The sequence below is a fragment of the Camellia sinensis genome, chromosome 14, assembly GCF_055761805.1.
Source record: "Camellia sinensis isolate YWXY chromosome 14, ASM5576180v1, whole genome shotgun sequence".
Lineage (NCBI taxonomy): Eukaryota > Viridiplantae > Streptophyta > Magnoliopsida > Ericales > Theaceae > Camellia > Camellia sinensis.
The window spans coordinates 26,165,151-26,237,239 of NC_138974.1; the positions used below are offsets into that span (position 1 = coordinate 26,165,151).

A 72,089-nucleotide genomic window follows, 5' to 3' on the forward strand; every position below is an offset into this window, starting at 1 on the left:
GTAACATGTAACATCCCAAACCCAATGTGATATTTCTAAACCCAATGCAACATTCCCATATGCTTCTTATCCCAAACCCAACGTGACATTTTAATACTCCACCGTTGAATTATGAATAATTTAACCTCCTAAATGTAACATGTAACATCCAAATCCAACCCATGTATTGAACCACCATCACCCTCAACCCAGCGTAACTTCAACATCGAGCGATGAGATTCAATCCACATTCAATTACAAACCCAAATCCGCAATAATTTTGCACAACGTACTGTTACATGTATGTAAATACTGATTATAATATAGACACGATACACATTCAAACATATATACAACTAAATAAACACACAAATGTCATCTACTACATGGTGTATGTTGATTAACATTGCACACTAAATGTAACATGTATCGTAACACAATCATTCAGGTTCCAATGTACAATTGTCATCCTACGACGTGGTTCACATTCGACATCCAATTAACAACCAAAACCAAATACTTCCAACCCAATCCTTGAACCCATGCACACCACCCCACACATCTAACATATCAAAACGCATCAACTAGCACAATGTCAAATACACACATTCAATCAGAACATTAGCCAAAGTGTGCCTATTAATGAGCGTAATAGATTATCAATACCCTATTAAAGATGAACAATTCACACTTCAACAAATAGCAACACACTTCAACCAAAAAAAAAAAAAAAAAATTCCCCTCAACTGATTGGAGTTGAAATTTGGCGAAGGAATCAACATACACAACTCTCAGATTTCATTATATCATCGACCATATCCACATCCACTTAAGCAACATTTTGAAAATGTACTGAAATCCCGCGATCAAGGCGAAAAAAACTCACACGGTCGTTGCCTGTAAACTTATTTTTCCTAAAAGTCTTTCTAAACGTGATATGATGAATGAGAAAATAAGATACAATATAGAAACAAATTAAGGGTATAATAATACACTAATATCATTCATTTACAACTCATAGAACCTTATGAAACACATTTCTTTTTAAATAGAATTTTAAATTTTAAAAAAATATTCATAAGATTTTACATTAAATAAGTCTTTCAAATAAGAATTATAAATAATTTTTTCTTTATTTTATTGTTATTATATTATTTTAATAAATTCCATCACCTTTATTTTTAATATAATGGTGAAAAATATAATGGTCAAAAAGTACATGATAAATTAAATGAATTAAAATAATAGTCATTATTATAACATTTATTGTTCTCATATATGCCTACTAAAATGTTAGTGAAAGGGAATGGCTTTTCTCTAGTTTAATTATGGATTGTAAGGTATTATTGTTGGACTTGTGGGAATTTATCATGAGTTTGTTTTTGATAATCCGAGCTGTTAATGTGTAAAACTCGTCGAGTATTATATGTCTGTAAAAAATCACGTTAATCGGATATCGATAGTTATGTGATCAAATCAGTTTTATATAATAAAAAAAATGAACGGTGAAAAATAAACGGGTTATAAAAATCTGATTTGATCACGTAACTATCGATATTCGATCAATGTGATTTTTTTACAGGCATATGGTATTCGACGATTTCTATATATTAAACGGTTCAAATTATCAAAATGAGATTCGTAATAAATCTTCACAAGCTTAACAATACTTTTTAATCTGATCATAAATGGGAGGAAAGCCATCCCAGTGAAAAGCATAGCAATGAGTGAGAAATGCAAGGGGTGAAGACCTTGGTGCAACATGGGTCCCAACACGGAGAGACAACATTATTGATATCTGTCTTCCATTTCCATTCCATTTATGCTCTAACCGTGCTGGAAGCACAACCATATCTCTGTCTTCGGTCTCCTTCTTATGCATTTTTTCATTGCCAGTGGCTTCCGTTCAAAATCGAATTGGAACGTGGTGTTCACTATAAAATCTATATTGATAATTTAAATTATTTAACAGGTATGATTCGTTGAATATTTTATTTTTATAAAAAATTATATTGATCAAATATCAATAGCCAGTTGATTAAATTTGTATCAACAATAACTACAATTTTTAAAAAATAAATTACTGACACTAATATAGTTTGAATAAATGACTATTAATATCCGATCAATATAATTTTTTATAAAGATGAAATACTTAATAAATTTTACATATTTAACGGTTTGGATTATTAAGACAGATCAAAATGAATCCAAATAAGTCAAATTAGACCGTCCAAATAAAATACACAATTGGAGGCACTCCATACCCTCTTCATTTTACTCTACCAAAATGCTTATATCCCTTATCTTGTCACTATTTTATCATTACTTCCTCATTTAAAAATAATTTTTTAAATAAAATAGAATTTAAATGAATCAAATCAAGTCCAGGAACAAGTAGTTCAAGTTTGATTTTAAAATTTAATGAGTTTCAAATATATTTAATTTTACATAATTAATCGATTTCAAATATTTTTTTAATAAGTCGAATACGAATCGAATTCAAATTACTACTTTTTTGCAACCTAATTAAGGGTGTTTACTAATCGGAATGATTTAGTTTTAAAATAAATTAGGACTGAACAAATGTTTCAAAAAAACTAAAACTATTTCCAAATCATTAAGCCTATATGACCGAATTAGAATCAAACTATACAAGTTGGTTTACAACGGTTCGATTCTACAATTTTAAAAAATTTATATAAGGAAACTAACAATAATCAACACAGTTGATTTGGTTGAAGCTAGTTAATTCTATAATCAAAGTTTGTGTACAATTCTTGCTAATTGCTTTTTGAATTATTGTTGTAAAATTAAAAAATATTTAAAATTAATGAACAAATATGTCACAATTTCATTGAGTTCAAAACTATAAACGAAATCTTAAAATTGTGAACCGAACTAATTTGAATGGTTGAATCATTTTCAAAACCAAAACAATAACCAAAGTTAACAAAAATTGTACCAAAACCAACAATTTGAACTAAAAATCAGACTTATTGATTTTATTAATTTTTTTAAACACTGGCTTCGTTTGGGATGTGGGTTGGTTTTTTGATTTTTTGACTTTTTTGCTATTTTAACTAAGGGCTAAAAAATCTTGTTTGAGATATATTTTTTGACTTTTTTGACTTTTGTAAAGGAAAAAATGAATAATTATGGTTTGAATGTGACATTTTATCTTATTGACTTTTGAATCTATTTTTTTTTTTATACTAAAATAACCTTTTAACCTTAATATTTGCTGTGGGGATATATTTTCTGAGTACCAACACGTGGTAAGGTGACGCCGACGTATTAGCCGAGGTGCCACGTGTCCTGATCGTGACGCCGAGGTGATCTCGGCAAGGCCGAGGTTATCTCCGAAGATATCAGAATCCGAGATAAGCGGATAAGGGACAAGAGCCCTAGAATGAAAAGGGAACTCAACCTGGATGAGGGACAAGAGTCCTAGAATGAGAGAAGACTTTAGTTTGTATTAAGATAAGACTCTTAGAGAGTTTATCCTAATCTTACTAGGAGTCCAAGATTAACAGTAAATCCTGAGTCCATAGAAGTCAGGCTTCTATTGGGACTAGGTTTATGTTGGCTATAAAAGAGAGGCACCCCCATGGGTCTAAGGTATGCTTTTGATACTCAAGCTTGTGAGCTTGTGAGTTTAGTACTTGATTTATCTTTGAGAGATATATTGACTTGATCGTCGGAGTGCCTCCGGATGGACGAATCACCGCGGGATTCTTATATTTCTGTTGCAGGTCAGTCAGGTGCCATCTATTCTGCCAGTACTCTCCAGCTGGTTACTAAGCGGGCAGTGTGGTTGGAAAATCACCCACACATTTGCTATGCCAAATGATTGTACTGTATATATTATGTGTATATCTATGTGGTTGGAAGACAAATAAATACATACAATAATGCTTCTCTCTCTCCTTTGACTAGTTGACTTGAAAATTACATTCGTCATTCAATCAATCAAATCAATGGTTACACAACCTTGACACTTTTGGCTATACATGCATAAATCATATCACTTACATATTTTTCAATTCATACATATTTAATTTCTTTAGTTGTTATTTTACTGGGTCATGGTTTTGCTCACCCTAATATTTTTATGTGTCAATTACAAGCTCCTCTATTCCCACGTTCAAATCTTCTGGAATGGATCTCTCTAATGGATCTCTCTATAGTTTTATCGTGGTTTTACGTAGGAAAAAAAGAAAAGAGAAAAAAAGAAAAAAGAAATAAACATTGATAGACAAATAGGCACACATACACAACGCCTCACCCCTCACCGAAGCCATCTTTGACTGGCGCCTCACTTCCTCTTCCTCCTCCTCCTCCCCCTCCTCCCCCTTGTCTCGCTGGCCGCCACCCCTCTTCTATCCTCTTCCTACTTTTTTTTTTTTTTTGATCAACAAAAGCCAACTTTATTGAAGAAGAAAGTAAGGCATACAAGCTTACAACAATAAAGAGAGAAGAGCATGAAGCAGAAGGCCCTAAATTGGTGAGGAACCAATAGAGGGAACAGAAAGGATAGAAAAAAGAAAGAAAGCAGCAGCGGAGAACCAACTAATCAAACTTACAACACTACATCCGGCACCTAACATCATACCAGCAGCAGCGGAGAACCAACCTACCAGCAGCATACTACCTGCTAGAAACCTGGATACGCTGACCCTTGCTTGCAGGCCAGCAAGTCTGAACTGCAACAGAGACCAACAAGTCCCTCTAGCCAACAGGCCTTAAAACCAGTCCCTCCAGCCAGCAGACCTGCTAAACAGAACAAACCAACAAGCCAAACCACCAGAAGACCACCAGTGGAGCACAATGCGCGGAACTGAACAGAACAAACCAACAAACCAAACCCAGTCCCTCTGTCATATACTACTGCAGCCAGCAGGCCTTCAAACCAGTCCCTCCAGCCAGCAGTGGAGCACAATGCGCAGAACTGAACAAAACAACCCAACAAACCAAACCACCATCAGATCACATTCCACACAAACAGAACCTACAAACCAGTCCCTCTATCATATACTAGCCATTTCCCAGCCGGATCTCCTGAATGTTGCAGATAATCTGCTGCACTGAGTAACAGCAATCTAGAGTGTAGAGTTTGGCCCACAACGCGATCCTTGTCTTGATTAATTCACACAGCTCCTCCAAGTGCATTTGACTTTCACAGAAGACTTTCTCATTCCTGAATTTCCATAACGACCACAAAACCGCAACTGGTATAATTCGCCAGATCACATTCAGATTATGCCTCCACTTGAAGCCCCTCCACCAATTAAGAATCCCTTCCACAGTTTGTGGAATTACCCAAGACAATCCCCACCACTGCATCAGATCACACCAAATTCTCCAAGCAAACGGGCACCATATAAGAAGATGAAATACAGATTCAAGCCCTTCATGACAAAACACACACATGGCAGATGCTTCCGGTTCCAACACACCTATCCTCTGTAGAAAACTAGCTGTTTTTAGTCTCCCCTTCCAAGCTAGCCAGACGAGAAATTGAGCCTTTGGGGGAGAAAATTTATTCCAGATTAACTTTGTTACCAGTACTGGAGCTGAGGGCATAGCCAAAGAATACAGAGATGAGACCGAAAACTCAGCAGAAGGAGATGCCGACCACCCAAGACGATCCTCCCTATCCGATAGGCCAACCAAATTCTGCTCCAAGAAGGTACTCAGCCTTGTAAGCTCATCATTCTCCCAACCCAATAACCTTCTTCTAAACTTGAAAATCCACCTGGGTGAGGCTTCATTCCTATGTGACACCACTCTCAAAGACACCTCCTTTTCAGTTGAGAGACTATACAGCCTAGGAAACTCATTCTTAACACAGTAAGCCCCCATCCAGTAGTCAGTCCAGAACTGAATTCTAATCCCATTTCCCACCACCACCCGACTGTTGTCCAGGAAAACAGACAAAAGCTGTGGGTTAGATTGACCTATATTAATAATGCCACTCCAGATTTTTGAGTAGGAACCAGAGAAGGAAGTACTAGGCAACCAATTTCCACCCACTGACCCATACCTGCTACACAGAACTCTTTTCCACAAAGTATTTGATTCAACTCCAAACCTCCACCACCATTTAATCAACAAGCACTCGTTAGCCATCTTGACTCTTCTAATACCCAACCCCCCATTTTCTTTACTTTTGGTTGCTTCCAGCCAGCTGACCAGGTGGACTTTTCTCCTCGAATCAGACCCTCCCCAAAGAAAAGTTGCTTGAATCCTTTCTATAGCCTTAGCCACCGATGCAGGGATCTTGAAAATAGATAAATAATAGGTAGGCAGACTAGATAGCACAGATTTTATAAGTACCAACCTCCCACCAAAAGATAGGAATCGTCTCCTCCAAGAAGCTAATCTAACTCTGCATTTTTCGATGACTGGTTTCCATGTTTTCCTTAACCTGGGACTAGCCCCCAAAGGCAGACCAAGATACATCATCGGAAGCTTCTGGCTTGCACAGTTAAGCCTAAAGGCAAACTCCTTCACCTCTTGATCAGACACACCAATTCCACAAAGGGAACTCTTGTGAAAATTAATCTTCAACCCTGAAACCAGTTCAAAACACCGCAGAATTCGTTTAATTACCATGACCTCCGTCAAATTGGCTTCACAGAATATTATTGTATCATCTGCAAATTGGAGATGTGAAACTACCACTCTATCTTTGCCCACTACAGCTCCCTTAACCAACCCCAATGATCTGGCTCGATCCAATAGCATATTGAGACCTTCAGCTACCAAATTAAAAAGGAACGGAGACAGCGGATCACCTTGCCTAAGACCTCTTTCAGGAGTGAACTCAGCCGTAGGGGAGCCATTCACTAGTACAGACACTCTGGCCGATGATAAACACTCCTTGATCCACCCTCTCCACCTAGCCCCGAACCCAAAATTTTCCATCATAGATGCGAGGCACTCCCAGCTGACAGAGTCAAATGCCTTTTGAAAATCCAGCTTGAGGATCAACCCTTTTCTCCGGCTCCTCTTCCACCAATCAACCACCTCATTCGCAATGAGTACACCATCGAAAATGTTTCTACCTCCCAAGAACGCTGATTGAACCTCTCCAACCACCTTAGGCATCACCTTCTTGATTCTATTAGACAAAACCTTGGCCACAATCTTGTACAGAGACCCAATGAGACTAATCGGTCTAAAATCTGATAAACTGGAAGGGCATTCAATTTTTGGGATCAAAGTGATAAAGGAATTATTCACACCAGCCCCCAGTTTCCCATTAGCATAAAATTCTTTGAAAAATTGAAGGACATCAGACTTCAAGCAATCCCAGCACTTCTGAAAGAACATCAGGTTAAACCCATCAGGACCGGGAGACTTATTCCCATCACAGTTCCTAATAGCACTCCACACCTCATCCTCAGAAAAATCTGCGTCCAGAATTCCAGCCACTTGATCCTGACCAATAGATTTAAATTGACCCATCAACTTTGGCCTATTCCTCCAATTTTCAGAAAACAATCCTTTAAAGTGCTTTAACACCTCCTGCTTCACCAAGATGGGATCCTCAAAGAGTGCCCCTTCCACAGTAATTGAATTCAACAGATTTCGGTTCTGTCTAGAGGATGCAATGATATGAAAATACCTTGTATTCTTATCCCCCTTCAAGCTCCAGTCTAGTCTAGATTTCTGAAGCCAAAGCCACTCGTCCCTCTTCCTAAGAGACCACACCTCCTTTTTGACCTCCCTTCGTCTGACAATGTCAGCCTCAGACAAGTCTCTAGCCTCAGCCACCAGATCAAGCTCATGGAGCTCCGCCTCTGCTTTTTTGAGGGAGCAGGAAACATTGCCGAACACTTCTTCATTCCACTTTTTCAATTCCAACTTAAGATGTCTAAGTTTAGAAGCGATGACAAACCCCGCCCGTCCAGAGACATTTGATGCCTCCCACATTTGTCTGACCACATCTAGGAATTTAGGATGTAACAACCAAGCATTCAAGAACCTAAACGGCTTTGGCCCCCAATCCCTTTCGTCCTCCGTCAATACCAATGGACAATGGTCAGACACTCCCCTTGGAAGGCCCCAAAGCTTAAAATTGAACCTACTCAACCACTCAGGTGCTAGGAGAATTCTGTCAATTCTACTCCAACTACCCCCATCTTCTGAATTACTCCAAGTGAATTGCCTACCATGCATTGGGACATCATACAAGGCTAACCCTTCAATAAATTCATTAAACTCTACCATCCCTCTGTCCCTTCTTAGGCACCCTTTTCTGTCCCCTAGATTTCTAATTTCATTAAAATCCCCTCCTACACACCAAGGTTCTGGAAATCCTAGATTGAGACTAGTAATAACTTCCCACACTTGCCTCCTATCAACTGCAGCATTTGGCGCATATACATTAACCAAAACACACCTAAAATTTGGAAGTAATGTACCTGACAGTAAGAGGAACCTTCTTGATCCACAGCACTGAGATAATGAGAATACTGAAGGCTTCCATACGCACAGCAGCCCACCAGCCGAACCATCCGCATCAACATACATATATTCCAATTCATCCACATGCCAAATCGATCGAACCAAATCATCTGACATACCTTCTTTCTTAGTTTCTTGAAAAAAGGCAAAATCAATTTTCCTCTCTTTAAGTAGAGACCTGATTCTTCTTCTCTTTTCCGGCCTACCAAACCCCCTTATGTTCCAAGACAGCAACTTCATCGGAGACCTCAAAGGAATCACCTATATCACCCATGGAAACCGTCTAAACTAAGACAGTTTCGGCCCTTTGAGCTGCCCTGTCCACATCATTTTTTTCCAGCTCCATAATTCTGTGAACTACTTCCTCTTCCTTCCCTTTAAAACTGATGCCCAAAGATTTACCCACCTCCACTGTCTTCCGTGCTTCCTGAAGGACTAAGGAGGAGTTTTATATAAATAAGGACTTTTAGTGAAAAGTATTGTCAAAACCTCACAATAAATTTGTGGATTTATTGAGTTAAAAAAAAATTTAAAAAGTAGTATTGTAATAGTTTTTAAAATATTAATAATTCTATAATTTATAGTTTTCAAAAGAAAGATAAAAACAAAAATATTCCATATCTTTCCAACCTAATTCTCTCCCCCACTGATTTTTATTTCCCTTAAAAAAAAAATTAAAACTTGCTTCTTACTATATTATTATATTATTTACACCATACATAAGTACTCTCAAATCTTTAGGAACTTTCAAAATATTTTAATTTAATTACACACATTTAATTTCTTTTGTATACTTTTTTTTTTCCTTTTTGATTTGTTTTTTACACTCATATGTACTAATATTTGAGCCTAAATTATAATGGATGTAAAAAGAAATTAAGTGTGTATGATTATAAAGCACCCTTCATATTAGCCTCATTCATTGATTTTGTTTTCGAAAAAAGAAAAAAAAAATTCTCTATCTCGTCAATTTAATTCTTTAGTTTATGGATTTTCACACTACTAAAAGACAAATTTTTTTAGTATCTTTTATAATGGTAACTTCATTTCACAAATAATTAATTATTTTTAAAATGTTAAAACATTTTACATGAAAATTTGTATTAAATAAAAATTTAAAATGAAAATTATGATTTGTTTTGAGATTTCACTTCCTTTATCAAGTTCTATGCTAAAAATAAAATATATGAATTAGGTTAATCTGATCTTAAATAATTCTTTTAGATATAAATATAATTTAATATTAGACATATTTTAAGAATAAATATATAATTTCTTAATTGAAGTTTTAGAATATTAATAAATATGTCAAACATATATTCATATATTTTTTATTTTGGTTTTAAAAATTTGACAATATTTTTATCATTTTAAAAAATAAATAAGTGGGCAATGTGATGGTTGGGCGTGAACCAAAACAATTATCTAAAAATTAAATTGATATATAGCATAAAAATCAACCAAATCTAGTTTTTATACTTCTTTTAGTATTTGATCCAGTATTAACTCATACCCATCATAACTTAACAAATTATTAAACATAAACTTAAATTGATTATTATTATTAGTTTTCACTAATTGACTGATCAATTTTTAAATCGAGCCCAAGGTAAGACGAGAACAAGCTCCATATTTTAGGTCGACACAATATTATATAATTTTTTCAGACGCAAATATACTTAATTATTTGTTTATGAATTTTTAATATTAATATATAATTTTTATACAAAAAAAAATAAATATGCCAAAAATATACATACATTTTCTTATTTTGGTTATAAAAATAATCATAATATATTTACCAATTTAAAAACAAAAAAATAAGTGGGTTAAGTGATCATGAATTAGGTATGAATGAAGATAACTCTCCAAGAATTTAATTGTTGGCATAAAAATTGATTTTAATCTAACTTCTAAACTACTTTTAATGTTTAATGCAAGCATTATCCCTCAAATTAGTTCATACTATTCAAAACCTGAGAAATTATAATATAATTTAAACATAAAATTTAAGTTGATTATTGCCAACTATTTCTATTAATTAACTGATCAAAATTTTAAATAAGGTCCAAAGTATGGTTAGAACAATGCCCATATTTATGGTTGACTTTGGATAGTTCTTTCACACATAAATATACTTAACTATTCATGTAATAATTTTAAATATAAATATAAAATTTTATCAAAATTTGATTTTTTTTAATAAGTATGCATAAACATGTACATATTTCTTATTTTATTATAAAAAAAATACTACCATATATTTATTCACCAATGGTTCATGTTTAGGCATAGACTAAGACAATTTTCTAATGATTAGATCAATGCCAAGTTGAGATAAATATTGAGTCAATTAGATTATCATTGTTAGTATCTAGCACACTATAAATTCTCAACCAAACTCTTATTTGTTTGTATTCGTGAATTATGGCATAAGAGAAACTATAATTTTATGCCTAAATAGACATATTTTTTAACTTTTACAAAATTACAAAATAGACAATGGGTAGTTAATAAATTGACAAATATAATTTATTATATGATTGGGCTATCACTGGCATAAAATAAATTAAATTGCAAAATTTATAAGACAAAATATATTTATATTTCATTGTAAATATAAATTTTGTAATTTTATTGCACATTTTTAAAAATACATTCTACCATAGTTTATTTATTTCTTATAAATACATTTTATGTTGTTATTTAATTTCAAAATTATTTTTTAATTATTTATTTAAACCTGTGCATAGAATAGGTATTATGGTTTATAAAATAATTTTAAAAAATTACACCCGTGCTATGAAGATCCGTTAAGAAAAAGTGAATGAGAGGGAAGAATAAGAAAATGATCAAATGTGATATGCCAAAACTAGCGAGGGTGAGAAAATTTAAAAGTTGTACTTGATATGTAAATGCTGATTTCATAAAAGATAAGAGGATAAGCGTCATTGGTAGTTCATTGTTTCTTATTTTCATTTTGTTATTCAATTTTTTGATTTAAACAAATTTTGCTAGATTGCATTTCACAAAAAATATTATTATTATTATTATATGGCAAAATAAAAAAAATGTCGCTAATAAGAAATAATAATAATAATTATTGAGTTTTATATAGTTTACGATATCATTTAATATATGGCAAACTAAAATTATAAAACCCTTAGAAAATAATAATGTATTTCTATTTTATCATAGGCGTAGTTTTCGTTCCTAAAAATTAAAATTAAAAAGTGCAATTTTATAATTTATCATGTTTTTATTTAATTTTTACTAATTACATTTGATTCATATTATTGTTATTTAGAATTTAAAACATAGCATTAATGGTAAGGGGAAAAATCATACGTGAAATTATGATAAAAATAATTAAAATTTTATTAATTTTTTTTTTATTTTTTAATTTTAATTTTAAAATTAATTATTAATTATTTATTTGAAAGAACACGGGTATTATACTAGTATAAGATATTACAAATGCGATTACCTTTGATTTCTGGTGAAATCAAGAAGAATTGTGATTTATATATGTATATATATAATATTGATCTTTACTTTCTCTAATTGTAGTTTAATGGGTAAGGCAAACAGAGAATGGATTTCTAATGCTCTCTCTAATTGTAGTTTAATGGGTAAAGCAAATAGAGATTGGATTTATAATGCTCTTCTTTCTATGCGAAACAATCAGACTTCTCCAAAAATTCACCTCCCACATCTACAATTTTTCTCATTCAGAACTCAATATTACTCTCTTTAGGTGGTCGTTACAACCAAATTCCCGCCCATCACTGCCGCAACCGTCGCAGCTTACCAGTGGTGGAGTCGAAAATTAAATTACATGGGGAATTTATTAATTACAATATCAAAAAATTTTACAAAAATATTTTACGTAAATTTTTACGACTGATTTCGAGAAATATCAAAGAAATAATGTTATTTGTAATTAGTGTATCATGAACAATACAAAAAAAATATAAATATAAGTCTTAAAATAAATTATATAATGATAAATTATTATTTTTTTATATAAAATTTGATTAAAAATTCAATATAATAATAATACCACGTCATCATTGGTATGTGATATCACTCACTAATAATAAATAAACACATAGAGAGTAAACTTAACATGTCAAATGTAACTAACAATTTAATGAATTTCATATCTTTATAGTGAGATTACATATACTTGCATGTCACTAATAATGACATCACCGTTACATGAAATTTTTTTTATAAATTTTCATAAATAATATGGTTTATAGCAGTCTTTTCATTTTCAATCAAAATAACCATTATTGTTCTCATAATTTTTAAAATGTCATTGACATATCACTCTAATAATATTTTTTGTAATTTTTTTATTTAAAATATTTTCTTTATGTTTGTAAATTTTTTTTTTAAAAAAAAAATTCTCAAAATTCAGGGGGCATGTGACCCGGTGGTCCCTTACTCCATTGCCGCCTACCATCACCCTTTGAAAACCCTACATCTAGGACTAGGGTTTAGGGAGTGGAGGAGGAAGAAAAAGAAGAGGGAGAAGAGAGAAGGGACCCCGGTCGATGGCGACAGAAGAGGAGGGGTGAGATGGAGAGGGGCGACAGTTGGAAATGGCGCCAACAGTGAGTGAGCCGTTGTATGAATGTTTGTTTGTCGGTCTGGGTATGTGTTTATATATATATATATATGTATTTTTTTTTTTGGGGGGGGGGGAGTCTTAAGTAAAATGATGTCATTTAGTTCAAATGCAAGAAAACTCTAGAGAGATCAACTCTAGCGGATCTGGACGCCTACTCAAAAGTCGTAGCTTTGTGGATAAGAGTTCACTTCCGTTTTTTGAAAAATAATTTTCGGGACTCAAATTAGCAACAAGCCTTTAAATTGGACCAAGCAAACATTTCTAGCTAACCTTGCTATAATTTTGTAAAATTTAACGTCAATCCTTTTTAACAGGACCTGAAAATCATTCTTGGTTTACAACCCACCAAACATTACAAGATAAATAATCTACAATGTTATATCTACCGAATTTTAATTCGTTCAAATTGTTCGAATTTATGTATGTCGGTCATCCGAGCGGATGTCGGTTGACACGGATGTCGGTAGACAGCCACGGTTGACAAGGATGATGCCAGAAATTCGATCGGTTGTCCAACTTACGTAATTTGGGCAATTCAAGCGAGTCGAAATTCAGTGGATTAATTATTTTTCATAAATAATTACAGGAATTTTAGCACATCCCTGTTTCGCAATGTTAAACATGCAATTTTATTTATTTATCATAAAGGTCCTTAATTCCCATCAAATCCAAGGCTAAAAGTTAATACAGAACATAGAAAGTTTCAGATAGAAAACAAGATTACACAGTACTAGTAAAAACTGAAACATATAGCCCCAATATTCATTCAAATGGGTCAGAACCTTCAAAGCTTTGCATCCTTCAACTGGAACCTTCACCTGAGTTTGACTGACAACATCAGTTTATGCCTTAAAAATAAACTTACAGCAAGGAACCTACCATGCTTTGCTTGCACATGGAACATAAGTCATTACTAGACAAAAAAAAAAAGAATTTATAAACTTCGAATACTTCTAGGACTCTAAGCATGGATATGATACAAGATTTAGATGATATGAGGCGCATGATGCAGACACATTAATAAGTTAAATTCTTCAAGAGAGAAAAAACATGTACAATCGATGCCCATAATATACAATCAATCATGTAACTGATTACTCATTATTCACAAAGAACCACATTGATAATAGTTGCATTGTATTTTCAACTAATATTAATATTCATAGAGGGGAAAAGGAGGTTATATTGTATGGACATTTAACACAAAGACAGGATTCATATTTTCCTTGTTCTTTATGATATGTTCAAAATTTTGAAAACATTGTTGAGCTTTCACATCTTTTTTTTAAATAAATAAATTAAAACTCCTTATTGTGTTTTTACTCACAAGTATTTACATGGTAGAAAAGCCACATCAAATTCATGGCATGTCAAATGCACATTCAGGAACTAAGAAGCACAGACATGCGGCATGCGATGCAAAGGGGTTGATTTCCCAGTCAAGGTTTGTGAAGAACAGGGGGTGACTTCAGAGGTGATATACAAGCAATGCAGATGTTATGGTGAACAGCCCCAAACGGAAAATTCAACTTCAAATGGTGAGGAACAGGATCAAGTGCAGAGGTCTATTGTGGGGAGCAAGGAGGGTGAAGATGAAGTTGATGTAGAGGGCGACGTTGGTAGGGTGCTGGATAACACAGGTGATGCGACGGCAAGGAGGCCAAGGGTAGGATATGATGACTATACAGCCACTGATGGACAACTGAGGGAGCTAAGTATGTCTAGGGTTGAGGAGACTATCATGTCGATAGGTCAGCTGGACTGCTTACAGAAGCATCCTGGAGGTGGAGTTGAAGCTTGCGGGTCCCAGTCAGTCAAATCAAGGCCAACACCTTTTCAAATTCAAAATGAAGGTAACCAGATAATAGTAGATGATGTTATTACTCCAGGCTTTATGAAGAGTCTTAGTGGGCCAGAAAAGGATGCACCTGGGCTTAATATAGAGGTGGCATTAAGGAACGCCCATAGCTTACAATGTGGTACCATTCTGGGCCATAGATCTTCTGAATTAAGTGACCCAAATAATCTGCTAATAGAGGAGGATGCAGTCCAAAATAGCAATGGAAAGGCAACTTCTATCAGTGTGGATAAAGAGCCTTTCGGTGAAACAAGAAGTAACACGGCAGTGGGAAATCAAAAAAGGAAAACTACTACAAAAGAGAAAGGTAAAGGGTTGGTGAAATATCATAGGAAGAAAAAAGGAAACCTACAAATAGGGGTTGGATCAGTTTTGAATTTCAGGAAAGGGGCCATTTTTAGGTCGGCAGCTGCAGCTATTTCTTTGTCCATGGCAAGCAAATCGGGTTCTGGTCAGCTGCTCCTGAATGAGGCAGAAGCGACTCTGAAGATAGGGAAGTTGCTAGGGCTGAAATGTAAAGGGAATGATGAGGAAGTAATTAGCAAATTGATGGAACTGGAAGTTAAGGATAAGGAGGTGCTGGGTAAGAAGGGTAGTAAGGCAGAGTAGTCTGTATCTGCTGTGGAGTTTTTGGTGAGTAAATTTGTTTTAATGAAGCTCTTATCTTGGAACGTTAGAGGGCTAGGCAAGTCCATTAAAAGGAGGAAAATCAAAAAACTTCTATTTGAAAGAAAGGTGGATGTGGCACTGTTTCAAGAAACAAAGAGACCTGCTGTAACTGATGAATTTGTCAGATCTTGTTGGCCTGGGGAACAGATGACCTATATGGCTGTGGACTCAGAGGGTGCAGCTGGTGGTCTACTGTGTGTCTGGAATCCACAAGTGTTTCAACTTCTAGACTGCTGTTGTAACAGGTATTTTATTATTTTGTCTGGCACCCTTTTTACAAGCATAGCTTGTGTTATTGTGAATGTTTATGGCCCGATTGATGGTGCTAATAGGAAGGGATTATGGGAAACTTTGAAGAATTTGAAGAGAAGCTTTGTTAATCCTTGGTGCTTGGGTGGTGACTTTAATGAGATTAGGACATTATCTGAGAGGGTGGGCTGTTCTCAAAGAAGTAGTGGTATGAAGGACTTTAATGAGTTAATTGATAACCTGGAAGTGTGTGACTTACCAATGTTGGGGAGAAAGTTCATTTGGTGTAATTCTCATAATGGTCTCAAATGGAGTAGGCTGGACAGGTTTTTAATTAGTCCAGATTGGTTGCAAAAATTTAATTTTAAATTGTGGGGATTACCAAGAAGGCTCTCGGATCATTGTCCTATATTAATGATGGAAGACGAAAGAGATTGGGGTCCAAAGCCATTTAAGTTTCTAAATGCCTGGTGTCTTCATCCGCAGTTTAAGATTTTTGTGCAGAAAATTTGGGCTGAATCTCATGTAAATGGTTGGGCTGGATTCAAATGTTTACGGAAACTGAGATTACTTAAAGCAGCAATGAAAAGATGGAACCTTGAGGTGTTTGGCAAGGTGGATTTTAAACTCAAGCAACTGGAGGAGGAGATACATGTCTTGGATTTGGTGGCTGAACAAAGATTACTCACTGATGCAGAGAGATCTACACTTAGGGAGTTAAAAGGTGAAGCATGGAATTTGAGTAAAATGGTTGAATGGTTATGGCTGTAGAAGTCCAGAGCTAACTGGTTATTAAAAGGCGATAGAAATACCAAGTTTTTCCATGTCATGGCCTCCACGAGGAGGAATAGGAATGCACTGTGCTCAATTGAGGTTAATGGGGCCTTGACTGAAGATCCTAAGGAAATAAGAACCGAAGTGTTCAATCATTTTCAGCGTCAGTTTTCGGAATCATGGTTTGATAGGCCAAGTTTATATGGTCCATTTAAGTCTATTGGGGTTGGAGAGGCACGTGCTGCGTTGGAAGCTGAGTTTACAGAATCTGAAGTTGTGGTAGCTCTCAAGAATTGTGATGGGAATAAGGCCCCTGGCCTTGATGGCTTTAATCTTATGATGCTCCAGAAGTGTTGGCAAATAATTAAAGGGGATGTGATGCAGTTCATGAGTGAGTTCCATACTAACTCAAAGTTGGTGCTTGGTATTAATAGTTCCTTTGTAGCCTTGATTCCAAAGAATGAAAATCCTTCTTCTCTCAGTGATTTTAGGCCTATCAGTCTGATTGGATCATTGTACAAAGTCCTGTCTAAAGTCTTATCCAGTAGACTTAAGGTGGTTTTACCGAAGATTATTAGTGAGTCTCAATCAGCTTTTATAGGGGATAGAAGTATTCTTGATGGTATCCTGGTTGCTAATGAGATTGTTGATGATTGGAAGAAGAAGCAAAAGAAAGGTCTTATCTTAAAGCTCGATTTTGAGAAAGCATACGATTCAATAAATTAGGAGTTCCTCTTCTCCATGTTATCAAACTTTGGTTTTGGTTCAAAATGGATTAAATGGATGAAGGAATGTGTCTCTACTGTCAAAATCTCTATTCTGGTAAATGGATCACCTACAGCTGAGTTTAGTCCCCAAAGGGGACTTAGACAAGGTGATCCCTTATCTCCCTTTCTCTTTAATATTGTAGCTGAGGGTCTTAATATTCTGATACAAAGAGCTGTTCAGGCTGGATTGATCAAGGGTGCATCAGTTGGTTCAAATGATCTTACTATCACTCACCTACAATTTGCTGATGACACAATTTTGTTCTGTGAGGCAAAGAGGGAGGAGGTGCTTAATATCAAAAGAATATTGAGATGTTTTGAAATCTTGTCTGAGTTGAAGATAAATTATCACAAGAGTGTAGTGTGTGGTGTTGGTATTAATGAGGACCTTACCAAAGATTTTGCTGTCATATTGAACTGCCTGCATCATAGGTTACCTTTGAAGTATTTAGGGATGCCATTGGGGGCTAATCCAAGGAGGAGACGGTCTTGGCAACCTGTCATCGATAATTTCAAACTAAAACTTGCTTCTTGGAAGCGTAGGCTTCTTTCCTTTGCTGGTAGGTTGACAATGCTCAAGTCTGTGCTGGCTTCACTACCAGTCTATTACTTATCTTTGTTTAGAATGCCTGAAGGGGTAGCCAAAGAGATTGATAGAATTCAGTCCAGATTTCTCTAGGGGGCGATGAACTTAGAAGGAAAATTCACATGGTAAAGTGGGAGGAAATTACTCTAAGCAAAAGTAACGGGGGTCTAGGTATTAAAAAGGTGAGAATCATGAATGAATGCCTTCTTCTCAAATGGTGGTGGAGGTTTGGGAGTGAATTTGATTCTATTTGGAAACAAGTGATTCTTAGTAAGTACCCACAGACTGGTGGTGCTAGGTGGCCAGATCAAGATGCAATTTCCAGATATTCTATGGTGTGGAGGGACATTTTGAGGGTTGCTATTAAGTGTCCAGAGTTGCTGGAGTCATTTAAGGCCAACTCAAAGATTAATATTGGGGATGGGAGGCTCATAAGCTTTTGGCTGGATCAATGGGTTGGTACTGACTGTTTAAAGAATTTATTTCCTAAATTATACTCTTTGTCTATGCATAAAGGTCTATCAGTGGCAGTGATTACTAGCGAAAGCAATGGAGATGGGGAGTGGGATTTGTCTTTCAGAAGAGCATTGTTTCAATGGGAACTTGAAGAGTTGAGGAGGATGAAGGAGTTACTACAAACTGCTCCAGAGCTCAGGAATGGTGTGCTAGATGGGTTGTCTTGGGCTGCCGACAGATCGGGTATCTTTACTGTATCGTCTGTCTACAAGTGGAGTGAATTACCATCTAATCTGCCTACAAAAGTGGTGAATCTCATCTGGAAGAATGCTGCACCTCCGAAAGTGCAATTTTTTGCTTGGCTAGCATGGAAAGGGAGGATCAAGACTTCTACCTTTTTGCAAAGTATTGGGATCCTTAGTGCCAACTCTGATGTTAACTGTGTTTTCTGCATGAAGGAAAAGGAAACTGCGTCCCATGTGCTGCTGTGCTGTATGTTCAGTTGGAGAGTTTGGTCTAATATTCTTGGATGGTGGGGTGTATCTTGGGTGCAGCCAGGGTCAGTAGTGGGTCTTCTTCAATGGTGGACTGGGGTTACATGCACTAACAGATTGAAGATAATTTGGAAGTCAATCCCATTGGCAGTGCTTTGGTCTTTATGGAAGCAGAGGAATGATATTATTTTTAACAAGGCTCAGTTGGACTTCGAAAAGTTGTGTGATCTTATCAAAACACGGATTGCATTGTGGTTCAGGGCTTCTAGTCCTTCATTTTGTTATTCAGTTGGTGATTTGGTGTCTAATTTACAAAATGTGAAATTCTGCATCATGCACTGAGGGTTTAAACTATCTACTGCTGTTTTTGAATGTTGTTTCTGTTATGGTGCAATTGATTTAGAAGGGGTTCTGTTTTGATGTGTTATTCTGTTGTGACTGATCTGTCTAGCTTATGTGATCCAACATCCAAGCTTGCTCATAATGTGTGCTGTCACATATAATCTGTTTTGATTTGGTGCTTGGATTGGTTGAAGGGCTGCTGTAGCTTAAGGGAATGCGTTTGGGCTGCTGTAGGATTGAACAGAACTTGGAAGCTCTATGGGCTGAATTTATATGGGTGAATTTCCCATCTGCTGGTTTTGCTCTGCTCCTGGAAATTGGTAACATTTGAAAGGGTGATTCAGCTATCTCTTTGCCCTTATCTGCTCTATTAGATAGAACTGGTGCTGCTTCTCAAGTGGTTATGCTGCTGTCAATTCAGTTTGTTTGTTTTTGTGTTGGATGGGTGTTTTTTCAGTTGTTTGTTTTTGTATTGTGTTGGTCTCTCACCAACTAGGAGGTTAGAGCTCATTACAGCTCCCAGCTCCTCTTTATTGATGTTTTCTATCATATGTTTTGTATATGTGATTCATCAATAAAGTGTTCTTTTGCCGATCAAAAAAAAAAAAAAAAAGAAAAGAATGCTGATGGAAACAACACGGATTGGTGGCGGTGTGCAAAGACTAATTGATCTTCAAGCTTCAAGAAAGACGGTGGCGGAGACATTGATTGTTGGCTGTGGTGGCCATGCTGGTTGATCCAGGTTTGGTTGTAGAGTTTTGGTTTTCTACATCTATTGATCTCCAAGTTTGGTTCGGTTTTTGTTTTAAATTTAGTTAGGTTTTTGAGGTTTGGTTAGTGTTTTGCTATATTAGAAATCCTGCTTCTATACAACTCTTTTCGGTTCTTCTTCTTCATTGAATATGTTGAACCCCTTCTTCTATTAAATCAGTAATTGCCTAGTGCGCACAAAATTTTTTATGTTTGGGTTTTTTATTTCCAAACCTAACCAATAAACTGAAGAAGATTAACAGAAGATTTTGATCTAACATGCGGTTGAAATCAGTTAAGCATATTCCCACTCGAACAGGTTCAGTCAAGTGACCGATTTTGACAAACCTGACCTGAATTGACCCGTGCACTACAAAAAAATTTGTTTTTTGCGACGGTAAACGGCCGTCGGAAATGCTCCCGGAAGCCGTCGCTAATGCCTTTTGCGACGGTAAGGGGGGGTCGCGACAGATGGGGTTGCAAAAGACCTTTCGCGACGGTAAGTACCGTCGCCATTAGTTTCTGCGACGGTAAGGTGTGTTTTTTGCGACGGCATTTTTCCCGTCGCAAATAATGGGGAAAAAATCACTTTTCGCGACGGCACGTAATTCCCGTCGCTAAAAGTGAGTTTTTGAGACGGGAACATTACCGTCGTTAAAGGCTCTGGCATCTTATAAGTATTGGCGACGGCACGGTTTACCGTCGCTAAAGGTGTCCTGTACATTCAATAAGACAGCTTTTGCGACTGTGTTGGTACCGTCGCAAAAGCCTATTAATGGTTTTTGCGACGGGTTCTTCTCACGTCTCAAAAAATTAAAAAAAAAAAAAAAACCTGCTGATAAATTATTAAAAAAATTAAAATAACCTGTATTAGATAAAAAATAAGTATAAAAAATTGAAAAATTACAGAATAATATAAATACGTACATAAACAAAAATTGACAAATAATGAAAATTAATAATATTGTTCCATTCATAGCAATACATAAATAAAAATTCATAACAATAAAAATTATGCCACTACATAACGTCGCATAATACATACATAATGTTGCTCCCAAATTTAAATAACATAAATCAAAACCAAAATCAAAAGTTTTCGTCTTCATTCATTCGTGGGTTACAAAAACAAAAATTAGTCATAATCTTGATACGCCCGCATTCCAGAAAAAGCCAACTGCTACTCAGGAAATATCTAAAAAAAACAAGATAAAAATAATTAAAAACCATATAATGTGTTAATATTTTAATTATAGAAAAATATAAAAAAAAATTGACTACTATATAATTAGAAAGATAGTTTAGTAAATAATTTTGACTGGACCGAAATCCGGCTCTAACTCCCAAACTGGGAACCCGATTCGAGCCCCGTCTTCTCCCACAAGTCTCTCGTGCCTAGGCGGTCGTGTGTGCCAAGTTTCGTGCTAAACCGACGCCGTTTGGTGATTTTGGGGCGTTAACGCCTCGAATTCAAGTTTCTTAAAGAAGTAGTTTGCCTAAAGTGAAATCCGACTCTAACTCCCAAACCGGGAACCCGATTCGAGCCCCGTCTTCTCCCACAAGTCTCTCGTGCCTAGGCGGTCGTGTGTGCCAAGTTTCGTGCTAAACCGACGCCGTTTGGTGATTTTGGGGCGTTAACTCCTCAAATTCAAGTTTCTTAAGGAAGTAATTTGCCTAAAGTGAAATCCGGCTCTAACTCCCAAACCGGGAACCCGATTCGAGCCCCGTCTTCTCCCACAAGTCTCTCATGCCTAGGCGGTCGTGTGTACCAAGTTTCGTGCTAAACCGACGCCGTTTGGTGATTTTGGGGCGTTAACGCCTCGAAAAGAAGTTTCTTAAAGAAGTAGTTTGCCTAAAGTGAAATCCGACTCTAACTCCCAAACCGAGAACCCGATTTGAGCCCCGTCTTCTCCCATAAGTCTCTCGTGCCTAGGCGGTCGTGTGTGCCAAGTTTCGTGCTAAACCGACGCCGTTCGGTGATTTTGGGGCATTAACGCCTCGAATTCCAGTTTCTGAAAGAAGTAGTTTGCCTAAAGTGAAATCCGACTCTAACTCCCAAACCGGGAACCCGATTCGAGCCCCGTCTTCTCCCACAAGTCTCTCGTGCCTAGGCGGTCGTGTGTGCCAAGTTTCGTGCTAAACCGACGCCGTTTGGTAATGTTGGGGCGTTAACTCCTCAAATTCAAGTTTCTTAAGGAAGTAGTTTGCCTAAAGTGAAATCCAGCTCTAACTCTCAAACCGGGAACCCGATTCGAGCCCCGTCTTCTCCCACAAGTCTCTCGTGCCTAGGCGGTCGTGTGTGCCAAGTTTCGTGCTAAACCGACGCCGTTTGGTGATTTTGGGGCGTTAACGCCTCGAAAAGAAGTTTCTTAAAGAACTAGTTTGCCTAAAGTGAAATCCGACTCTAACTCCCAAACCGGGAACCCGATTCGAGCCCCGTCTTCTCCCACAAGTCTCTCGTGCCTAGGCGGTCGTGTGTGCCAAGTTTCGTGCTAAACCGACGCCGTTTGGTAATTTTGGGGCGTTAACTCCTCAAATTCAAGTTTCTTAAGGAAGTAATTTGACTAAAGTGAAATCCGGCTCTAACTCCCAAACCGGGAACCCGATTCGAGCCCCGTCTTCTCCCACAAGTCTCTCGTGCCTAGGCGGTCGTGTGTGCCAAGTTTCGTGCTAAACCGACGCCGTTTGGTATTTTGGGGCGTTAACGCCTCGAAAAGAAGTTTCTTAAAAAAGTAGTTTGCCTAAAGTGAAATCCGACTCTAACTCCCAAACCGGGAACCCGATTCGAGCCCCGTCTTCTCCCACAAGTCTCTCGTGCCTAGGCGGTCGTGTGTGCCAAGTTTCGTGCTAAATCGACGCCGTTTGGTGATTTTGGGGGCGTTAAAGCCTCGAAAAGAAGTTTCTTAAAGAAGTAGTTTGCCTAAAGTGAAATCCGACTCTAACTCCCAAACCGGGAACCCGATTCGAGCCCCGTTTTCTCCCACAAGTCTCTCGTGCCTAGGCGGTCGTGTGTGCCAAGTTTCGTGCTAAACCGAAGCCGTTTGGTGATTTTGCGGCGTTAACGCCTCAAATTCAAGTTTCTTAAAGAAGTAGTTTGCCTAAAGTGAAATCCGACACTAACTCCCAAACCGAGAACCCGATTCGAGCCCCGTCTTCTCCCACAAGTCTCTCGTGCCTAGGCGGTCGTGTGTGCCAAGTTTCGTGCTAAACCGACGCCGTTTGGTGATTTTGGGGTGTTAACTCCTCAAATTCAAGTTTCTTAAGGAAGTAATTTGCCTAAAGTGAAATCCGACTCTAACTCCCAAACCGGGAACCCGATTCGAGCCCCGTCTTCTCCCACAAGTCTCTCGTGCCTAGGCGGTCGTGTGTGCCAAGTTTCGTGCTAAACCGACGCCGTTTGGTGATTTTGGGCGTTAACTCCTCAAATTGAAGTTTCTTAAGGAAGTAATTTGCCTAAAGTGAAATCCGACTCTAACTCCCAAACCGGGAACCCGATTCGAGCCTCGTCTTCTCCCACAAGTCTCTCGTGCCTAGGCGGTCGTGTGTGCCAAGTTTCGTGCTAAACCGACGCCGTTTGGTGATTTTTGGGCGTTAACGACTCAAATTCAAGTTTCTTAAGGAAGTAATTTGCCTAAAGTGAAATCCGACTTTAACTCCCAAACCGGGAACCCGATTCGAGCCCCGTCTTCTTCCACAAGTCTCTCGTGCCTAGGCAGTCGTGTGTGCCAAGTTTCGTGCTAAATCGACGCCGTTTGGTGATTTTGGGGCGTTAACGCCTCGAATTCAAGTTTCTTAAAGAAGTAGTTTGCCTAAAGTGAAATCCGACTCTAACTCCCAAACCGGGAACCCGATTCGAGCCCCGTCTTCTCCCACAAGTCTCTCGTGCCTAGGCGGTCGTGTGTGCCAAGTTTCGTGCTAAACCGACGCCGTTTGGTGATTTTGGGGACGTTAAAGCCTCGAAAAGAAGTTTCTTAAAGAAGTAGTTTGCCTAAAGTGAAATCCGACTCTAACTCCCAAACCGGGAACCCGATTCGAGCCCCGTCTTCTCCCACAAGTCTTTCGTGCCTAGGCGGTCGTGTGTGCCAAGTTTCGTGCTAAACCGACGCCGTTTGGTGATTTTGCGGCGTTAACGCCTCAAATTCAAGTTTCTTAAAAAAGTAGTTTGCCTAAAGTGAAATCCGACTCTAACTCCCAAACCGAGAACCTGATTCGAGCCCCGTCTTCTCCCACAAGTCTCTCGTGCCTAGGCGGTCGTGTGTGCCAAGTTTCGTGCTAAACCGACGCCGTTTGGTGATTTTGGGGCGTTAACTCCTCAAATTCAAGTTTCTTAAGGAAGTAATTTGCCTAAAGTGAAATCCGACTCTAACTCCCAAACCGGGAACCCGATTCGAGCCCCGTCTTCTCCCACAAGTCTCTCGTGCCTAGGCGGTCGTGTGTGCCAAGTTTCGTGCTAAACCGACGCCGTTTGGTGATTTTGGGGCGTTAACTCCTCAAATTCAAGTTTCTTAAGGAAGTAATTTGCCTAAAGTGAAATCCGACTCTAACTCCCAAACCGGGAACCCGATTCGAGCCCCGTCTTCTCCCACAAGTCTCTCGTGCCTAGGCGGTCGTGTGTGCCAAGTTTCGTGCTGAACCGACGCCGTTTGGTGATTTTTGGGCGTTAACGCCTCAAATTCAAGTTTCTTAAGGAAGTAATTTGCCTAAAGTGAAATCCGACTCTAACTCCCAAACCGGGAACCCGATTCGAGCCCCGTCTTCTCCCACAAGTCTCTCGTGCCGAGGCGGTCGTGTTTTCCAAGTTTCGTGCTAAACCGACGCCGTTTGGTGATTTTGGGGCGTTAACGCCTCGAATTCAAGTTTCTTAAAGAAGTAGTTTGCCTAAAGTGAAATCCGACTCTAACTCCCAAACCGGGAACCCGATTCGAGCCCCGTCTTCTCCCAGAAGTCTCTCGTGCCTAGGCGGTCGTGTGTGCCAAGTTTTGTCCTAAACCAACGCCGTTTGCTGATTTTGGGGCGTTAACGCCTCGAATTCAAGTAAAGAACGCAAAGATGCATTTTAGCTTAGAATGCAAAGATAAATTTTATACCTGATCTTCTGGTGGTGGTGTATATGGATTCTCGTCTTCTGCAGATTCCCTAAATGCCCGGTGGCCACTCGATGCATCAGGAACCTATGTTAGTCAGTGCATAATGTGTTAATCATATTCGAATTTCATACATAATCTTGAGTGAAAATTGAACTATCAAACAATTGTGATGTTTATATGGAACCTGTCTGTTGGGATCCACACTCGCCCCCTGTGACACAAGGGACATCATCTCAGCTCTCATCTGCTGCAAATGTGTAGAGAACTCTGCTCGCAACTCCTCCCTCAACTCATCCCTTAGCTCAGCACGAACCTGCTGCGTGATCTGATCAATAGTCGATGGATGGGGTGTTGACTGTGATGGCCCAGCACCATCCTTATACACCACTCTCCGAGGCACGATTCTCCCGTATGTGCGACAATATCCATGTCTGTCATGACCTATCAACTCATGGAAAATGGCATTCCTAGCCTCCAAAGTCCGACCATCCTCAGGTAGCATAGAGAGTTGACGATTAAACTCATCCTGTATTGAATAAGACACACAAGTATACGCAAAATTAAGATGGTTGACACATAAAAAATAAACTTTAAATACAATCAAAGGTGTTTGGAAACTACCAAGGTCTGGATAACCTCTGGGTCATCTACTCTACGTGTCATAAGCCAAACATTCATCTTATCAGTAGACTCCCCCTTACTGGTCATCTAAATTTTTTTTTAGAAATATGAAAATTAGAATCCAAATAATTTGCAAATATACAATGTTTATTTATATAGAAAAATAAAACAATAAAATGTAAACCTCATGCCGTATCTGAGAGAAAGTAGTACGCCCTGTGGTATGAGTTATGCCGTGAGCTCGCCGATTTTTAGCGTTCCTACTTGCAATTTTCTATAACAAGTTCAACAAATGTAAGTATGTAACTATGATTTGTATGTTTACATATCATAAATATAACGTAATTGTATACCTCAGCATCGGAAGTACGCCAATACTCTACAAGTTGTTCCCACTGGCTTGGCACAACGTTCATAGGAACATCATCCTTCAGATTAGGATCAGAGCTTCTAGGCTTGAAATACTTAGCCTTAAGCTTGTTCTTGTGATCCTTCCATATGCTGTTGCAGTTTTTCATGCAGATTGGCTTGTACTCCTCTGGACATATATTCAAATTGTCCTATAAAACACAAAGTTTAAGGCTAAGTATAACACAAATTTGGAATTCGAATTTGTGGACAAAAATATACTTTTACCTTCACATCCTTCCAGATAGCATCAACAATATCATCAGGCACACTGTTCCAGTCAACAAAAGTAAGAGGAACAATGTTACCATTCCGGACAATAATGCCAAGTTGAGTAGTTAACTTGGCCACGTTATCCCCTATTGGGCATAATTTCCATCAAATTGTATGTGCAGCTTTTTACCAGTACCCCACTCTTTAATGCCCTTGGCACATCCTCTACCACGCCTAGTCGAGGTTGATGAAGAACTAACATGACCTGCGATATACAATAATAATAAACAATATGCAATGGCAACAACCAAATGCAAATTAAAATAATGTGAATACAAATCATATCACATAAACCTGATGTGGGCTGTGAAGAAGTCGAAGGGTCTGCAAAATACAATGAGAATAAACAAGTTATATATAATGAGCATAAATAAATGTATGTGTAAATAATTTTCATGCAAATCAAAGCAAATTTAAATACCTGCGGATGGCTCATAAGCTGATGATGATAGCTGTTGTGGTGCCATTGATGGTGGACGCACCGATGGTAGGCGTGGAGGCCGAGTACATGGTAGCTGCTGTGGTGCCACTGATGGTGGTCGATACGGTGGTAATGGCCCCTCAGATGGTGGTGGCACTAATGGCCCCTCCGATGCTGGCCGATGTGATGCCTCCTCTAATGGTGGTGCTACTGATGTCCTGTTATGTAGCACATCAGACATCATGCGCCGGGGATGATCAGGCTTCCTCTTCCTTCCCATAATAATCTTCAAGCAATATAACATTAATTGACATTAGAAACATAGACAATGGTTTGTCATCAACTATAATATGACATGATTTGAACTAATACAATTACAAAGACAAAGTAAATTAAGAAATTGATGATTAACTACAACCTTGGCCTTAATTGAATTACTAATGTTGATTACATATCAGCCCATTTGAACATCAACTGTTTCCCCTTCTGCGGCTTCCCTCACCCAACCAACTTCTTCATCACGAAGCATTATATTTTCTTCCAATTGTTGGCTCATGTATGGCTCGATTTGTGGATCAGTTGAACTCATATCAAATAAACCTCTTTGAGACATCTTCACCACGACTTGCCAGTCTGGTTGTAACGGGTCTGCAACATACCAAACTTGCTCTGCTTGGGACGCCAAGATGAAAGGTTCATTGGTAATTCGATCATCTCGGTACAACAAATGATTGAAGTTCACCAACGTGAAATTGAAGACATCTTCTTTCTTTCCGTGAATGTTGTCAATCCAATCACACTTAAACAACACATGTTTCTTCTCATTGGAATATCGAATCTCAACAATATCTGTCAATTGTCCATAATAGTACACAGACCCCAGACGAGGATTCTTGTCTTTTCGACTAGCATAACTTATGGTATCTGCCTTCAAAGCTACACCACAATTTTGTTTGGCTCGACGATCATCCATGGCCTTTACTCGATACCGAAACCCATTCAGTATATACCCGTTGAACCTCCTTGCCAGGTTATGAGGACCATTTGCCAATAGAATAATCTCTTCAGAAAGTATGACATCAGTAGTCCTTCGCAAAGTTTGGACCTATTTAACACGAAATGTAAAATTTAAAATGTAGATCGACTTAAGTAACTAGAATCTATAGAGTTAAATACATACATGTTCCTTGAACCAAATGTGAAAAGTTTCAAAATGTTCACGCCGAAGTTGATGATCGTCGACACGAGGCATTTTGAGCTTAAGTACTTCAAGGTGTTTGCTGTGTAGATTGAAATTTTAGCCATACAAAAATTTTAGTTGAAAATTCAATAAAACATAATAAAATATTGAGTGAATGACTTAACCTACTTTATGAATGGTTGAACCGCGCTTGTATTGCATAAGATGTACCGATGAGCTTGTACCCAAGAAGTATTATCAAGATAAAAGATTGTGTTTTCACCAGTAGCATGACCCAAATTATCAGCACCACTGTAGTTCCTCACGGGTCGACTAGATTTGGTTTCCACACCACTGAGATATTGTGCACAAAAATTCATGCATTCTTCCATAAGATATCCTTTAGCAATTGATCCTTCAGGACGAGCTCTATTACGCACGTATTGCTTCAAAGTAAGAAGATACCTCTCAATTGGATACATCCATCGAAACTGAATCGCTCCACCCAATAACGCTTCATCAGCTAGATGTATAGGCAAGTGCTCCATTATATCAAAAAAACTCGGAGGAAATATTTTCTCTAGATGACAAAGTGTTACAGCGATACGATCTTTAATATATTGTAAATCCGTCGCACGATTCACTTTCGAACACAATTGTCTAAAGAAATTGCTCAATTCAATCAAGGGTTCAATTACATTCTTCGGTAACGATCTGCCAATAGCCAATGGAATAAGTTGTTGCATCAGAATATGACTATCGTGGCTCTTAAGACCCCCAATGCTTCTATCATGTAAGCGCACACGACGTGATATATTGGATGAATACCCGTCGGGAACTCTTACTTTCTTCAACACTTTCAAGAACAAATCTTTCTCATCCTTGGTCATCGTGAATTGTGCTGGTGGTAAATAGGCTTTATTCGACCCTCTTAACTGCAAATGTAGGGGTTTTCTAATATTCATATCTTGTAAATCACGCCGAGCATTAACACCATCCTTCGATTTTCCTGCAACCCCTAATATTGTCCACAACACATTGTCACAAACATTCTTCTCTATATGCATCACATCGAGGTTGTGTCTTATTAGATTGTGCTCCCAATATGGCAATTCATAAAAGATACTCTTTTTCTTCCAACTATGGGTGCGATGTCCAGCTTTCTCCTTCTCTACCTGTCTCCTATGCCTCTCCTTAAGGTCATCCCTATTGTATTGGGTTAAAATACCCTCAGATTCTAATTGTAGCAACATCTCAGTTCCAGACAACAATTTTGGTTTGAGTCTGACTTCCCGACTACCATCAAATGATACTTTATCCTTCCGGAATTTATGGCCAGTAGGTAAAAATCTGCGATGACCCAAGTATGATTGTTTCCTACTATGCTTCAACCAACACGATGTAGTTTCCTTATTGCAACAAGGACATGCATATTCTCCTTTAGTGCTCCATCCTGACAAGTTTGCGTATGCAGGAAAATCACTAATTGTCCACAGTAAAGCTGCATGCATTTGAAACATTTGATTTGTTGATGCATCAAATGTTGACACACCCTCATTCCATAGTTCTTTCAACTCCTCAATCAACGGTTGCATATAAACATCAATCTTGTCACCAGGTCCTTTCGGGCCGTCAATAAGCACAGATAAAATTAGAAATGGTTGCTTCATGCACATCCATGGCGGCAAGTTGTATGGAATGAGCACAACAGGCCAAGTGCTATGAACTATGTTCATCGTCCTGAATGGGTTAAAACCATCAGATGCTAAGCCAAGCCTTACACTTCGGCAATCATTACTAAAGTCAATATTCCGACGGTCAAAATCTTTCCATGCAAGGGAGTCAGCAGGATGCCTGAAGACACCATCATCAGTTCGTTCCTCTGCATGCCATCTCATTAACTTGGCCGTCTTGGATGACATAAACAACCTCTGCAACCTTGACTTTAAAGGAAAATACCTCATCTGTTTTGCAGCTACTTGTTTGCCACCTGTGTTAGGACCATTTGAACATCTAGAACTGTTGCATATGACACATTTATCAAGATTGGCGTCCTCGTTTCGAAACAACATGCAACTGTTGGGACATGCATCCCACGTCTCATACGTGAAGCCCAAATCTGTTGTGACCTTTTGAGCTTTATAATATGAGTCCGGGAGTTTCACACCCAACGGAAACGCCTCATTCAATAACTCAAGCAACATGTCAACAGACTTGTCCGTCCACTGATTAAGCACCTTCAAATGTAGAAGTCGAACAATGAATGACAAAGATGTGAACTTCTGACAACCCGGATACAATTCACTTTGTGCATCTTGAAGAAGTTTGAAATACTTTGCAGTCTGTACATTTGGACCGAACTGGGGTTCAGATGCACGGGGATCAGGCCCCTGTGGTTCATCACCCTCAACACTTGTACCGGCATGTGGATTTCCCATAGCCCCTTGTATCATTCCAATCATATCATCTCCAATGTCTAAATTAGCTAATGTTTCATTCTCTCGATTACTATGCAGAGATATGTAAGATTCCCCATGATTAATCCAATGTTTGTATTTTTTAAAAAAACCATTCAAAATCAGATGCTCCCGTACACCATCTCGTACAAAATAGTATCGATTCTCACACTTCCTACACAGACAACTGATCATCGAACCTTCAACCCTATTGGTGTAGGCAAACACAAGGAATTCATCAATCCCATTAATGTATTCACTCGACATCCTATTTGGCAAATCAATCCAACTCTTATCCATCATCTGTACACATCCACAAGAATATTTCACCAAAGTAACTCTAAATATAATACCTACACATAAATATTCACTCGACATCCTATTTGGCAAATTAACGAAATGTCTAAAATTCTTATTTAAGGTTTAAATTAATTAAATTAAAAATTTAAGATTTATTTTATTATAAGGGTTAAAATCCTGTTTTTTTTTTTTTGTATTTTTTTTATTTTCTCTTAAATATTTTTATGACTTATTTAAACATTTGCAATTTAAATTTGTAATAGAACCATTACATGTGTATGATATCAAACCCCCATTGTCAAAATTTTATTTCGTTAGTAAAGTTTTTTCAGACCTCCACTGACTTTCCGTGGTTAAAAACACCCCCATTAGTTAAAGATAAAACTTCATGACTTTATAATTGAGTTTATATTATTATTAAGACTTTATAATTGAGTTTGTCTCATGGTTATTTGTAATTGAATCTTCTTAAACACCAATATAATTTGAGACGATTTAAACAATTAAAGTATTAGTTTAATTTATTTCGTTCTTAAGTTCGTAAACTCAACACAAGTAACTAAAAAATACCAAAAATAATATATTTTTAATGTTTGACTAGCTGAAACTACTATAACTGCATTTACTCAGCCAAAACTACGAAAACTAAAATAGCTAACTTGATAGTTATTAGTTCAATGGAGTTGAAATTTAGTGATTTAATCACTGTTTTAATTAAAAAAATAAAAATAACTATTTTGATAGAGATGCTCTAATATAATATGAATAAGAAAATAGTTGTTTGGCCGGATGATGTGGTTGTCTAAATTATAAGATTAAAATTTTTCACATTATGTTAGGTTGCTACTGTTACTGATTTTGACAAACTATTTCTAATTAGAGCATATGATTTGGAAAAAATAAAAAAATAAAAAACTTGAAGGATTGAATGGTAAAATTGATAATTTATGGATGAAATAGAAAAAAAAAATGATAATAGTTGAAGAGATATAAATGAAAACAACCATAAAAATAATTAAAAAAATTAAAAACACTAATTGATAATAATTGATAATAATTGATAAATGTTGATAATAATTAAAAAATAAACAGATTTATATATATATATATATATATATACATATATATAGACAGATTTATTAATAACCATGAGACAAATCTGTTATATATAGACAGATTTCAGATTTATATACATATATATAGACAGATTTATTAATTAAAGTATGTTCTTAATTAAAGTATGTTATTAATAAACAGATTTATATATATAGATTTCAGATAAACAGATTTATATATATATATATAGACAGATTTCAGATTTATATATATAGATTTCAGATAAACAGATTTATATATATATATATAGACAGATTTCAGATTTATATATATATAGATTTATATACATTGCATATATATATATAGACAGATTTATATATATATATACACAGACCGAGAGAGAGAGAGAGAGAGAGAGAGAGAGAGAGAGAGAGAGAGCATACGCAGAGGGAGAGAGAGTCGTCGCCGGAGCACCACTCTTGTCGCCGGAGCCGGAGCCGCCGCACCACCGCTGTCTTCCTCGTAGGCCGTTTGGGGAATTTGGGGGTGAAGTTAGGGATTTGGGGAGGAGGATCGAGCGGCAGCCAACAGGAAAAAGAAGGGTTTTTTTTTTGGACTTTTTGCGACGGTATGATGTAGACCATCGCAAATAGAAGGCAAAACGGCGCCGTTTGAATTAATCCTTTTTTGCGACGGCAAATTTCCGTCGCAAATGATATATGCCGTCTCAAAAAAAAGGTTTTTTGCGACGGTTTTATTTACCGTCGCTAATACTTCCGCATTTCTGACCCCTCCGCTTGGTTTCATTACTGACGGGTCAGTACCGTCGCTAAAAGCTATTATTTGCGACAGGTGCAGTTACCGTCGCAAAAAATCGTTTTTTGCGACGGGGAGCGCGGCGTCGCTAAAACTCCGTATTTTTTACTATGTTTTCCTGTAGTGGTGGACACCCCTAATTGATTAATTAATACCATACTAACTGATGAAACATTAATCATCAAACTTAAACTACATAAAGGCATTGGGTTCCATAGTAATAGTTACCTAGCTAAGCACTAGGGTGTGAAGGAGCATCACCGATGGGCTTGAATTCCTGCAACTCCTTGAATTTCATCCATGACTTCTCCCAGACCTTCGCTTCATAAGCTTTCTTTTGACCACCATTGGTTGCTTCCAGTGTTATATAATACATCATTCCAGCAACAACCTGCTGCTTCGCATTCACGACTTTGCTGAACTCAAGACAAGCATTCTGCCCACAACAGTAAAAACAAAAAACAGGAACAAAACTGCATCAATGAATTGTACACTTATAAAATTTTGATTATATATAAGTGTATATATAGACACATATACGCATAAATACGGACATCACTACAACATACACTAAATATAGGAAATATTACATAATTTGAAAAATGAAAATAATAAGAAAAGGTCAAAAAATTATCTTACCCCTTTTAGTTTGAATGGAAAAATATTCATCATAGTAGGATAATCATAGATAGCAGAAAAGTGTTATTTTCCAGCCAAAACAAACTGAGGGATCATGAACAATAGAATTAACTAATAGAGTAAAATGTTGATCCAAAAAAATTATTTTTTGTTTTCTTTGATTCAATAGAATAATTTACACCTGAAAACAACTTATTCCTCTTGCTTTCTGATGCTTGGTTGCAGTCTCTTTGGGTTAACCATAGTTATCATAGGCAGCCGCCTAGGCATAGCCTGCCAAACCAGGGCAGTCTCTTCGGGTTGAGCTTGGGCTTCAACTATCTTTAAGTAACCAACGGAATTTCTATTTAAAGGCCAACTCTAAATAGAGTTTTTCATAGTTGCTTATAAATTTTGACTTGCTTCACGCACAAATTTTTTAGTACATTATATTTTCATAAGGATATGTATCAATTTTTAACTCATTAATTCTAGATATATGCTTTACTCTTTGAGCTCTATAAAAAGAGTATTCCTCCCTATGTTACCAGAAAACGCTAATACCCTAACGAATTACGTATTGGTATGCATGTTCCGAAACATGGTACACTTTTGTTCTAAACTAGTAAATTTAGAGATCCAAAGCGATCCTAAAAGTTTTTTTTTCAATATGTCCTTAAATGTTACCTTAGGAAGAAAAAATTAAAATATAATGAACTAAAATTTAAGGTGAGTTAAGTTTTGATAAGACAAAAAATTAAAAAATAGGTCATAATGCTCATAGAAAATATTACATTTTATTGGATATCTAATAGTTAAAAAAAAATTACTCTACAAGTATCTTAAATTTTTAAGTATAATATATATAAGTCTATCGATATCGTACCATATTTTAGAACATATGGCGTACCAGGTTCCCGTTTTCATTCCCGCTTCCGTTCCACATATCGGAACGATCCACGTTCCAGGTAACATAGATTCCTCCTCTAGGGAGTAGTCTTGGCAGCCCCAAATGTGGTCGGACCAGGTGATGGGAGATGCCTTGCTAGGTGGGAGCTTAAATTCGAAGCACACAAAGATGGGATTTCCTGCACTGCTGGGCCGCATTGGGTAGCTACACTTAGGCCTCGTTTGGCAAGTGTCCATTTTAATCAAAAAGTCAAAAAGTTACTAAAAAAATCAAAAAGTCAACAACCCATACCAAAAAGTCAAAGATTCCCTTTTCTCTCTATTTTTTGCACATCTTTTCGTAAAAAGCCAAAAAGTCATCCAAACATACTAATTTTTTTTACATCACATTTTAGCCAAAAATCCAAAAAGTTACTAAAAAAGCTTGTTCCCAAACGAGGCCTTAGTTAATACAAAAACCTCTATTGTCACCACTACATTGAATAAAACCGTAAGACATGAGAACGCTCCACATCCAACTATGTTTTTTAGGATGAAAGTTGATCATGGTTACAGGTGAGTGGGGATTTGTGTTTAGATGTAAGTTTGTCTATAATATACGTCTCACAAAGAAAACCTACAACACTGTATAGGCAATCTAATCTAACCTGGCTCAAGAAAAAAATTAAGATTAAAATCCAACTCACTGAGAGAGAGAGAGAGAGAGAGAGAGAGAGAGAGAGAGTGAAAACCTCTTTCTTGTTGTGTTCGTCAACGGCAAATCGAGCGAGGCTTGCCATCTCTAAGCTGTTCTCAGCGTCTTTCACTTCCGTAATTCCTCCGCATTTGGCCATCTCTGAGCTGTTCGCAGCGCCTTTCACTTCCGTACTTCCTCCGAGTTTGGCCATCTCTCAATCTCTTTCTCTTTCTCTGTTTTAAGAATTATTGCGAGGTATAAGATTCAGATAGAGTTTACTCTTTATATACTACACAAAAGAACGAACAATGGATTGGAAGGAATATATGAATAGAATGGATTGGAAGGAATATATGAATAATTTAAGAGAAAAATTACGTGTCAGGAAAATAATCATAAAAAAAGTTATGATTTTTAGATTATCTTGATTAGTGTGTGTTATTTTATTTTAAGTATAATTCAAGGATCACAAAATTTTTATGATTATTTTATGAAATTTTTTTATGATATCTAACATTGCTGATAATTTAATTGATCGGAAGAAATAATTTAAATTACCATCCTGAGGTGAGCCCATCACCTCTCAATAGGATCCTCTAGCCTAATTAATGGATTGGAAGGAATATATGCATAGAATGTTGTAGTTGGGGTTTGTGGATCCATCACGTATTCTATTTCAATTACTCAATTTCTTCATTTTAGTATTGTATATAGGTTATTTATATAAAAAAATATTTGATTTACCCAATAATCATAGCCAATGCTTTCATTATATTTGTCTTCTAAAGATAAATATAAAAAAAAAGTGTGATTACCATTATTAGATCAATTTATTTATTTATTTATTTTTTATTAATTATTTACAAACAAAAAATTATAAGGTAGAGTTTGGCAATTATTGTTTTAATCATTTATTAACTTTTTTAAAATCTAAAAAAACTGATGCGTTTGATAATTGATCTAATACTACCACTACTTCTTTCACTTCCACCACTATCAAGACAGCCACTGTCACCATTACTGTCACAACCATCCCACCACCATGCCATTACCCCCACCTCCACCTTTGTCCCACCACTACCGTTGCCACCGTCAAATATAGAAAAATATTTTTTCAAAAAACATTTTTTAGGAAAAAAAAATTTCGTAAAAAAAACGTTTTCAAACAGAGCGTAATTAGTCCTCGTTTTTATATCCCACTCTTGTTCTAGATTTAATATTCTCCTATATAAGAGATATCATATCTAAATAGATTACTGATCCAAATTTGTATTTTTTTAGTTAAATATTGAATTATATATTTGTTAGATTATTAATTCAGGCCTCGTTTGGGGACTTACTTTTTTAGCCAATTAGCCAAAAAGTTACTAAATTAGCCAAAAAGCCAACAACTCATACCAAAAAGTCAAAGATTCTCTTTTCTCTCTACTTTTTGCACATCTTTTCGTAATTAGCCAAAAAGTCATCCCAAACATACAAGTTTTTTTTACCTACCTTTTTAGCCAAATAGCCAAAAAGTTACTAAATTAGCCTGTTCCCAAACGAGGCCTCAGTCTGACGATATGGGTTTTCATATACAGATGGGAGAGAAGACGTGTTCTATTTAAAAGTAGGAACATTTTGATAAAAAAAAAATAATAATAAAAAAAAAAAAAAGTAGACAAAAAAAGGGGGGGCTAGTATTGTGATGGTGGTTACATTACATGTTATTCTACTTTCTAAAAAGTGCATTACCATGGTGTTGGTCTTTATCAATGGGGGGTTGGAACAAAATTTTCGTTCGATATTAGTTACTATATTTATTTTATTTATTTTTATTCACTCAAACACTTTGAAACAAAATTGACTTTCTTCGGTTTGCCAAACTTTGAAGTTTTAGCCAAATCCATTTGATGCTGCCAAAAATAGTTCATTAGTAGAATAAATTAATGAGAAATTCCAAGTATATGCATACTAAGAAATAAATATATGTCACATGCTATAAGACTTTACGAATACAGATATAGACATGTAATAATACGAATACGATGGTATTGAAACTTTTTTATATGTAAAACACTAGCGTATGTCCTTGTCTAAAGGCACGGTGTAAATGATATTAAGATTAAAATACAGTTATAATTAAACGTATTATGTTGAAATTTGTGAAATTTGTGTCATTTTTTTAATAAAGATACTGAAAAAATATATTAAAATATTTTACTTCTTAAAAAATTTGTAATAATTTTGCTCATATTACACGCTCCACAAAACTCAAATAAAATAACAACTCCCCTAATCTTAATGCAAATTAAGAAACAAATATTGAAAATCAAAATATAAGAGCAAGTAAAAAAAAATTGTAAACACTGAACAAAAAACAGAAATTAAACTTATTGTATACTTGTTAACATTTTATAATAAAAAGAAAAAAATTTGCTAAATCTATATAATAAAGCACATAAGCAAGTGCTTTACAATCTCAACAATTAAATTGAAAATTAAATATCAAACAATACATAACAACCTATAGTTTACAATTTCAAACAAATCAAATATAAAATAATGCACACCAGCCAATGCTCTGCAATCTAAAAGAAATTAAAATTATAATGCACATCAGTTAGTGTTACTATTGCCAATCAAATTATAACTACATAAGAAAAACAAACATTATATTGTCATACACCAAAAGAGTGAGTTAAAACTTTACAAAGAGTGGATTAAAGCTTTGAAAAATATGTATACTTTACAAAAAAATCTGTCAATAACATATCTTTAAACATGTGTTTGCCCAAATTTCTTCCTCATTACTTTCCAAAAAGTCTTTGTATCAACTTGTATGTATCCCCAATGAGGAACATGCACAACAATCTAGTAATTTGTAGAAACAAAAAAAAATATAGATTAGTACATTTGTTGGAAATAAACTTCACAAAATATTTTGAGATTGAAATTACCTTATTACATCCTCATCGAAGCAAGCTAGTCGCATTTCTCCTTTTAAGCTCCATAGATTTTTCGGTCCAATCCTACAAAAGTCCATATTTCAAATTATTATTAAATTAAAATTTTATAAAAAGTTATATAATCAATAGAAATAAATCTACATGGTTACCTTATGATAAAACGTGATTTAATCTACATACAACACTACAACAACACTTCAGGATAAAAAATATTTATAGTAGAATCCAAACTATCTTTAGGGAGGAGAATACTTATACGATCAAAGGATGTACATCTGGACAATGCCACATATAATTATCCATGGCTAAACACCGGTATGCGCAAATCAACCCCAACAAATTTCATATATTGTCCTTGAGATTTATTAATGGTCAAGGCATATGCCAATCGGACTGGAAATTGGCATCTTGTCATTTGGAAAGGCATTTTTGAAGAAGATGGTGTCAAAGATATCCTTGGTATGAATGCGAAATTGCCAAACTTTTCTCCAGTTAAAATTTGAGCTTCAATTATGCAAGTATTGCATCTAGTAACCATCAATCTTGTACCATTACATAGTCCATCTTTCGGTGCAATGTTTCTCGACAATATTATAAGACAACCCACTTTCAACTCGAACTTAAAAGTTGGCAGCCCAGGAGGATCCAATGAATTTAAATATTCATTAGGATATCTATTTGTAATGGTGGGATCAATTTCATTATCTTCAGACATTCTATCTGTAGCAAGATAAGTATATAATCTCTTTGGAAAGATATTCAACGCAGTAGTATTAATGTCACTGACATCATTGTTATGCGCAGACAAAATTGTGCATTCAGTTAAAAATGCTGGGGTTGACGTCTCTATCATATTCAACTGTGGGTAAACTATAGAGAGTAAATCATTCAAATCTTGACATTTGTGTATTGTTGATGGAAGGTTAACGATTTCTTGAGGATTGGTCCCAATCCAAAAAAAGTAAAATCAATAAAAAAAAAAAAAGAAGTGTAAATACAATTTATTAATTTAAAATAATTTATATAATAAGGAAAAAAAGGTTAAAGTAGTGTTACCTCCATTAAGAAATTTGCAAAATTAGCATTTTCATGGCCTTCAGGATTCAAGCGCATATTCAAATCCAAAGTTAAGATATGTATATGCTTCCATAGAATAGAGTGTCTTAATGATGCATTCACAATTTGCTCACGAACTCCTTTGGGTATAACTAGTAAGATTTGTCGAAAGTCTCCACCAAGAACAACAGTAATACCTCCAAATGGCTTTTCACTATCACAAATATCCCTCAATGTATGATCAACCGCTTCAACACAATGTTTATGTTGCATAGGAACTTCATCCCAAATTATGAGTTTTGTTTCTCTAAATAACTCAACTTGTAATGATTGTTTGCTAAACCCACAAAGTGAATTTTCCAAGACATCTAACGGAATGGAAAATGTTGAATGTGCAGTGCGACCTTCTACCAGTAACAATGATGCAATTCCAAATGAAGCCACAGTAACAACGATATGCCCAAGGCTACGACATTTTAATGCAATCGTATTGTACAGAAACGTTTTCCCTGTTTCAGCAGCCCCATTCAAAAAGAAAACAGTTCCTTTATTTGAAAAACTGAAGAAGTGATTGTGTTATAAGCATTCCGCTGTCCATTGTTGAGACAATCAATAGCAATTTGCGGATCTGACTGTTGTGCCTCACTCTGCAGTTGTTGATGTTCGAATATCAATCGATTACCAATTGTTGTAGTCCAATTTGTAGTAGGTTGTGGCATGGGTGGGAAGTCAATTAAATTTTTGCCTAATTCATGAAGCATTTGATTTAAAAGATGGAGACCATAATCCTCAATTTGAGCCTCAGTTGGGTTAGAAATGGCAAACAATATACGAATCTTATGTGCAAGATTATCACATATATGCATTGAGAATTGATTCCATAATGCACATGGATTTAGTGGAGAGCACTGGGTGAGAATAATACTAAACAATCTCCTCAATTGATATCCAGTTTTCATAACTGTAGCCTCTTTCAAGCAGTGTATCCATTCTTCATCATCTTCTAAAAGCCCCCTTGCAACACATGCTAATTTAAATGTATCGTGCACAACATTATCAACTGTGCGTAAAGACTGAAACGACTTTGGTCCTTTGACAACGGTTAGTAACAAACGCAGATAAAATCTTTCACTACAATTAGGGCTAGCAAAGTACATTCTACCAATTGCATATCCACTTTCTCTTGATTACTATCTCTATTCTGACTTGAGCCAAACAAAATGTTGTGGAAATTCTTGATAAGTGAATGGACATTCATCTTCACTGGCAGCACAATATGCAAAGAAGCCAGTAAGAGTTAACATTTGTTGACCAGCTCTAGATTGAATCGTTTCTAATGACTCTTCTGGGTTAAAAATAACGCGAAGCATTCCAGGTAAATGAAGTGCTAATCGTACAACCGTTGGCAGCATGCAAAGGATGAACAAATATTCACCAAGCAGCTTTTGGAGGTCCAATATACCTTTCATCGAGATGTTGTACCATACAATATTTGATAGTTTCAAAAAGCATAGGATCATCTTTTGGGTCTGGAAATTCTGCACAAACCAATTTGTCCACTTGAGCACGTGTTCGAATTTTGTCTAGACCCTTAAGAAATAAAAGTGCATGCATATGAGGGAGACCTCGTTTTTGAAATTCAATTGTAAAAACATGTGCAACTTTATTTCCAAACACCTAATTTGTTTCTATCTCTTTCATCAAACACTTTCTCTTCAACTCAAAAATATGGGCAATTAAATCAGGACGATCAATAGGTTTTTGATGTGGTAATAATGCTGAAGTAATTTCTAGCCAATTGGGATTTGCAGTCATGGTAAAAAAAATATTTGGGTATTGGTTGTATCGCATGATAGCCATTGAATCTTGAAAGATTTCAAACATATGTCTAGGACTACCAGTAAATGAAGATGGCAAAACAAACCTTTGACCAGTTTGACCAGGTCGCACATAATCTGGATCAATATCTGACAACTCTTGATAAAGCTCAACCCGAAGTTTTCCTTGATTAAGCTTGTAGTATGCCAATCGATTTTGCTCAGTTGCAGCCCAAGCATCTACCAAAAACTCTTGAAATAATTTCCCACCTCTCAAAATTGTTGAATACTCTGTGGGTCGTTCAAACAAACGATAACTATAAAAATCTATTTGAGTAAGGCGATCAGTTGAAGGTCGATCATACTGAACGTTCCACAGTTTTAACTCAGGTTCACATCTAAGCTCACTATATGGAAATAATAGAACATAATGTAATGCCAAGTATGCTTGGTGACATTCATTAATTTGCATCAACTCATTATTTTCTCGAAAATGTAAGATAATATCTCTCATTCCACTTACCTCTGTTCCATCACCTGGTATTACAATAGCAATCTCATCTGCAGTTGGTAGGTTATACTAACGTCGATCAATTACTGAATTGTAATGTAGATAAACAGGTAGATTGTGTCCTACCAAGTCTAATTGATGTAAAATAACATCAGCCTGGCGAAATTTATCTACAAATGCATTGACTTGCAACAAACTATCCTGAATAGTTTTCATAACATCCCTCCTCAAGTTAGGATTTCTACGATTACGAATTTCTAAAGCTGAATTAGGGTCATACATATACAGTTGAGCATAACTCGCATCCTACCCCGGTTGTGGTTGTAGTGATCCTGTTCGATGTCGCAATTCCCCATAGATTGTGAATGATATAGGGCCCCTTCCACTGAGTACTCTAGGATCCAATGTAGCACCAAGACTCGTAAAAGCATTGGCTGCATTATACACTCGAGTATAACTTCGAAAGGATTTCAATTAATCATTATTCCCATCATACAATGCCTGAAGTGGTGGAGGGGGTGTAATAAGTAAAGGTAGCCTAATCTTTCCTTACAAACAGCAAGTTTCGAAGAGGGGACGCTTCATAGATGATTTTGTCAATTTTTCATCTACCCAATGTAAGGTTGAACAATAAGGACATAATACATCCATCTTGCCAAGATAATGGTATAGACACTCCATTTTTGACCGACCTTGAGACTCAGACGTCACCAGTTGAGCACTTGGTGATATTGCATATTGTGCTTGCTCAGAAGTTTCAGAGTCTCGGCTGCAAGCCTTGCCTCTGAGCTTCCGGGCTCTTCTGTGCTTTGCCTCGGTTTGCGAACTAGGCTTTGTTTTCTCTATTTTCTCTTCCCGAAGGGAGGGAGAGGTCTCATAGATCATCTCTCAGTGGTCGTAGGCTACGTTTCGTGGTCGTAGGCCATTTTGCCAGTTTGGAGCCCGGTTTCCGATTTTTTCGGGGCCGTTGGCCGTGTGCCTCGGTTCGGGACCACTTAACCATCTCCGTTTGCTCCGGTTTCTGGCATGCATCCTATTTGCTCCCTTTTGAGGGACACTGTGGTCCGAGAGACCAACTTCGTGGTCGAACACCACTCCCGGTGCCCAACAGTCAGTTTTTGGGGCCCCGAACTGCGCGTTTCGGCCCCCGAACCTTCTTTTTGCATCGGTTTTGGTTCATTTTTGGCAGGGACCTCTGTTTCATTGCTAGGAAGGCTGTAGAAGGATGGGAGGCCAGTAATTGTTCTGTCAGCCAACTTTATCCCTTCATCGCCTTCCGTCGCCCGATTTTGTCCACTTCAAAGCCAATGTTGACCACTCTTGGGCCATTTTCTTGCACCCTAAACCCCATATTTGTGATGTACACATCTGGGAATATTGGTGGCCGGCCAGTAATTGTTGTTGAACCTTTTGAACCCCTTTGAAAAGTGGGTTGTTCTCTCTCCTGATTCACTTTTTCCAGTGTTTAACCACAGGATTGTGTTGTGCACACATGGGAGGCCCTCTTTCTGTGGTGGCCGACCACTAATTCTCATTGAACCTTTTGACCCTTGGCCGGCCGGCCATAGGAAGTAGCCGGCCGACCACCTGCAACCTAGATAACCAGCCGGCCGTGATCCTTGCAACAGGTACAGTGTAGATACAACCGCTTTTCCCTCCAGATTCTGTATCCGGGGGGCTGCATTTTGGAGGGAAACTTGGTTGGTTTTCCCTCCATTTCCCCCCCCTTTTCCCCCCATTTTTCCCTATATAACAGAAGCTCCAGCTCTGATATTAGGGTTGGAAGATTTTGCCTTAAGCCCTTTGCATTATATCCCTCTCCCTCTCTATTTCCAAGCTCAAAAACTCTCAAGTCCTACACCCCTTTCTTCATCAACCCATACCCCCACCCTTCCATCCTCTATTCCAGCAGTTTGAGGGTGTTCTTCAGAGCCCAGGAGTGCTACAACTCAAGCCAAGAGGCTGTCAAGACTTGGTCTACAAGGGTAAGCTCCATTTCTCCCTTTTTGGTCCATATTTTGTATGCTTTCTAAGTCATTCTTGCTTGCTGTTTTGGGCTCCGACCCTAACTGTAACTATGCTTATTTTGAGCCATTTTTCATGTTTGTTTAAGGGTATTTACCTGTTTGAGGTCTCCTTGTTGCACTTGCTTCATTATCTCCCTTGTATGCCATCTTCTTGTGTAGTATTTTTGGCCTATGTATAAACTGTTTTGAGCTCTGTCATGAACTGAAAAGTGGCTTATTTTGAGCCCTTCTTCAACATTGTTGAAGGGTTCATTGCTGTTTGAGGCTTTCATTTATCAGTTGCCTTTATATCTCTCTTTTGGCCATATTTTTGCATGATTTGTTAGCCTCTTATGCTTCTGTTTTTGGGGTCTGGTCCGAACTAAAAATGACCTTAGTTTGACCCCCTCTTCATGTTTCATTAAGGGTATTTCACTGTTTGAGGCATCGTTTATATACTTTGTGTTATATCTCTCTTTTTGGCCTTATTTTGCATAGCATTTTGAGCATTCTTGCATACTGTTTTGGGTCCGGCCATCAACTGTAAAGTGCAATATTTTAGGCCCCTCTTCAACATTGTTGAAGGGCCCCTTTTTGTTTAAGGCCAGAAACCACCACTTGCTTCTTTGTCCCTCTTTTGGCCCATTTCTTACATGAGAGCTTAGCCATACCTGTGTTGGTTTTTGTGGTTTGTTGTAAACTGTAAAAGGCCATGTTTTGGGTCCCTCTTCAACATTGTTGAAGGACCCTCAGCTGTTTGGGTCCAGCAGATGTGACTTGCTTCATTACCTCACATTTAGGGCCATTTTTGCATGCTAGTTTAGCCTCATTTATGTTCATTTTTTGGCTTTGATATAAACTGGAAACATGCTTGTTTTGGGGCTGCCTTGAATCTGTCTTCACATGTCATGATCAAATAATGCATGCTTGATGTAGCTACAAGTCATTTCATATGCTTAATCTTGCATTTCGGGACCATTTCATGCATCGGTGCTATATTGTCATGATTCGGGGCTGTTTCGGGTCATATTTTAGCGCTGAAATTCGCATGCTCATATGCCATATTCCATGCCTTGCCATGTCTTGTTAGAGTGGCATTTCATGCCTCAGGGTCGGTCCTCAGTTTGCGTGCACGTGTGCACGCATCTCGAGGTGTCTCATTTTCATCTAATGGCCTCTTACGCGAGTGTGGCTGAGGTCCACTCATGTTGGTGTAAGTCCATTTTGCATTGAGTATGCCATTTCATTTCATAGCATTGCGTATGCTAGGTTGTATGTTAGCGCATTGTGTATGCCATGTTATCTGGTGCATCGTGTATGCCATCTCATAGCATTGTGCATGCTAGGTTATATATTAGTTGCATTCATGCATGTCATGCATATTGCATTGTGCTTGGGATAGGAGTTAGCCCGAGCATGGGAAACGAGGTACGTTTCGTACTCCGAGTGATGGAACGTGTCTCAATTCCCCAGTCACCGACACTCCTGATTATACATGATGGAGTTAGCTTTTAGTTGAGTTTTTTTTATGTGCATTCATTCTATATTGAGCTGCACAATTCGACTCCTCGGCCATCATGCATCGAGATGCGTGATTGGTGGCACGAGGATCGAGACATGCATACATTTGTGAAAATACATTGCTATGCCCCTTTCTTGCTCTCTGTTGCGGCAAATCAAGAATCAGCAGTCTTCCGGGGCTCGACACGCTGTCCAAGAATAATTGCAAAACAGAGGCTAATTGGGGCATCCTAGTGGATTTTCGCGCAAGGCAGCCCAAACATACATCATTCATCAGAGTCGAGGCAGCCCCTAGCTTGCATGCTAGTTTACAGTTTTCTTAGTTAAATTTGTAATTTAATTAGGATTTTGTAAATTATTTGGATTGTAATATTTATTCGGGACTGTATTATTCTTTTGGACCCTCTGTGCGAGGGCAAAATTGTAATAAGTGTGCGTGTGTGTGATGTATGTCTTCCAATCCCACGTCTTTTTCCCTTTTATTTATCCGCTTATGATGGTTAAATTACGGCATGTTTCAATTAGCATACAGTATGATAGCATGTTTGCATTCATTCATCTGTTTTGCATGCACCGGGCTCGGCGCATCATACTAACTGCATCGTATTTTCAATTCCAAGTTGAATACATGCTAGCTGTAGCATTTCATATGCCATGTTTAGAATAGCCGAGCCTGCTATAGTTGCATTTTTGCATGTGTTGCATTAGGCATTTCTGTATAGTTAGGATCATGCATGGATTTCTAACCTAGCTTCTGTTTTGGCTTGGAGTACTCGGTAAGTTTTATGCTTTAGCATCCTTGCATGCGTGTGAGTGCTACCATGAATAGCATGCTTACCGTGAGGCTATTTGCTTATGTGATATAACTGCCTAAATGCCTGTGGGTGAAGGTTGGGTTATTTGGATTGGAACAAATCACCGACTGTGAGTTTTAAGCCCACTAGATAGTGGCAAAACCATCTTTTCTAAGCCCACCCGAGGGTGGTAAAATCTTCATTTTAAGCCTACTTGCGAGTAGCAAACCATCTTTCAAAAACAAACATGAAATGTTTCGCTCCAATTCAGGCGACCCAGTCTATACTTGTATGCTGCGCGCATCACATAGTAATCTAGGCTAATAACCGGAATAAGAACACATAATGTTTTCAAAAATAGATATCATGGTTAGTAGAGGCCGATCTTTGATCGGGCGAGCGGGGATGCTCACGAAGTGACCTTCCCCAATCGTACCTAAGTTCCCGAGCCGAGGCAACTTTGGTGATGACGGACACGTGGCCTTAGGCAATGAGTCAGGGTTTCCTAAATTTCCCCAAAATAAAATATTTAGGTGGCGACTCTGTATCTGGCAAAGCAGTCCATGTTTGGCACTTCTTTCAAAAAATTTGTTTTCTCAAAACGATTTGCCGGATTTAGACTCTTTGGTTCAGACTTAGAACCGTGACAATTTGAGAGTCCTGAGCTGTAGTGACCCCAAATGAACAGAACGGGACTCACCCTCCCGGGGCATTCGGGGACGTCAACATTTTCTGGCGACTCTGCTGGGGAGTTAGAGAACTTGACTCGAACTCATGATATCTGTTTTTTACTACACTTATGTGTTTCTTTGCATTGCATTTGCATTGGTGCGCCTAGGACACCGTGTTTGCCATCTGCTATTCCTGAACGGTTTGCCGGAGGCTTGTCTTGTCAAGGCATGACCATAAGGCTGACCGGTTGTGGGCTCTGCCAGTATGGGAACACAAACCCCAGTTTTACCGGGGCACCCTTTTTGACCATTCGACCTAGTGCATATTCGGATCCATAGTGACCATTCCAAACTAGGACAGGTTGCTTACCCAATATAGGTTGTTTGAAACCGCTGCGTGCGTAGTGAAACCCTAGCTCCTGACAAAATAGGACAGGGAAAACCCTACCCCAACATAGGGATGCTTTGGCTCTCACTTATCTGTTATGTGCTTTTAGAGTGCGTCTCTACAGGGAATGCATGTATCAGTGTATGAGTTTGGGCATCAGGCCTGCGGGCATCAGTCAGTGATTGAGAATCAGTTATCTGCGGGTATCAGAGATTCAGTTTTTGGGGACAGTGATTCAGGGATAATGATCAGTGTTTGAGGACAGTGTGTATTCAGCTTGTCGACCGTGTGTTGTTATGCCCGGCTGTGTGTTATGCATTTACTTTACGCTGTTATGCTGTCCGTTTATCTGTTTATTTATTTCCTTATTGCTTTATTTATCTTTTTACTAGGGCAGTTCTAGCACAATTGCTTCCAACCCAGTAGATATTCCCCAAGCACTTTGGACACGAGGTCGCCGACTCAATCGATCTGAGGATCTAATTGACGGACAGCCAGTGTTCCATTCTCTACCCCCCGTTGTCAGAAGAAAACCAAGAAAGCGTAGTGTGTCAGCCAGTGTTCCATCAATCTGAGGATCTAATGCGGCATCTGCTTCACATCAAGTTCTTCCTCCGCCAGGGGCACCGTTACTTGATGTAGACACCCCATTTTTGACCGTCCTCAAGACTTGGACGTCACCATTTGAACACTCGGTGATCATCCATGTTTGTGTTCGTTTGGAGTTCCCGGAGGTCTCGGCTTCGTGCCTTGCCTCGGGATCTCCGAATTCGACCGTTTAGTGTCTGGTTTTGCACCAAACACTTGCATTTTGCCTTGGAGGGGCAGGGAATGCCTTGTGAGGCATCCCCACACACCACCGGCCATGGCCAAAGGCCACTGGCTGGTTTTTGCTGCCACCGGCAATGTATATTGCCGGTCAGCACTATTTGTTGCCGGTTGGCACTCTTTTTTGCCAAAGTGGCATTTTTGGGCAGCCGACTACTATTCATCTACTTTATGTAGATATTTTGTGCCAGTTGTGATAGCTGGCACCAACTCTGCTTCCCTCCATCCACGTGTATGGAGGGATCTCCCTCTAAGCAAGCTTGTTGAATAAGCTTTGCAAGAGGGACTCCTATAAGAGGAGGGGCCTTCTCCTTGTTCTAAGTCAGAAACGTTGAAGGCAAAACCAGAGCTTATACATATAGATACACCCTCTCTCTATACTTCCCTCTCTCTCCTCCTTTGTGTGTGTTTCTTGGCCTAAAAGTGTGATTTTACCTTACTTTTGCACTAATACACACACTATTACACCTTGCTCCGAGATTGAGGGACTTTGAGGGTTGATTCTTGAGTTTTGAGGCTGTTTTTGATCAGAAGAAGAGGGTTGCATTGGCTGTTCTTGAGGTGTGTTTCAAGGGTGAGCATCTTGCTTTAGTTTTCCCAAACTTGCACTAGTCTTTTACCTATCTTTCTTGCTGATTTAGTTTTTGTGCATAACATAAAAAAAAAAGCTTATATTTTCATGCTTTAGAACTTTCATTAAGGGTCTTTAGTGGTTTGAGTTCAAACTCACCCTCTTAGGCCTCATTTGGCCTTTTTGTAGCCTCCTTGGTAAGGCCTTATTTGCTTAAGTGTTTTGGTCTTCTCACCACTGAAAACCAGTGGATTTTTAGTGGTAAGGAAGGTGGTTTGAAGTCTTGCATAGGGGAAGGACACCCCTCTCCCTTCATTGTCTTATTTCCTTGCATTTTGGCTTAAAGGGTAACATGCATGCTTGATTGGTTTTAGCCATTTTTCAGAGGTTTTTGGGTGTTTTTAGGTCATTTGTAATCTCTGTTTTTAGTCGGATTTGTGGCCTTTTGCATGCTTAATATACTTGTTTTACACCCCCCCTATTTGGCCTAGAAATGCACCTTGTGTTTAGGCCATGATTCTTGCATGTGTTGGCTTAGTTCCACGAAGGTTTCGGCATTGTCTTACCATGTTTAAGGTCTATTGGCCATCTATTTCAGTCATGCTTGCTTTGTTTGGTGTCATCTCTTTGTGTTTTGGCTTGTAAGCCTTGAGCATATTGACCTCTAGCATGTGAAGCTATGACCATCCTCATGATTTGGCATCATTTAGGACCATATTTCAGTCCAAAAATCATGTTTATATGTGTGCATGTGTGACCTCTTTGATGCCTTGAGAGTGTGCCTTTTTATGCCTAAATATGAGTTTTGGTGCATGCATCCCATTGGAGCCATTTAAGCTGCCATATCAGTAGGTTTAGAGTCCATTTTGCATGCTAGGTTTCTGTTTTGGCTTGTCCAATTCATGCCATGAGTGGTCATGTGGGTGGAAGTGAAATGCCCTCATTTGTGCCTTAACTTTAGGACCATTGGCTTGCTTGTTGGCATGAGTTTTTGTCCACCTTTCTAGGCATTTTTGGCCACTGTTTTGGGGTGGATCAAGGTCTGCCCCTTTATGGTTTAAGGCCCCCTTGCATGCTTGTCTCATGTCCATTGCATGATTGCTTCATTAAGTGTTGTAATATGTTGATCCCATTCCTTAAATGGTCCATGTTTGCATTGCATTTGCATCTTGCATGCCTAGCATTACATACTTGTCATATTAAGTTGCATGACATTTGGCATGCCTTGCATAATTAGTATCATGTTGCATTTTGAGCCATGTGAGCATAACATGCATTGCATTACTTGGTTTGGGGTGTCAAGCCAAGTGTGAGGGTCAAGGAACATTCATACTATGAGTGATGTAATGCGCCTTGATTCTCGGTCACCGGGACCCTTGACTTCGGCATGATAGGGTCTTGGTCCTCATTTGTGTGGTTGCATGCATCCTTACATCAAGTGGCAAACTTGATCCCTTGGGCTATCATGCACCATTGATGGCTCGGGGATCGAGGGCCATGCTTCCCTGAGTTCAAAGCATGATGGGAAGCATGACCATGCTTACATGTGCCTGAAATCCCATGCCATATACTGTCTGTTCTCTGTTGCTGTCAAATCTGTCTTCTGCAGGAAGCTTCTTCCGACCGGCAGAATTCAGTGCCGACCGGCCATTGGTGAATGGCCGATAAATCCAAAAACAGCCGATGGAAATTCTGCACTGCCGGTGGGAATTTCCCCTAGCCGGTGGTACTCTACAGCATGCAAGGAACCTGTCCTAGGGCTTTGGCAATTTTCAGAGAGACATGGCAGTATAAACAGAGGTGGCAGGGGTATGGTACGGGTTTTCCAGGCGAGCCGGGTTTCGAGCATGCATCACACGCGCATCCCGAGGCAGGGGGCTGTGGCCACCTTTCTTCCTTTTGCATTCATTATGTTAAGTAAATTAGAAATTCTGTAATAATTTATTTGTTTATTATTCGGACTGTAATATTCATTTGGCCCCTCCGAGTGAGGGCAATTATGTAATAAGTGTGCGTGAGTGTGTGTATGTCTCCCAACCTCACGTCTTTCTTCCCTTTTATTTACCTGCTTATGATGGTAGACCAAGGCATTTTTTAAAATTAGCATACCTTATGTTGTGCATGCGTGCATTCATGCATTTGTATTGCATGCATTAGGCTCGGTACATCATGCTAACTGCATTTGTACCTCAATTCCAAATTGAATACGTGCATCAAATTGATCGCATTTCACATGTCATGTTTAGGTTAGCCGAGCCTATTCTAATTGCATTTTTGCATGCGCTGCATTAGCCATTTTTAACATGCACTAGGACATGCATGTTTGCTAACTAGTTTATTGTTTTGGCACGGAGTACGATGTAAGTATTTATGTTTTAGCATCCCGCATGCGTGTGAGTGTTGCCATGACAGTATGCTTGCCATGCGGCTAAATGCTTATGTGATAAACTGTTTGAATGCCTGTGGGTGAAGGTTGGACTGCCTGAGTTGGAAAAAAACCATTGAAATCTGTATTTAGCCTACTTGCGAGTAGCAAATTCCAAGACATTTTCCCAAAACAAACGGGCATGCAATGTTTATTTCCAAACTAGGCAATCTAGTCTATACTTGTTTGCTGTGTGCATAATATAGTAATTCTAGGCTAATAAATGGAATAAGAACACATAAGGTTTTCAAAACTAGATATCACGGTTAGTAGAGGCTGGTCTTTAGACCGGGCAAGAGGGGGTGCTCATAGCTGACCTTCCCCAATCGTACCCTAGCTCCCGTGCCGAGACAACTCCGGTGATGACGGACATGTGGCCTTCGGCACCGAGTCAGGGTTTCCTAAATTTCCCCATTAAAAAAATATTTAGGTGGCGACTCTGTATCTGGCAAAGCAGTCCATGTTTGGCACTTCTTTTCAAAAAATCTGTTTCTCAAAACGATTTGCCGGATTTGGACTCTTTGGTTCAGATTAAAAACCGTGACACAAATCGAGTCCGAACTGTAGCGAGGGCCCCACGTGGGCGCGCCTACAGTTTCTGGCGACTTTGCTGGGGATTTAGAGAGCTTGACTCGGACTCGTGATATCCTGTTTTGATTTTAGTTATGTGTCTCTTTGCATTGCATGTGCATTGGTGCGCCTAGGACACCGTGTTTGCCATCTGCCATTCCTGAATGGTTTGCTGGAGGCTTGTCTTGTCAAGGCATGACCATAAGGCTGACCGGTTATGGGCTCTGACAGTATGGAAACACAAACCCCGGTTTTACCGGGGCACCCTTTTCGACCATTCGACCTAGTGCACATTCGGATCCATAGTGACCATTCCAAGTTAGGACAGGTTGCTTACCCAATTATAGGTTGTTTGAAACCGCTGCGTGCGTAGTGAAACCCTAGCTCCTAACAAAATAGGACAGGGAAACCCTACCCCAACATAGGGGTGTTTTGGCTCTCACTTATCTACTATGAGCTTTAGAGTGCGTCTCTACAGGGAATGCGTGTATCAATTTGCAAGTTTGGGCATCAGGCCTGCGGGCACCAGTTCAGTATTTTGGGATTCAGTTTACCTGAGGGTATCGGTTTATAAGCAGAATTTTGGGACAGAATTCAGTAGAAGGGCACAGTCATCCTACTATGCTCATATCTGTTTTGGCGAAATCAGGCTGAGGTGCTGTCTGTTTTCTCTTTTGCTAGGTAATCCTAGAACCATAGCTTCAGAAGGCTCCGATATCCCCCGAGGTTCATCGGACTTGTGCTGATAGACTTTGTCAGATCAGAGATTCAGTTCAAGGGCAATCAGTGCTCCTTTGCCAGAGACAGGGTAAAAAGGCCAGTCAGGCACAGATCATCAGTCTTCGGATCAGCAGTCATTATCCATCTCACCTGTGCGCAGTTGGGTTGAAATATCTATTTTTACCTCAAGAAGGTATACCGGTTGCTCAGTTAGATCGGTACAATATGTCGAGTCTGGAAGAGATGGTGCGCCAACTCCAGGATAGTATGAAAGCCATGCAGCAAGACACTGTCCGTCAAGCAGAATTCGCCAAGCAACAGGCTGTGGTCGTAGCCCAACAGGCTGAGACAATTGCCAAGTTAGAGCAGCAAACTGGAGTCTCTACTTCACACCAGGCTCCTCCCCCACCAAGAGTTCCAACACTCGGGGAGACAGCTAATGTTCAGGAGGATACAGACATCCCAACGGGGTCGGCACCGCCCCCGATTCTGCTTCAACTATCCAAGGCACCCACTCCTATCAATCAACCAGATTCTCCTTTCGAGTCCGAGGTGGACCCCATGGCATTAGAAGTGAGCAAGCTTGAAAAGCTGTTCAAGAAATCTCAAGGTGTGAAATCCGTCCCGGACATCGAGGATGGGTATACCGATGCAGCTGTGACGCTGCCAGACAGATTCAAGATGCCACATATTGACCGTTTCGATGGGTCCGGGGATCCCATGGTGCACTTGCGGCTGTTTTCAGAGATACTAAGGCCGATGGGCCTCACCAGATTACAGAAGCTATCATTGTTTGGCCGGACCCTGTCTGGGATAGCCGCAATCTGGTATGCGAAATTGGAGAACTCTGTGAAACAGAATTGGGAAGAGATGGCTAAGGCCTTCAGTGATCAATACTCCTACAACGCACAGATTGAGGTCACAACTCGTGATCTTAAAGTCACCCGTCAAGAGCCAAAGGAGAGCTTCTCAGAATTCGTGGCCCGCTGGAGGGCCAAGGCCTCAATGATGACCATTACACCAACGGATAAGGATCAAATACGGATGGTTGTGCGCAACCTCCAGCCCAAACTGATGCAGAAAATGATCGTGCTCCCCTTCCCTACCTTTTCAGATTTGCATGAGATGGGAGTACAGATCGAGGACGCTATGAAGCAGGGCCTCATTGACCAGGAAAAGGAGCAGCCTAGGAGGGCATTTTCCCGTAATTCAAGTGCGACCACCAGTGGGGATGCAACCGCAAAATCTTCTGAAGTGGGCATGGTCACCACCACCACACCAAGAGTAGCCACCCCCTTTGTTGGTGCATCCACTTCAAACCCCCGAACTTCGGACTATCTACCCCGAGGCAAAAGGGCTTTCACCCCACTCTATATGCCTTTGTCTAAAGCCCTGGGGGTCCTACTCAGGAAAGGACATCTAAAACCGTTGGAACAACGGCCTCTACCCGATCCTCTCCCTCCAAAGCATGACCTGACTAAGTACTGTGCTTTTCATCAACAGACCGGTCATGACACCGACAGTTGCGTCCGTCTCCGCCACGAGATACAAAATTTAATTGACAGCAGGGTCATCCCCGCACCAGGTCCTGCAAAGTCTATCGACACTTGACCAGTGAACTTGTGGGGGATAATGTGGTGTGATCGAGGAATGAACCACCTGCGGGCGTCGCTCAGTTTACTCCGGATGTGGCGTATGGCACGCACTATTTTGAGCATTTGTGAATACTAGTTTTGTACATTCTGACTTGGGTATTGAGTCAGTCTTGTTGTGTTGTTTTGAGTCTGTTTTGAGTTAGTCCTTTTGTTTCGAGGTCTGTCTTGTCGTATCGAGTCAGTCCTGTTGTGTAGGAGTCGGGTGATTCGGGGGGTGTTACCTCGGACATCACTATCTTGTTTTGTGTTTGTCTTTTTACTTTCTTTTGAGTCTGTTTCTGCCTTGGAGCCAGTTATGCCAACAGATTTGAATGGAACAGTAGTGATTTTCACACTCTTGTGTTTGCTTCTGCCGTGTGCTAGTTGTGCCAGAAGTTTGAATGAAATGACAGTGCTCTTCGCCTGCCTTTTCTGTGCCTTTGAAGTCATTGTAATGACCTAAGTTTTTCAAAACTTTTTTCGAAACATTGTGATAAAAACAAAGAGGAAGGAATTCCTCAGGTTTTGCAAAACTTGATCAATTGAGAGAAAGAGAGGCATGCTAAGCCCTTAATGATTGAGATCATGCTTGCTAATGTGAGTACTGAGAAGGATCCTGGCTTGATCCAGATTGGTTCTACACTGTCTTCGGCGCGAGCGATTTGTCGCTTTCTTAAAAAATTTCAAAAAAAATTTTGCGCGGTCTTGCGAAGACTTGTGTGGGATCGCTCTTGAGATTGTGCAGCTTAGGATCGCTCTCAGCCTCGAGATTCGACCCCTCACTTTCAAACCTTGAACCTGAGTTCAGAACGTTCAACGATCAACCACAACGTGAGGCCTGTGTGGCCATTTCGAAGCAGCCCTCGAACAAAAGGCACCAAAGATAGATCAAGAAGATCAGATCAAAGGAAGCTTGTAAAGCTAGATCAGAAGCCCCCCCTCAAACTAGGGGCAAAAATGTCAGACATGCTCGAAGAGCTGAAGATGAGTCCTCTTGCAAATCAATAGCCACTCTCCTAGATACGGATGGCTTCGAAACCCTATAACCATTTGGCATGGACCAAGCTACACTTTTACCCTTGAGAGGCTCCCTGGGCCGAAAACCCGGAAGGACGACCCAGACAAAAGTTAGAGCAAGAAAAAGAAGAAAAAGAACAAAAAAAGAAAAACGAAGAAAAAAAAAAAGAAAGAAAAGAAAAGAATATCAAAAAAAAAGAAGAAAAAAATTGAAAAAAAAAAAGAAGAAAGAAAGAAGAACAAAGCTCGCAAGGTCGAAAACCCGCGACGGGCGCCTTGGCAAAAGTTAGAGCCTAAAAAGGAGAGGTTAATACCCGAGTGTACCTTAACCCCGAACTACGTAAGGCTTGATTCCCATCTTTGGGATACGTAGGCAACTTCATTCTGAAGTCCAGCCATAAACACTTCCAAATCAACTGTGTCCATGCGATGGTTCTGGTCATCTTTGTCTTCTCTGTATCTGAGAGTCTGGTTGTGTTCGTTGCTCTGAGGACGGACTACAATGCGCTGCGGTGCTATCCAAACAAGGGGCAACTTTCCGTTGCCATTCAAAACGTCGCAGTGTCATTTCAAACAAGGGGAAACTTTCCGTTGCCATGCAGTGTCCTTCAGACAAGGGACAATTTTCCATTGCTATGGATCCGAGGTTGCGCATCTCAAGAGTAGGTTCCGTGCTCGTTGAGCAGTGGTCGTTTGCAAAAATAGTTTTTGAGAATTTTTACTGAGGTTGACTAATCTTCTCAAAAAGTACTCCATTTTTCAAAACTGGACCATTTCTTGGACCCAAAAAAGGAAAACTCTCAGTGCTCATAGCCTAACTTGCATGATTTAAAATCAGAAAATCGAACAAGCGCGTTAATCTAACTCTCATGTTGGTCAAAACTGTTTTAGTAGAAAGCAAAAACAAAAAATGGTCAAAGTGATGAACTAGGGACACAGTTGAGTCAGGTGTTCTGTCTTTTCCCCTTTGTCAAAATACTTGCCAGAAAGGGCACTCTACTTGTCGGAAAGGGCACCGTATTCGCCATAAAAGGGCACAACAAAGGGCAGAAAGCTCTCACATCCTCCAAGCAACGAGGTATCAAGCAAAGTGCGAAGCACAAACTAGAATGGGGCAAGATATTCCACTCTATCATCTGGACAGATCTTATCACGTCCAAACTCCCCAGCAAAGCATCGTCAACCGATGTCAATTGCAAATCTGCTGCACATCCAGCCGCATCACAACCTCTCCGTGGGAGAAGATCACTGTTGTGAGCAAAAGAAGAGAATCTAGCAGAATGCTAGGGGCAAGAGCCCGTAACTCCTTGTTTATCCAACAACCACCTAGGGGAGGGATAAAAAATGAGAGATTGAAGAATAAAGAGATGTGCGTTGAGAGAAAAAGTGAGAAAAGGGCTTTTTCAGAAAAATAAAGATTGAGTGCCAGAGTGACGTGAGAATCACAAATGAGAAAATGGGGGGAAACAATACCCAGAGAAATTGGCTCCTCGTGCGCTAAGAGGTCTCTCGTCTTTGTAACACGTCTGTGTGTCGTGTCTCTTGTTTTTGTTTGTCTCGATTTTGGATTTGAGTCGTTCCGAGCGTGTCTCGATGTGTTTAGGTTGTTTACCTTTTGTTTTTCGTTGATTGAGTCTTTTTCGCTGTGTTAAGTCGTAGGCTCAATACCTGGTCGAGAACTCATTTTCTCAATTTCAAAAACTGATTTGTTGTGTGCTCAGAGTGCTGTGCCATTCTCCACATTTGTGCAAAAAAGGAAATTTGTTCTTTCGAAAACTGCAGGGTTCAACCCAGGTCATGTGAGAACAGTAAAACCAGGACCTATTTGAAGCTATATGGGTTCCAGACTACGAAACAAAAGCAAAAGAGGAAAATATCGAGTATCTGAGTGTGCTTCAACTTCGAAAAACTCCGTGATTGTGCTCCGGATGTACCTCTTCAGGCCTTGTTAGTGCTCCGAAGAATGAGTGTGCCTCTACTCCAAGCTTAAGCCTGCTTCAAGTCAGAATGGCAATTAAAGCAGCAGCAGATGTCATCTCTCGCCAATGTAAACAGGGTGTCCCTTTTTCGAGCAGAGTTGTGTTGCCAAGTCCTCCGAAAGGTAAATCGGAGGCACCAGAGTACATGTTTGATGCCCTTCCATTGCATAGAATGTGAACTTTCATATACACTTCGGTTGCGTGCGTGCCGCGAATCGTTATGTTTCTGTATAGAATATGCTTTCAATGTTGCATAGAAAATGCCCCCATACTTGCATAGAAAATGCATTTTGTCGCACTGTCTTGTGCACCTGCATTGCATTGTTTTGCACGCTCCTTTGTTTGAAAACACTAGGATACGTCCTTTTGTTTCTTATATCTTTCTAAAACATTGGGATACGTCCCTATGTTTCTCATTCCTTCCGAAATTCCGGGATACGTCCCTACGTTTCACTCTCTTTCCGAAACTTCGGGATATGTCCCTATGTTTCTTTCTCTTTTTCCGAAGCACCGGGATGCGTCCCTATGTTTCTCTTTCCATTCTGAAACAACGGGATACGTCCCTATGTTTCTCTTTCCATTCCGAAACTCTGGGATACGTCCCTATGTTTCTCTCCTCCTCTCCGAAACACTGGGATACGTCCCTATGTTTCTTCTCCTTTGTCGGAACACCGGGATACGTCCCTATGTTTCTCCTCCTTGTTCGTAACACTGGGATACGTCCCTAATCTTTGGGATACGTCCCTAATCCTTGGGATACGCCCCTAATCACTGGGATACGTCCCTAATCTTTGGGATACGTCCCTAATCCTTGGGATACGTCCCTAATCTTTGGGATATGTCCCTAATCCTTGGGATACGTCCCTAATCTTCGGGATACGTCCCTAACCTTTAGGATACGTCCCTAACCCTTGGGATACGTCCCTAACCCTTGGGATACGTCCCTAACCTATGGGATACGTCCCTATGTTTCTTCCTTTTCGGTTAAAAGCGTTCAGAATACGTTCCAATGCTCACACCATTCCGAAACACCGGGATATGTCCCTATGTTTCTCCCTGTCCCCTTTCCCCACACGATTTCAGTGTATTTGGAATTCATCTTAGGTTGCATTGTCATGCACACCTCTTCACTTGCGTTGTCGCACACATTCTACTTGCATTGTTATGCATGCTCTCTTATCCGGAAACACTGGGATACGTCCTTATGTTTCCCCTTCCCAATTCGAAACACCGGGATACGTCCCTATGTTTCTTCTCCTCATTCTGAAACACCGGGATACGTCCCTATGTTTCTTCTCCTTGTTCTGAAACACCGGGATACGTCCCTATTTTTCTTCTCCTTTTTCGAAACACTGGGATATGCCTCTATGTTTCTTTTTCTTTCTGAAACATTGGATGCGTCCCCATGTTTCTCCTTCAATTCGAAACACCGGGGTACGTCCCTATGCTTTCTTTCCAAAACTCCGGGATATGTCCCTATGTTTCTCCTTCTTTCGGAAACACCGGGATACGTCCCTATGTTTCTCATTCCTTCCGAAACACCGGGATACGTCCCTTTGCTTTTCTTTCTTTCCGAAATACCGGGATACGTCCCTATGTTTCTTCTCTTTTTCTGAAACACCGGGATACATCCCTATGTTTCTGCTTCCCTTTCTGAAACACTGAGATACGTCCCTATGTTTCTTCCACTTTTTTGAAACACAGGGATGTGTCCCTATGTTCCTCCCTCTTTGGTTAAGAGCATTTAGAATACGTTCCAATGCTTATACCTTTCCGAAACACCGGGATACGTCCCTATGTTTATTTGCATGATCATAAGTTATGTTCGGCTTCTTGCATTGTCAGTTGCATTTTCCCCCTGCCCTCGGGCACATACCTTTATTTGTAGCTTGTATGCTTTGTCTAAGTCTTCGGCCTTGTCAAAAATGGGTCATCTCTGGGCTTTGACATTCACTCCTGTCATTGTTATGACTTTCGAGTTCTGTCAAAGAGGGGCAACTGTAGACACCCCATTTTTGACCGTCCTCAAGACTTGGACGTCACCGTTTGAACACTCGGTGATCATCCATGTTTGTGTTCGTTTGGAGTTCCCGGAGGTCTCGGCTTCGTGCCTTGCCTCGGGATCTCCGAATTCGACCGTTTAGTGTCTGGTTTTGCACCAAACACTTGCATTTTGCCTTGGAGGGGCAGGGAATGCCTTGTGAGGCATCCCCACACACCACCGGCCATGGCCAAAGGCCACTGGCTGGTTTTTACTGCCACCGGCAATGTATATTGCCGGTCAGCACTATTTGTTGTCGGTCGGCACTCTTTTTTGCCAAAGTGGCATTTTTGGGCAGCCGACTACTGTTCATCTACTTTATGTAGATATTTTGTGCCAACTGTGATAGCTGGCACCAACTCTGCTTCCGTCCATACACGTGTATGGAGGGATCTCCCTCTATGCAAGCTTGTTGAATAAGCTTTGCAAGAGGGACTCCTATAAGAGGAGGGGCCTTCTCCTTGTTCTAGGTTAGAAACTTTGAAGGCAAAACCAGAGCTTATACATATAGATACACCCTCTCTCTATATTTCCCTCTCTCTCCTCCTTTGTGTGTGTTTCTTGGCCTAAAAGTGTGATTTTACCTTACTTTTGCACTAATACACACACTATTACACCTTGCTCCGAGATTGAGGGACTTTGAGGGTTGATTCTTGAGTTTTGGGGCTGTTTTTGATCAGAAGAAGAGGGTTGCATTGGCTGTTCTTGAGGTGTGCTTCAAGGGTGAGCATCTTGCTTTAGTTTCCCCAAACTTGCACTAGTCTTTTACCTATCTTTCTTGCTGATTTAGTTTTTGTGCATAACATAAAAAAATCTTATATTTTCATGCTTTAGAACTTTCATTAAGGGTCTTTAGTGGTTTGAGTTCAAACTCACCCTCTTAGGCCTCATTTGGCCTTTTTGTAGCCTCCTTGGTAAGGCCTTATTTGCTTAAGTGTTTTGGTCTTCTCACCACTGAAAACCAGTGGATTTTTAGTGGTAAGGAAGGTGGTTTGAAGTCTTGCATAGGGGAGGGACACCTCTCTCCCTTCATTGTCTTATTTCCTTGCATTTTGGCTTAAAGGGTAACATGCATGCTTGATTGGTTTTAGCCATTTTTCAGAGGTTTTTGGGTGTTTTTAGGTCATTTGTAATCTCTGTTTTTAGTCGGATTTGTGGCCTTTTGCATGATTAATATACTTGCTTTACACCCCCCCTATTTGGCCTAGAAATGCACCTTGTGTTTAGGCCATGATTCTTGCATGTGTTGGCTTAGTTCCATGAAGGTTTTGGCATTGTCTTACCATGTTTAAGGTCTGTTGGCCATCTATTTCAGTCATGCTTGCTTTGTTTGGTGTCATCTCTTTGTGTTTTGGCTTGTAAGCCTTGAGCATATTGACCTCTAGCATGTGAAGCTATGACCATCCTCATGATTTGGCATCATTTAGGACCATATTTCAGTCTAAAAATCATGTTTATATGTGTGCATGTGTGACCTCTTTGATGCCTTGAGAGTGTGCCTTTTTATGCCTAAATATGAGTTTTGGTGCATGCATCCCATTGGAGCCATTTAAGCTGCCATATCAATAGGTTTGGAGTCCATTTTGCATGCTAGGTTTCTGTTTTGGCTTGTCCAATTCATGCCATGAGTGGTCATGTGGGTGGAAGTGAAGTGCCCTCATTTGTGCCTTAACTTTAGGACCATTGGCTTGCTTGTTGGCATGAGTTTTTGTCCACCTTTCTAGGCATTTTTGGCCACTGTTTTGGGGTGGATCAAGGTCTGCCCCTTTATGGTTTAAGGCCCCCTTGCATGCTTGTCTCATGTCCATTGCATGATTGCTTCATTAAGTGTTGTAATATGTTGATCCCATTCCTTAAATGGTCCATGTTTGCATTGCATTTGCATCTTGCATGCCTAGCATTACATACTTGTCATATTAAGTTGCATGACATTTGGCATGCCTTGCATAATTAGTATCATGTTGCATTTTGAGCCATGTGAGCATAACATGCATTGCATTACTTGGTTTGGGGTGTCAAGCCAAGTGTGAGGGTCAAGGAACATTCATACTATGAGTGATGTAATGCGCCTTGATTCTCGGTCACCGGGACCCTTGACTTCGGCATGATAGGGTCTTGGTCCTCATTTGTGTGGTTGCATGCACCCTTACATCAAGTGGCAAACTTGATCCCTTGGGCTATCATGCACCATTGATGGCTCGAGGATCGAAGGCCATGCTTCCCTGAGTTCAAAGCATGATGGGAAGCATGACTATGCTTACATGTGCCTGAAATCCCATGCCATATACTGTCTGTTCTCTGTTGCTGTCAAATCTGTCTTCTGCAGGAAGCTTCTGCCAACCGGCAGAATTCAGTGCCGACCGGCCATTGGTGAATGGCCAATAAATCCAAAAACAGCCGATGGAAATTCTGCACTGCCGGTGGGAATTTCCCCTAGCCGGTGGTACTCTGCAGCATGCAAGGAACCTGTCCTAGGGCTTTGGCAATTTTCAGAGAGACATGGCAGTATAAACAGAGGTGGCAGGGGTATGGTACGGGTTTTCCAGGCGAGCCGGGTTTCGAGCATGCATCACACGCGCATCCCGAGGCAGGGGGCTGTGGCCACCTTTCTTCCTTTTGCATTCATTCTGTTAAGTAAATTAGAAATTCTGTAATAATTTATTTGTTTATTATTCGGACTGTAATATTCATTTGGCCCCTCCGAGTGAGGACAATTATGTAATAAGTGTGCGTGAGTGTGTGTATGTCTCCCAACCTCACGTCTTTCTTCCCTTTTATTTACCTGCTTATGATGGTAGACCAGGGCATTTTTTAAAATTAGCATACCTTATGCTATGCATGCGTGCATTCATGCATTTGTATTGCATGCATTAGGCTCAGTACATCATGCTAACTGCATTTGTACCTCAATTCCAAATTGAATATGTGCATCAAATTGATCGCATTTCACATGCCATGTTTAGGTTAGCCGAGCCTATTCTAATTGCATTTTTGCATGCGCTGCATTAGCCATTTTTAACATGAACTAGGACATGCATGTTTGCTAACTAGTTTATTGTTTTGGCCCGGAGTACGATGTAAGTATTTATGCTTTAGCATCCCGCATGCGTGTGAGTGTTGCCATGACAGTATGCTTGCCATGCGGCTAAATGCTTATGTGATAAACTGTTTGAATGCCTGTGGGTGAAGGTTGGACTGCCTGAGTTGGAAAAAAACCATTGAAATCCGTATTTAGCCTACTTGCGAGTAGCAAATTCCAAGACATTTTCCCAAAACAAACGGGCATGCAATGTTTATTTCCAAACTAGGCAATCTAGTTTATACTTGTTTGCTGTGTGCATAATATAGTAATTCTAGGCTAATAAATGGAATAAGAACACATAAGGTTTTCAAAACTAGATATCACGATTAGTAGAGGCTGGTCTTTAGACCGGGCGAGAGGGGGTGCTCATAGCTGACCTTCCCCAATCGTACCCTAGCTCCCAAGCCGAGACAACTCTGGTGATGACGGACATGTGGCCTTCGGCACCGAGTCAGGGTTTCCTAAATTTCCCCATTAAAAAAATATTTAGGTGGCGACTCTGTATCTGGCAAAGCAGTCCATGTTTGGCACTTCTTTTCAAAAAATCTGTTTCTCAAAACGATTTGCCGCATTTGGACTCTTTGGTTCAGATTAAGAACCGTGACACAAATCGAGTCCGAACTGTAGCGAGGGCCCCACCCGGGCCCGTCTACACTCGAGCAAACACCTACTGTCCAGAATGCTCTGCCAAACACCCAGAACACTGCCAAATATCCAGAACATACAAGAGGACACGAACCTTCCAACAGGGCCAGCTCCGCCCCCGCTTCCGCCTCAACTGTCCAAGACCCATGCACCCAACCACCTGGACTCCCCTTTCGAGTTCGAAATAGATCATACAGCTCTGAAGCTTAGCAAGCTCGAGAAGCTTTTCAAGAAATCACAAGGGGTAAAGGCTATTCCGGATATCGAGGATGGATATACCGACGTGGCTGTGACATTGCCCGATAGGTTCAAGATGCCGTAGATTGATCGATTCGACGGGTCCGGGGACCCCATGGTCCATCTTCGGCTATTCTCAGACATACAGCGGCCAATGGGCCTAACCCGACCACAAAAGCTTTCGCTGTTCGGCCGAACCCTATCGGGTGTGGCCGCCATCTAGTACACGAAGTTAGAGGATGAGGTAAAAAGAAGCTGGGATGAAATGGCTGAGGCCTTTGTCGCACAGTACTCGTACAACACCCAGATCGAGATTACAACTCGTGATCTCGAAACGACAAGGCAGGAGCCCAAGGAAACTTTCTCAGATTTTGTAACTCGGTGGAGGGCAAAGGCGTCGATGATGACTTTGAGGCCCACTGATAAGGACCAAATCCGGATGATTGTGCGCAATCTCCAACCGAAATTGATGCAGAAAATGATTGTACTCCCCTTTCTCATTTTCTCAGATTTACACGAGATGGGGGTACAAATTGAGGATGCGATGAAGCAAGGTCTGATTGACCAGGATAGGGAACAACCGAGGAGGACTTTCAACCGTAACAACAATGCAGGCCCGAGTGGCGCTGCAACCACAAGAGCTTCGGAGGTCAGCATGGTCACCACCATTCCCCCTCCCCTTCCAAGGCCTATGGCAGCCACACCCTTCTCCGGTGCATCCGGAAGCAATACTCAAACCTCGAAATACCAGCCCAGAGGCCAAAGAACCTCCACCCCACTATACATGCCTTTGTCTAAGGCTCTGGGGGTCTTGATCAGAAAGGGGCATCTAAAACCCCTAGAGCCGAGGCCATTGCCGAATCCACTCCCTCCCTCTCACAACCCAGCCAAGTACTGTGCATACCACCAGCAGCACGGTCATGATACTGACCAATGTTTCAGGCTGCGTCATGAGATTCAAGACCTCGTTGACAAAAATGTGATTTTGCCGCCAGAAAAACCCAACGTCACAACCAATCCACTCCCTACACACAACCAAACTCCACCTCCCAAAAGAGTCAATCTTATCCAGACCGAGGTCGTGTCTTACGATCCTAGCATCTATATTACTCCTACCCACCTACCTAAGCCGGAGGTGCTCCTTCCCGACTGCACTGACTCTTTGTGCATGTTGGACATCTCCACAACCCAACCAGAGCCGACGGTGGTGACCATCAAAGATGGGGTAAGGCAGACTTCAGAGAATGATGGAATTGTTGAGTCTGGGATTGAACAGAGTTTTGCTGGGGAAGCCTATGACCCGAGTGAGTACATCTTGTCAACAAGCCGGATTGGGCTGGGTTTAGAATTGCCAGAAAAGGAAGAGTTGTGTGTGATCCAAGGGGATGGATTTGAGCAAGGGGCAAATGATTTGATGGCTGTGGATGAGGACTTTGCCAACCTACAGTTTTTTGATAACCAAGAATCAGGGGACGCAGCAGTCAACTGGTTTGAGTTTGAGGAATCGGCAGAGGCCACTGGATGGCTGGATGATCACCCAGATGTAGTGGAAGAATCCCAACCAGAACAGGGCCCGGCAGGGGCAAGAGTATCAACTATGGTCGGAAGGGCTGGAAGTCAGGTTACATTGCCGGAGAGCGCCGGTACGAAGAATTTCGCTCAGGACAGAAGCATTGTGAATGCGGGGGAAGTTGAGCAACGAACTGCACTGACGCAGGTAGAACGACATGGTTCTGAGAGAACCAGGAAAGCCAAAATCCATGAGGGGATCGAAAGTGCTGCGCGCACAAGAACAGAGGATGCTGTGAGCATACAGACTGAAAATACTGTGAGTACAAACATGTCCGAACCAGACAGGTGCCTTTTGAATGCCAGCGGAATGTGGTGGGAAGACGATGACTTATGTCTTGCCCACACAGACGAAGACTGGGAAAGCAATCAACCGGATGACACTTGGTACCTCGATGAGGTTGATCATATGACAAGAAGTGGGCGGTACTTCAAACCCCCGCACCTAGACCAACCCGAGGCCTCTGGGAAGGATAAAGAAGATGAGAAACAGAAGGAGAAGCAGATCGAAGAGGAAGCTGTGCTGAAACAGCTAAAGAAGATACAAGCAGACATCTCCATTTGGGGACTGCTTATGGCGTCACGAGTACATAGACAAGCTGTCTTATCTGCTATGGACAGATCCAAACTCTCCATAGATACTACACCAGAATAGTTGGTTGGGCTAGTTTTTCCGGGAGGAGGTTCCCCGGCATTAACCTTTTCAGACAAAAAACTACCGCCTGAGGGCACAAATCACAACAAACCCCTCTACATTTCCGTGGAATGTAGAGACAAGTGGATACCGGTGGTACTTGTTGATACCGGGTCCGCCATCAATGTCTGCCCAGCCAGAATAGCATATGCAATCGGTTTAAAACCCGCGAACTTCATGCCGACTACTCAGGTGATCAGAGCATACGATAACACCAGTAGGGAGGTGATGGGGACTGTCAAGATCCAGACCCAGGTTGGTCCAGGACAACACAACATTGAATTCCATGTCTTGGACGTTCCCGCAACCTTTAACCTACTCTTGGGGCGGCCGTGGTTGCACCAAGTAAAGGCAGTCTCTTCCACCTTACATCAGATGTTGAAGTACCCTCACGGGAAGGGGGTGGCTATTGTCTTCGGGAATTCATCAATCCATCCGCCGCCGGAAGTGTCCACACCAGTCTTGGAAATCGAGCACGGCACTGAGGATATGTTCTTATCAGGATTCACTTTGGCTGAGGCTCAAGTGGTGCAGAATATTATGGCTGTGAATGAGGGAGTGTATGTCAGTGCTCAATCCGTCTACCTTATGAACAAGTTACAACACATCCCCGGGATGGGATTGGGAAGGAGCGGCCGGAAGGGCGTCTCAGCATTGGCCGAAGTACCACACAACCCTTATACCTTTGGTTTGGGTTATCTGCCCACCAAAGAGGACTGGGTAAGGAAGGGTAAAGAAATGGCCGGAAGAGCCAGAGCAAAGAAGGCTGGGAAGCCTTTTGAGTTAATGCATCGGCCCATTCAGGGTACCCTAAACGGACGCTTCGTCCGGGAGGGGGAAGACTTTCCATTTTGCGGCTTCCCAGAACCATGGCTGAACGCGGAGAGGAAGCGCGTGCCTGGTTTCGAGATCTTCTTCGACCTGCAACTACCCGGGGATGACGTTGCCAGAATAAGAACACATAATGTTTTCAAAAATAGATATCATGGTTAGTAGAGGCCGATCTTTGATCGGGCGAGCGGGGGTGCTCACGAAGTGACCTTCCCCAATCGTACCTAAGTTCCCGAGCCGAGGCAACTTTGGTGATGACGGACACGTGGCCTTAGGCAACGAGTCAGGGTTTCCTAAATTTCCCCAAAATAAAATATTTAGGTGGCGACTCTGTATTTGGCAAAGCAGTCCATGTTTAGCACTTCTTTCAAAAAATTTGTTTTCTCAAAACGATTTGCCGGATTTGGACTCTTTGGTTCAGACTTAGAACCGTGACAATTTGAGAGTCCTGAGCTGTAGTGACCCCAAATGAACAGAACGGGACTCACCCTCCCGGGGCGTTCGGGGACGTCAACAAATGGCAGCAGGAATCTTTGTGTGCCCGGGCGTCAATTGATGTTCTCATAGACATATCTTCTAATTTATCATCAGTATATAGATCTTCTTGAAGAAATCGATTTATAGGAATAGACCTACGAATATTTGTTTATAAATAAAATTATATAAAACAACACAGTATGAGTAAGAGTATATGTTTCAATATTAGATATAATAGATTACCGATTCCTTTGTGGAGCTAAAGATGTGCTTGGCGTAGAAAACGAACATGTAGAATGATGGGTAATCATTGTTCGTTTTTGTGCCGAATGAGAATCTTCAGTTATTGTTTCCCACTCCAGGCAAGTGCGATTGCGATGAATTGGTGTTAAAGAAGGTTGTTGTGGTTGAAGAAATTCTTTTGATCCCTCTTGTTCTCGTTGCAAGCATTGAAATTTAAAGTATGACTTTTCATTTTTTTCACGCTCTCGCCAAGCACGTTGGGCCAAGGCAGCTTTTGATATTACGTTATCATATTGTGCCTAAAATAAAAAAATTTTATCATTGGTGCAAAAAATGAAAATATTGTGCTTAAAATGAAAATATCTTCTTATTTCTTTCCTTTCTCTTAATTTTGTTTTCTATTTTATTTGTTTTATACCTTTAATAGTGTTATCTTTATTTCTTTCTTTCTTCATTCATTTTGTATTTTATTAAAAAAATAAATAAGAATTAAAAATATTGGCCCATGTATTTCTTTTTTCCTATTCTCTTCATATAAGTTGCAACTTATGGATGATACATTATAAATGCACATGAATCCATATAAAATATAAATAAAAAAATTTAGAAAACACATACAAATAATAGCAAGTTACAAAAAAACATATTACAATCATGTTACAAAAACAACATAAAACAACAAATTCATTTTATACACCCATAGCTTTTAACTATTTGAAATTTTGATTAGTTTTGCATCATATTTTTTAAAAAGAATATATACCGCTTGGCTTGCATTTGTCATTCTCTTGTCAGAATGAGCCATCTTTTCTTTTCCCTTAGACATTAGGTTGACCTTTTCTTTCTCTTTCGCCTAACAAATATAAATAAAATACTCAAAAGATTAAAAACGTCTTATATAAATAAAATACATATAATGTTTGACTTGATTTTGTACTTACTGCACCAACACAAATAACATTAAGGTCGTACTTATCACGGATGACCACACCAATATTTCTAGATGGGGTTATAGGAGCAAGCCTATAGAAATGGATTGTGAACAAATTAAAATCTATATAATAAATTGGTAATAGTAAGAGTATATATTTCAAGAATTAAACACAGTTGTTTACCAACTTGGTGTTAAAGAATGTTGTCTTGGGTTAATACATTCCTTTGATCTCTCTCGTTCTCGTCGCAAGCGTTGTCCCAATTGATATGCAGAACATGGCTTTTGATTTTTTTTCATGTTCTCCTCGTGCACGTTGAGCCAATGCAGCTTTTGATAACACATTATCATTGTGTGCCTAAAATAAGAATATTATATAAGTAGATGCATAAAATGTGAAGATTATCCCCTCTTTTGCTTCCCTTTCATCATGTATTTTTTCTTTCTTTTAACTAACTTTTCCTCTTCATTCGGTTGAGTTGTTAGTCATATAAAAACCAATGCATGTATTGATGAAATTTAAAAAGGGAGAAAAAAATAATTTGAAAACATATTAAGCACACAAAACTGCAAACTCACTACGCACTTATTACTTTAAAGACACATTGAAAAAATGTATGTTAAAAAGGTAAATATTAGATCATTGGGTACGTGAAATGTGAATATTAACATGTAATGTTTTCTACTTTCCTTTTCCCTCTTGTTATTTTTGTTATATTAAATTTTATTTTGTCTTTTTCTTCTTTCCTTAAGAACTTATAAGAAAAATAAAAACAAAAAAATATTATATTCTATAGTTTCTTTTTCATCACCTATTTGTTCATTCTTCTTCCTTTTCTTTTTCATCACATATGCTATGTTGTAAATGCGACATGTGTTCATGCAAATAGACAAACATATTAAAAATTCAGATTTAATATTTATACAAATGCATTAGCATATATGACACTATGCGACATGTGTTTAACATGCTTCAGAAAAATATTTCACAATCAATCAGAATTGAATAAATATTTGAAAAAGAAACTTTTAAAAAATGTAGATAAAAAAGCATATATGACACCATGCAATTATTAAAAAATCTATATAAAATAATAATAATAAATATTCGAAAAAGAAGCTTTTAAAAATTGTTGAGAAATCATACCACGGGATATGCATTTTTCTTTCCTTTGCCAAAAGGTGTAACGCCCTCAAAATAAACCCATTATATATACATCATTGACATGCAATATTAAAAGAAAACAATTCATTATCCCATTCATCAGAGTATTATTAAATAAAAACATTACATGTAATACCAAATTAAATGCCCTACGGGCTTACATTTTTCCAAGCCAACACTTGGACACAAAATATGAGTTCTAACTCAAATACAAATAAAGCCCTAGGCTTGATTATATATCAAATAAAAACAAATAACTAAAGATGGTCTTCAGAATCCAAAAGCTAAATCCTTCCAAGCTAAGTCCTTGGAGGTAGCTTATCACCTGAACCTGAAAATGATGTTCCCATAAAGGGTGAGCCACAGCCCAGTAGAAAAACACTAAACCAAATATAAGCATTGAATAAAGCATTAGCATTCAATAGATGGTTAACCAAGATAATCAATTACATCATTTTACAGTCTCATGACAATATTGTCTAAGACACGTTTTACTTTCCAACTTTATCAATATGGCTCAGAACCTGGCCAAACTTACAACAGTGAACTATATATATTATATTCACATTCTTCCAATGTCAACAACAGATGAGACTCAGGCTCAAATCAAACACTTCATACTTCCTGTTTGATACACATTTTAGTGCTGTATCAAATAAAACACTTCAATATAAATAAGCACACATAAAAGTGATGCTAATGGAGTCCATCGCCTATCTCCTCCCAAACAAAGTCCGGTTTAGAGGTCCATCCCCTATCTTCCCCTAAACCGTGGAGTACATCCCCTATATCCTCTCACACAAAACAATATATGCAAATGCAATGCTCAATCAATACACGTATTTTTTGTATTAATGCAATAGTCAAAATTAATGACTTAACCAATGTGATTAGTTTCAGTTATTCCTAATCCACATGCAATGTCTACAACAAACACGACTATCCTCCACCGATAGCCCAAAACAGTTATTTCTAGACTGGAAATAAATATATCAACAATTCAATAGGCGAGTGATTTTAATTATCCAACTACATCATTTAATCAATGAATTCCTCAATTTCATGCATTTAACCAATTTCCCCAATTTCCTTAAATTAATTATACAAATTAATTTATTAATACAACTAGGGTTTTTCCCAAAATTACCAAAGTACTCCCAACATATCAAAGTATCAAAACTTAGGACAAAACTTATAGAATGGAGTAGGAAATCCCTACCTTGAAGCGAAGAATTCGAATGGAGAAGATGACGAAAACCAAAGTGCTCCAAACCCAAGATTGTTCAGATTAAACGGAAGCCCTCGACCCACTCTATCTTTTTAACAAAGGACTTAGGGTAGAAATACACTCTAAGTAGATCAAACCTAAGAGAGAAGGTGTGTAGGGAGAGGGAGAAGACGGTTCTAGGGTTTTAAAATCAAAAAGGAGATAAAAAATGATCCAGAAAGTCGGATCTCGGATTTTTATACCAGTCGCCCCGCTCGAGCGTGGAAACCCCTGCTCGAGCGCCACTCACAGACTCCCGCTCGAGCGGCCCAACTCCCGCTCGAGCGGCGAATGCACACTCCCAGAAGTTTTTGCAGACAGGTCCCCGCTCGAGCGCCCAACTCCCTGCTCGAGCGTCACTCACGACTTCCCGCTCGAGCGTCCAATACCCCGCTCGAGCGGCCAACACTACACAGGACATACTGGATGGGTGTATTCCCCGCTCGAGCGTCCAAACCCCCGCTCGAGCGGACAAGCCAAAATCTGGGCAACTAGACTTGGTTCCTAAGCTCAACCAACCTGCTCCAAATCTTCCCAACACAACCCAAGACTCAAAATAAGAAAATAATGAATGACAACAACAATTATACAATGACGGAATCTACGGAACCTAAGTCCGGATACAATAATCAAATGGGAAAAGACAGGGGTCGCTATAACCTCCCCCCCTTAAAAGAATTTCGTCCCCGAAATTAAGCATAAGTTTGTAAATAAAAACAAGTTTTTCTCAATTCTCAAAGATATTGTATAATAACAATAAACATCTTGACCCAATACTGGTCACTTCATCTCTTTATCAAGGGGTATCTCACAATATATATAAAACAACATATATTTCAACCTGTATCATTATTATGGATTATTCCTTTTAATGTTAACAATTCCCATATCATATTCAATCGCATGATATAAACAACACATTCAACGATGTACTCAACAGATGCAATGTTACACTAAACTTCTACAATGAAGCAAGTTTCAAGATACACCCATTTATCAAAACATACTCACGTTTTACAACTTAAGACATATGTAAAGCTCTTAAGTTTAACAATATTACAAAATCTAAATACTAGATTACAAATCGACAAACATGTCCGGGTATTTTTCGCGGACTTCCAACTCACGTTCCCAAGTGGCTTCCTCCACTCCGTGATGTTTCCACAAAACTTTGACCAAAGGGATGGTTTTGCCTCGCAAAACTTGATCCCGCCTATCCAAGACCCGAACCGGTCTCTCCTCATACGAAACATCCTCATCAACCACTAAATCGGTCCAATCCAACACATGTGATGGATTCGGCTCATACTTCCGAAGCATACTCACATGAAACACGTCATGTACTCCGGACAGCTGCGGCGGTAAAGCTAAACGATAAGCAGCCTCGCCAATCCTCTCAAGGATCTCAAACGGACCAATGAACCGAGGGGACAACTTCCCGCTCTTCCCAAACCACATCAAACCCCGTCTAGGTGATATCTTCAGAAAGACATGATCACCCACCTCAAACACCAAAGGTCTCCTCCTACGGTCGGCATAAGATTTCTGACGACACTGTGCTGTAACAAGCCTCTTACGGATAAGCTCGACTTTCTCCGTCGTTTCCCTCACCAACTCCGGACCCAACAGAGGTGCATCACCCACCTCGGCCCAACAAACAGGAGATCTACACGGTCGGCCATACAAGGCCTCAAACGGTGCCATACCGATACTAGACTGGAAACTGTTGTGGTAGGCAAACTCCACCAACGGCAAGTGCCTCTCCCATGACCCACTAAAGTCTAGAACACAACCCCGAAGCATATCCTCAAGGATCTGAATAGTACGCTCGGACTGCCCGTCAGTCTGAGGATGGTAAGCCGTGCTAAAGGTCAACTTAGTGCCTAAGGCACTCTGCAAACTCTGCCACAACCTAGCAGTAAAACGAGGATCTCTATCTGAGACGATCGTCACTGGAACCCCGTGTAACCTCACTATGTCCCGAATGTACAAGTCGGCAAGATGATCTACCGAATCTCTCACGCGCATAGGAATGAAGTGCGCCGACTTAGTCAACCGGTCTACAACCACCCAAATAGCATCATTACCCCGTTGAGTCCTCGGAAGACCCACAAAGAAGTCCATAGTGACGTGTTCCCACTTCCACTCGGCAATAGGCAAGGGTTACAACAAACCCGCCGGCCTCTGATGCTCGGCCTTCACTTGCTGACAAGTAAGGCACTTAGATACGAAGGCTGCCACATCTCTCTTCATACCCCGCCACCAGAACTGGCGACCCAAATCCCGATACATCTTAGTGCCTCCCGGATGCACCGCAAGGCGTGAATGATGGAACTCTCGGAGTACCTCCTCTCGGCAAGACTCCGGCACAAACTGACGGTCTCGGTATCTCACACTCAGGTCGGAATACACCGTCAAACCCTTCTCAACCTTCCCACCAGAAATCTTCTCACGAAGAGATTCTACCTCAAGGTCACCCCTCTGAGCCTCTAACACTCGAGTCACAAGTGTAGGCTGTGCAACAACAGAAAACAAGGCCGCAGCCTCAACAGACTCGCCCAGAAGTAAGTCAAACTCCCCAAGTGTACCCAA

The 72,089-nt window shown here is 39.6% G+C and overlaps 3 protein-coding genes across 4 annotated transcripts; 1 reads left to right on the forward strand and 2 right to left on the reverse strand.

The window, feature by feature from the left end:
- Window positions 1–13,698: 13,698 nt before the first annotated feature.
- Window positions 13,699–35,113, reverse strand: LOC114286310 (cysteine proteinase inhibitor A). Of its 2 annotated transcripts, none has more exons than XM_028229463.2 (3): window positions 34,915–35,113; window positions 32,885–33,092; window positions 13,699–13,911 (listed from the first exon to the last, which is right to left on the reverse strand). In XM_028229463.2, exons 1-2 carry the CDS (start codon window positions 35,068–35,070, stop codon window positions 32,889–32,891), a joined length of 360 nt encoding a protein of 119 aa, XP_028085264.2. In that variant the 5' UTR covers window positions 35,071–35,113; the 3' UTR covers window positions 13,699–13,911; window positions 32,885–32,888. The 2 variants fall into 2 exon arrangements, with proteins under 2 accessions (XP_028085264.2, XP_028085265.2); XM_028229464.2 differs by having other exon boundaries at window positions 13,699–14,006.
- LOC114286280 (uncharacterized) lies at window positions 15,603–16,640 on the forward strand. Its single transcript, XM_028229433.2, has one exon. The coding sequence runs from the start codon at window positions 15,603–15,605 to the stop codon at window positions 16,638–16,640; it is 1,038 nt and encodes a 345-aa protein (XP_028085234.2).
- LOC145806738 (uncharacterized) lies at window positions 20,979–28,147 on the reverse strand. The gene is made up of 10 exons (XM_082904516.1): window positions 28,029–28,147; window positions 27,267–27,953; window positions 26,849–27,134; window positions 26,722–26,751; window positions 26,383–26,632; window positions 26,100–26,306; window positions 25,931–26,020; window positions 25,747–25,833; window positions 25,126–25,651; window positions 20,979–21,233 (listed from the first exon to the last, which is right to left on the reverse strand). The coding sequence occupies exons 6-9, from the start codon at window positions 26,262–26,264 to the stop codon at window positions 25,238–25,240; spliced, it is 756 nt and encodes a 251-aa protein (XP_082760642.1). The 5' UTR covers window positions 26,265–26,306; window positions 26,383–26,632; window positions 26,722–26,751; window positions 26,849–27,134; window positions 27,267–27,953; window positions 28,029–28,147; the 3' UTR covers window positions 20,979–21,233; window positions 25,126–25,237.
- Window positions 35,114–72,089: the final 36,976 nt, after the last annotated feature.

Coding starts and splice junctions, on each gene's coding strand:
- LOC114286310 (XM_028229463.2), bottom strand. CDS start 35,070: ATGGCCAAACTCGGAGGAAGTACGGAAGTGAAAGGCGCTGCGAACAGC. Junction 33,093..34,914: donor ACGAACACAACAAGAAAGAG/GTTTTCACTCTC, acceptor TGTTGTGGGCAG/AATGCTTGTCTTGAGTTCAG.
- LOC114286280 (XM_028229433.2), top strand. CDS start 15,603: ATGAAGCTCTTATCTTGGAACGTTAGAGGGCTAGGCAAGTCCATTAAA.
- LOC145806738 (XM_082904516.1), bottom strand. CDS start 26,264: ATGAAAAACTGCAACAGCATATGGAAGGATCACAAGAACAAGCTTAAG. Junction 26,021..26,099: donor GGCGTACTTCCGATGCTGAG/GTATACAATTAC, acceptor AACTTGTTATAG/AAAATTGCAAGTAGGAACGC. Junction 25,652..25,746: donor CAGAGGTTATCCAGACCTTG/GTAGTTTCCAAA, acceptor TATTCAATACAG/GATGAGTTTAATCGTCAACT.